At 43.0% G+C, this 72,089-nt stretch overlaps 1 protein-coding gene across 1 annotated transcript; it reads right to left on the bottom strand.

Moving 5' to 3' along the window:
- Positions 1 to 37,441: 37,441 nt before the first annotated feature.
- YTHDF2 (YTH N6-methyladenosine RNA binding protein F2) lies at positions 37,442 to 67,539 on the bottom strand. The gene is made up of 5 exons (XM_080658228.1): positions 66,176 to 67,539; positions 65,652 to 65,676; positions 64,996 to 65,075; positions 59,740 to 61,326; positions 37,442 to 38,303 (listed from the first exon to the last, which is right to left on the bottom strand). The coding sequence occupies exons 1-5, from the start codon at positions 66,200 to 66,202 to the stop codon at positions 38,280 to 38,282; spliced, it is 1,743 nt and encodes a 580-aa protein (XP_080514354.1). The 5' UTR covers positions 66,203 to 67,539; the 3' UTR covers positions 37,442 to 38,279.
- Between the last annotated feature and the right edge of the window lie 4,550 nt (positions 67,540 to 72,089).

The raw sequence follows: 72,089 nt of genomic DNA, 5'->3' as shown, positions 1-72,089 counted from the left end.
AGGGCCTCTGAGGCAGGGGCCCCAGCAGCCCAGGCAATCAAGTGTGACCCAGGGGGAGAAGGCTTTCTCTGGAACTCTCCTCCGAGAACAGTGCGCTGGGCCTCCCCGCCTGGTTCCTGGGGACAGTGAGCCAACAGCATGATAGTGGACATAAACACACTCTCTCCTGTCTTTTTAATCAAGCTGTCATTTTTCTTAGACAAAAGTCACTTCTTCCCCTACTTTTTTCTCTCTATTTCCTTCAGCTTCTCACTCCATCCCACCAACCCCCCCATTTGGCGTTCCCATTCCCTCCCCTGGAATCCCTAATGCCACCCACTTCCTTCGCCCCTCCTCCTTCATCCTCCGGAGTCACTCTCTGGAGCGTGGCAGCTGCCCATCTCTCATCGCCACACTCTGATGCAGGGGGTGTTAAAACTTGCTTTCAGTTGACCTTGTCAAATGGGTACAGTCTCCTTATTCAAGGTATCCTTCTCTCCCTGCCCATCCCTGTCCTCCCCAGCCTGTCCCCACAAAGCCTGGGCAGGACCAGAACCAGAGGTGGAACCTGGGGAGCCGGACTGAATGCGGACAGCCCAGCCCTCATGGAAAGTTCTTGTCCTCAGAGGTCAGAGGCATCTCTCCCTCTCCAGCAAAGGAACTTCAGGCTCCGGGGGCTGGCCTCCTGGCTGGTCCTGGAGCGCCGGTGGCAGGGTGAGGTGGTGAAGGAAACACCGCTTTAGGAGCTCTGAGATAGCATTCTGTCACCAAATGCACAGCATCCAGGCCTGGAAAAAAGCTTAGGCATCATCTCCTTTCACTTATAGAAAAAGATGCCGAGGTCCAAAGTGGTGAAGCAAATTAGTAGCAGGATCTGGCCCAGAACCCATGCCGCCTGGATCCTGTAACAATGCACTTTCCGGGGAAGGAGGGTGACGATCCCCAGTTTACAGAGGAGGGACCCAGGAGTCAGAGCAGTTCAGGAGCTTGCGCAGTGTCATGCAGGGGCTGGACTGGAACCCAGGTCTCTCTGACTCCAAAGACCCTCCTGGCCAAGGCCCAAATCCTCTCTGACTCTAAGCACCCTGGGACTCGGTTTCCTCACCTGTGAAATGGAGGAATTGGGCTCCATGGCCCCAGGACCCACCTGTGGGGCATTGAAAGGAATTTCAAGAAGAGGCAGGCTGTTTGCTAGTTGCCTGCATTAGTGGGAGAATTGCTCTGTTTTCCTGATTTGCTTCAAAACAGCTCGCCCCCAGGTTTACATTGAGTGGAGCCTAGGGAAGGTGCCATGGTAACCACAGTGGCTCCAAGAACGGAATTCGCCTGACTTAGCCAGACTGGCAAACCCAGTGACCTTAAGCCTGCTGTCCCCGAGGGAGTCAGGGCAGAGGCAGGGCCTGCCCAGAAGACTTGAATCAGACCAAAGAGGTTCCGGGGAGGGGTTGAGAAGCCTGCACTCTGCCCCTGAGATCCTGCTGCTCGGGCAGAGAGAGCACGGGTTTGCAGCCTGAAAATAAGACCCTGTGGTCAGATCTGTGACATATAAATTTGGGATCTTGGGCAAATCACTTAGTCTCTCTGAGCCTCAAGAGCTTCTTTATCTTACCTAGCACATAGAATATGTGCACAATAATTGGAGGCTGCTATTATTATTATTACTAAAGGCCCGGTGCACAGATTCGTGCACCAATGGGGTCCCTCGGCCTGGCCTGCGGGGATCAGTGGACCTCCACGCTGCCGTAGCCCAGCCTTTCCCACCAGCTCATCGGGCTCCAGCCTGCTGTGGGCATTGATCCTGCACAGCACGAAGTAATGCGTGAAGAGGCAGGTGGCCAGGGAGGAGCCCGAGCCCAGGCTGGCGCCCCGCTGCTCCTGCTCATCCCAGCCCCGCTGTGCCTGCCGCCGCAGCTCAGGCACGCATGGGGAGTGTCCACAGGAGAGTGTGAGCCTGGCACCTGACACCTGCCTGTCAGCTGAGCGGTGCACCCGCTGTGGGAGTGCACTGACCACTAGGGGGCAGCTCCTGCATTGAGCATCTGCCCCCTGGTGGTCAGTGTGCATCATAGCTACCGGCCGGTCATCCGTTTGTCCGGTCGCTTAGGCTTTTATATATATAGACTAAAGGCCTGGTGCACGAAATTCGTGCACAAGAGGGGGTGTCCCTCAGCCCAGCCTGCACTGTCTCCAATCTGGGACCCCTCAAAGGATACCCGATTGCCCATGTAGGCCTGATCCTCGTGGAATCGGGCCTAAATAGGCAGTCGGACATCCCTTTCACAATCCAGGACTGCAGGCTCCCAACCACTCGCCTGCCTGCCTGCCTGATTGCCCCTAACTGCTTCTGCCTGCCAGCCTGATCACCCCCTAACCACTCCCCTGCCAGCCCAAATGACACCTAATTACTCCCCTGATGGCCCGATTGCCCCTAACTGCCCTCCCCTGCCAGCCTGTTCATCCCTAACTGCCCTCCCTTGCCAGCCTGGTCACCCCTAACTGCCCTCCCCCGCAGGCCTGGTCCCCCGCAACTGCCCTCCCCTGCAGGCCTTGTCCTTCCCAACTGCCCTCCCATGCCAGCCTGATTGCCCCTAACTGCCCTCCCCTGCAGGCCTGGTTGCCCCTAACTGCCCTTCCCTGCCAGCCCAGTCACCCCTAACTGCCCTCCCCTGCCAGCCTGGTCGCCCCTAACTGCCCTCCCCTGCAGGCCTGGTTCCCCCCAACTGCCCTCACCTGCAGGCCTGGTTGCCCCCAACTGCCCTCCCCTGCTGGCCTGGTCCCCCCCAACTGCCCTCCCCTGCAGGCCTGGTTCCCCCCAACTGCCCTCACCTGCAGGCCTGGTTGCCCCCAACTGCCCTCCCCTGCTGGCCTGGTCCCTCCCAACTGCCCTCCCCTGCAGGCCATCTTGTGGCGGCCATCTTGTGTCTACATGGGGCAGCCATCTTTGACCACATGGGGGCAGCCATCTTGTGTGTTGGAGTGATGGTCAATTTGCATATTACCCTTTTATTAGATAGTATTATTAATATCTAAATTCAGAAGAGTTGAATGCCCAGCAGAAAATGAACTTGAAACTGCTTTATATATAGCAACAGATTATTATTACTCATTAAGAATATGCACACTCCCCTGGTTGTTGCATATAAATTGAACTGAGCATTTTCTATACAAAAGACACATGTTTGGGGAGAAGTATGAAGATGAATCATACATGAATTTTTTTATAAGAATAGTTTATTGATTTTTAGAGAGAGGAAGGAAGAGAGAGAGAGAGCGAAACATCAAGGTGAGAGAGAAACATTGATGGGCTGCCTCCTGCATCCCCCCCTATGAGGGATCAAGCCCGAAGACCAGGAATCCAACCAGCAACCCTTCAGTGCACTGGACAGCACCCAAGCAACTGAGCCACACCAGCCAGGACATGCATGAGTCTTCGGGTCTATTCAGGGGTCCTCAAACTACGGCCTGCGGGCCACATGCAGCCCGCCGAGGACATTTATCCAGCCCGCTGGGTGCCGCTGCCTGTCCTGCTTAGCAGCTGACTCATCCCGGGCCCGCAGTGCGCATAGGAATTTGTTCATAGTTTGTTTGTTTTTAAACCAGAGTCCGGCCCTCCAACGGTCTGTGGAACAGTGAACTGGCCCCCTGTTTAAAAAGTTTGAGGACCCCTGGAGAAGGTAACATATAAGACAGACAGGAGGAGGCAGAAAGTGTTACGAGAGAGAGTCAGATCAAGCTGTTGGGAGTTGAGAGACAGGGACCACAGACTGAGTTGGAGAACGTGGCCTGGGAACGTAGCCAAGTTACGCTCTGCAGGTACACACGGGACTATGGACACCTCTGGGAATGCACGTAGCTCCTGGGTTACAGTTCTTTACAGATATTGTCTCTGTCAATTAGGACTCTGGTTGCAAGTAACAGAAGCCTCCTGCAGTTAATGGAAGAGGACAAAGGAGATGTGTTGCAAGGGAACAAGGGTGTATGAGAATCCATGGTCAAGGATATAGACTGGCTTTGGGAAGGCCTGGAGTCAAGAATAGAATCACTCCATGGGACTCACTCTCTGTTCCCCGTCTCTCCTTCACTATTCTCTCTCTAAAGACCTCTCCTCTTGCCCTAGCTGGTTTGGCTCAGTGGATAGAGCATTGGCCTGCGGGCTGAAGGGTCTCGGTCAAGGGCACATGCCCAGGTTGCGGGCTCAATCCCTAGTAGGGGGTGTGCAGGAGGCAGCAGATCCATGATTCTCTCTCATCATTGATGTTTCTACCTCTCTCTCCCTCTCCCTTTCTCTCCGACATCAATAAAAAAAAAAATTTTTTTTTAAAGACCTCTCCTCTTCTGCTCCAGCCACAGTGATGCCTCTACCCAGTGACGCATGGGCAGCAACTAAAATCCTCAGCCTGGCACACAGCAGATAGTGCAGCCAACCACCCTAGTTTTCCTGGGACTCTCCTAGTGTACCACCTCTCAGTCCTGGGAATGTCAGAAGGGCTGGTCACCCTAACAGTAGCTGCTCAAGCTATGATTGAGTTCATATTCTGGCGCCAAGCGGGGGTAGGGTTTGAACTCCCATTCAATGATCCTGAGAGGAGGAAACCTGATTAGCCCTGCTTAAGTGAGGTGACCCTCCTGCTCCAATCAGCCATGGCCGAATAATTGGCTCAGAGTACAAACATGGCTTCCAGAGACCAGCAACCCTGGAAAGTGGAAGTTCCTGGAGAAAGTAGGGGGTGGATGGAGGGAGTCATTGGTTAATGGTCCAGGTAGGTCCCTCAAAGGGTGTCAGCTATGTCTGCCTCCCCCCAAAATAATGACCTCTTCAGGGGAAAGGACGGTACCCTATTGATCTTTGTAGCCCCAGAACCTAGCATATCCCTGACAGAAAGTACCTAATACAAGTTTTTTCTTTCTGTTCTTCAAACACATCAAGCTTATTTCTACCCTTTGCCTTGGCACTTGCTGTTCCCTCTGCCTAAAATGTCCTTCCCCCAGGCCCCACGTGGCTGGCTCCTCTAACCAACTCAGGTCTCTCTCCAAACACCAGCTCTGAGCTCGGATATAAATTGCATCCCTCTCCCACCCTAGCACTATCTTTCACATCAGCCTGTTTGCAACCTCTTACTACTTCCTGGCTTTCTTCCCAGCGCTTATCACCACCTGAAATTATCTTGTTCACTTACTGGCTTGAGTTGTGTCTGTTTCCCCGGTACGAGACTGTGAGCTCCGATAAGGTAGGCACCTTAACTCTCTTGCTCATCACTCACTGCATCCCCAATGCAGATAGTACCTGCCACCTTGCAGGTGCTTAAGAAATATTTGTGAATGAATAAAAAACTGGATGCAATCTAGAGGAGGTGGGGTGCATTCCAGGTGCAGTGACAGCAGGGTCTGTATTGGGAACAGAGAGTAGCTTCGTTTGGCCAGAGGGTAGAGAGCACAAAGGGAAGTGGCAGGGATTTGATGAGTGGGTGAGTGGGCAGGGCCAGATCTCCACACCAGAACATCTAGCCCTTAGCTGATCCATGCCTGCAGGAGAAGGGTTGAGTGAGGCTCCCCTTTTTGTAAAAACAATAAATTTTTAATTGCTTCAGAACACACAGGTACTGAAAAATCTATCAAAAGACCTACTTTTTAATAATGCCTGACAGAAGCATTTTGTAATGACACCAGGCATGCGCGTAGACTTTTGTGGAATATAAAGTCTTTGCAAGAGAATGTCTTCTGTGTGACAGCAGCTCTAGAGCCACACAAGGCTGGCTCTGGCTGCTATGCCGAGGAGACTTGTGGTGGGATGGAAAAAACAGCTGCCTGTGTCCAACTCAGAAAACTTGTGTCTTCTTTCTTTTTTTTCTATTTTTTTTACTATATTTTTATTGATTTCAAAGAAGAAAGGAGAGGGAGAGACAGATAGAAACATCAGTGATGAGAAAGAATCACTGATCAGCAGCCTCCTGCACGCCCCCCACTGGGGATGGAGCCCACAACCCAGGCATGTGCCCTGACCAGGAATCGAACCATGACCTCCTGGTTCATAGGTCAATGCTCAACCACTGAGCCAAGCCGGTCAGGCAACCTGGGCCTTCTTTTTGCCATCTGTGTGACTCAGACAAGACTCTCACCCTCCTTAAATTAATCCATTTTTTCTTCTTTTTTTTAAAATATATTTTATTGGTTTTTTACAGAGAGGAAGGGAGAGGGATAGAGAGCCAGAAACATTGATGAGAGAGAAACATCAATCAGCTGCCTCCTGCATACCCCCCAACGGGGGATGTGCCCACAACCAAGGTACATGCCCTTGACTGGAATCGAACCCGGGACCCCTGAGTCTGCAGGCCGACGCTCTATCCACTGAGCCAAACCAGCCAGGGCTTAATCCATTTTTTCATTCATTGAGAAGCTCCTTCAACAAATAGTTTTCATGTGCCTATTATGATGGTTAATTTTATGTGTCAATTTGTTTTTTTTTTTTTTTTTTTTTTTTTTAAATATATTTTATTGATATTTTATAGAGAGGAAGGGAGAGGGATAGAGAGCTAGAAACATCGATGAGAGAGAAACATCGATCAGCTGCCTCCTGCACACCTCCCGCTGGGGATGTGCCCGCAACCAATGTACGTGCCCTTGACCGGAATCGAACCTGGGACCCCTCAATCCGCAGGCCGACGCTCTATCCACTGAGCCAAACCGGTTTCGGCTTATGTGTCAATTTGGCTGGGCCACACAGTGCAGAGATTGGGTCAAATGTTATTCCAGATGTTTCTGTGAAGGTGTTTTGGATGCAATTAACATTTAAATAGGTGGGTTTTGGAGATTAAAAATGGCAGCAAAGTAGGAGGATACTGCACAAACACGCTCCCAGGAACAAGCTGGAATTACAACTGAAATACGGAAAGGCTTCCTGAACAATCAACGGGAAACGCACAGGAGAGAACCCTGATACCCAAGGACTGAAGGTGGAGACTGCAGAGAGACTGGTAGGAGGGGCGGAGGCACGAAAGGGCTGGCTGGCACCCACAGACAGCAACTGAAGTCCCAGAGAGATATCTCCACTGTGGGGGGGTGTCACTGAGAACTCTGGGCTCCCCAGCAGAGAGCATCAAACTGAGGAGATACCCACATAACATCTAGATGTGAAAAGCAGTGGGGTGCTGTCTGCCAGGGAGTGGCAGCTGAAAGTTTGGGCACCCTCTTAAAGGGCCAATGCACAAAAATTCCCTGTGGAGCCACCCACCTTATCCTCTGGCAGAGGGAGGGTGAAGTGGACTGGAGCTGTGAAAGCAGAACCCAGGACTGGGGACTCCGAGGATAGAGCTCAGAAGGCACCCCAAGTTTTCTGGGCTGAGTCATTCCCTCACACAGCAGAGGATATCTTTCCCACATAGACATCTGCCTTGCCTGGAGTAGCAATACTCATATCCAACAAAATAGACTTTAAAAGCATCACCCCGCCCTAGCTGGTTTGGCTCAGTGGATAGAGCGTCGGACTGTAGACTGAGGGGTCCCAGGTTCAATTCTGGTCAAGGGCACATGCCTGGGTTGCGGGCTCGATCCCCAGTTGGGGGTGGGTGGGAGGCAGCCAATCAATGGTTCTCTCTCATTGTTGATGTTTCTATTTCTCTCTCCCTCTCCTTTTCTCTCTGAAATCAATAAAAAAATATATATATTTTTTAAAAAAGCATCACCCTATTGGAAAACACCTTGCCCTGAGGCCACTTAAGAGATTACAAGTAGCAATTAGCCTCCAGGCAGAAGCAACTGCACCACCCTGTTGGAAAAAACTCTCACCACACCTGAGGACAATTGCCTGGGGGCAATTCAAGTCAGAATCCTATTAGTATGTAGACAGAGGTGGTCTCTGGAGGCTTTGAGTCTTTGCCTGATCCAATTAGTCAGAAACAGCCTTCAATACTGTCCTGCACTAGAGATCGAGAGGTGTAGAGGATCTACCTAAAACATAGTCACAAACCCAAACAACCAAAATGAGGAAACAAAGAAACAACCCCCAAATGAAAGAACTAGAGAATTCTCCAGAAGAGATAAATGAAGCCAAGATAAGAAATTTATCTGAAATAGAGTTCAGAGTAATGATGTTAAAAATGCTCAACAGTATGAAAAAAAGATATAGTAACTATGAAAAAAGAATAGTCTGAGATAAAGAATGACATAACACAAATAAAGAACACATTGGAAGGAATACACAGCAGATTAGGGGAAGCTGAGGATGGAATCAGTGAATTAGAAGACAGAGTTGAAAGTATCACTCAATTAGAGAACCAAAAAGAAAAAACAATTAAAAAACAGGAGGACAGCTTAAGGGAGCTGTGGGACAATGTGAAATGTAACAATATTAGAATAGTAGGTGTGCCAGAAGAGGCAGAAAGGGAGAAAGGAATAGAGAAGGTGTTTGATGAAATAATGGTAGAAAACTTCCCTAACCTGGTAAAGGAAAAAGTCACACAAGTTCAGGAGGCACAGAGAAACTCAAACAAGAAGAACCAAAACAGACCCACGCCCAGACACTCATAATTAAAATGCCAAAAATTAAAGACAAAGATTGAATCTTAAAGGCAGCAAGAGAAAAACAAAACAAAACTGTTACCTACAAAGGAGTTCCCATAAGGCTGACACCTGATTTCTCATCAGAAACTCTACAGGCCAGAAGGGAATGGCATGAAGTACTCAAGGTAATGGAAAGCAAGGATCTAAGGGCGAGATTACTATATCCAGCAAGGCTATCATTCAAAATAGATGGTCAAATAAAGAGCTTCCCAGACAAAAAAAGGCTAACGGAGTTCATCACCACCAAGCCAGCATTACAAGAAATGCTAAAAGGATTGCTGTAAGGGATTGCTGAGAAGAAGAAACAGAGAGAGAAACCTAGCCATACAGAATTAAAATGGCTATAAATAAGTACCTCTCAATAAAAACCCTAAATGTAAATGGATTAAATGCTCCAATCAAAAGGTGTAGGGTAGCTGAATGGATACAAAGACATGACCCAACTATATGCTGTCTACAAGAGACTCACCTCAAAACTAAAGACACACACAGGATGAAAGTGAAGGGATGGAGAAAAATTTCCCATGCAAATGAAAAAGAAAAAAAAGAGCTGGAGTAGCAATACTCATATCCAACAAAATAGACTTTAAAAGCATCATGCTAAACGAAATAACGCAGTTGGAGAAAGATAATTATCATATGATCTCACTCATTTGTAGAATATATTGAACAATATAAACTGATGAACAAAAATAGAGCCAGAGGGGAAAACAATATAATTGAATATAATAGAAGTAATCCTGTTATTTGCAGATTTTTAGTATTTCCTACAACTTTTGTGATATACTATGTTAGTACAGTTTTGGTAATATTATTATACTTAAAATCCTTTTATTCTCAAAATAGTAATGTTTATTGCATGTAATGTTATTATATGTAAGATCATTTTTCTTGAATTGATGTTTATTGCATGTAACATTATTATATTTAAGATCATTTTTCTTGAAATAAAAATAAAAACTGGAAAAAAATAAATAGGTGGGCTTTGAGTAAAGCAGATTGCCCTCCATAACATGGGTGGGCGTCATCTAATCAGTTGAAGGCCTGCATAGAAAAAAGACTGATCTCCCCCAAGCAAGAGGGAGCTCTCCAGCCTGACCCCTCAGACATGACCTGCACCATCAGCTTGTCCCTGGGTTCCTAGCCTGCCAACCACCCTACAGATTTTGGACTTGCCAGCCTCCACAATCACATGAGCCAATTCCTTAAATTAAATCTTTTTTTCTATATATGCACATCCTATTGACTCTGTTTCTCTGGAGAACCCTGACTACATCACCTACTATTTGATTAATTCTGAAGACAGAGCAGTGAGCAAAACTGACATGGTCTGTGGCTTCACTAAATTTACATTCTAGTGGGAGAAGGAAACAATAATTAAAAACAAGCACAGCATTAAACATATTCATTAGACATGTTTGCAAATGTGCAGAACCCCGAGTAGGCAGGGCAGCTTTTAGGCAAAGGCCAAGATTTTCGTTTACTCCTTTGTAAAATGGAGAAAAGAGTATGAGCTCTGTTGCCATAGAGAATGTGTAGAATGAGCTCATTTTTTGTTTTTAAAAAAGGATGGATGTGTCTAGCAGGATGGAAGGAACTGTCTGTCACCTTAACAGATGGCAGCAGGCTCCTTAGGGAGAGAATTGTCTCTGTAAGATAACACTCTGACAAGCCACCTGAGGCAGGAAGTGCGCATGCACCCAAGGGCATTAGCTCTCAGACCAGCCTATCAGAGAGATGCATTAGAAAGAAGGAGAACTGGGGGGGAGCCACCAGGCAGAGAGGAAAGGAAGGAGGACAGCGGGTGGGGGCAGAGGACCAAAGACTTTTCTTAACAGCGTGTCAACATTCAGTTTTAAATGGTTTGTATTCCTGTGACATAGCCCAGCTTTGTCCCTCCTACCTTAGGGATATTTGCAAACATGACTTCCTGGAAATGGGATTTTTTTTTTTAATTGGAGGAAAAGAGCTAAATTCCAGGTCTCAGTTGTCCCAGGAGTTACACACCAGAACAGCCCATATTGTCCCAGGAATTACACACCAGAACAGCCAAAAGATGCAGGCAGAGACTAAAAATTCCCTGGAGCTGGGAAGGAGGAGCCAGAAGTGACTGTGCCCACTTACACCCCCTGGAGAAACATGGTTTTGAAGAGGGAATTGGAATTTTCCACTGGGCACAGAATGAAGGGCTCAAGTGCATTTTATCTCCATCTTAGGACCCCAGCATTGTTCCAGGTGACCTGGAAGTGAATGTGTAAGAAAACAAAGTGAGGAAAGCTTGACCCCAAAATGCTAACAGCGGCTATTTCTGGATGATGGACTAATGTGATTCTGTTTATTTTATATATATCTTTATGCAACTATAAACTTTTTACAATGAGCAGAAAAAATCCAACACTATTTTCCGTTTTTAGAAATAAATAAATCTCCTCCTGCTGCCAATCTTGCTGAAGTCGCCCAGACAGCAGGTGGCTCCTCAGCAGGAGGGGAGGCGGAGAGGGCCTGAGAAGGGCAGGCAGGGTCTCTCTCTTCCACTGCACTTGGAAACATGACTCATCTCCTCCTCAGACTTGCAAACTGCTCATCTCCCCCTTCCCTCTCTCTCTTTCTTTCTCTCTCTCTCTCTCTCTCTCTCTCTCTCTCTCTCTTAGTGATAGGAAGAGGAACCCAATCGTCCTGCTCGTCTCTCCAGGGAGCTAATTCCAGGCCATTGCCTGCCAGACCCAGAGCTGCCTCCCACTCACCCTCAGGCCAGGAAGTTAGCAATGTGGGTGTTCATTTCCATTTTTTTCCTCCCAGCTCCATAGCCAGGCCTGGGTTCCAGAGAGAGAAGGCCTCCGCCCTCTGAAGCCTTTGCTGCCCACAGGCCCTGATGCCAGAGAGGGCTGCAGGCCTCAGGGAAGCCAGGGCTACCTCCCCCACCCTCCTGGAGACCCACCCACAGCCTGGCAGCCTGGCAGCCCAGGTTACATGGACTCCTTCTCACCTGCTTCCACAGGACCAGCCTCCTCCTCAGATGATGGTCCAAGTGAAACCTGGTCACAAAGAGCTTTGGGGCGGGAGGGGGATTTGAAAGGGAATAAAGGTAAGAAAAAACTAGAGTTAAATGCAAGAGTGCTGTTGGTAAATGGTCTAAGTGAGAGAAATTATTATCAAGATGAAAACAGTTGTAACCTAAGAGTCCCTCTTTTCTACTCTTCCTGCCCCCCCCCTTTCTTGAATATCAGAAACAAATAGTTCAATCCTCCCTTCTGAGTGACTGCAGGGAGTCTAGACTTCTTGCCAATATTTCTGAGGGTTCCTAGACAAGAGGTACTTTAATAATAATAACAACAACAAACCCTGGCCGAAACCGGTTTGGCTCAGTGGATAGAGCGTCGGCCTGCGGACTCAAGGGTCCCAGGATCGATTCCGGTCAAGGGCATGTACCTGGGTTGCGGGCACATCCCCAGTAGGGGGCGTGCAGGAGGCAGCTGATCGATGTCTCTCTTTCATCGATGTTTCTGACTCTCTATCCCTCTCTCTTCCTCTCTGTAAAAAATCAATAAAATATATTTAAAAAAAAAAACAAAAACAAAAAAAAAAACCCTGGCCAGGTAGCTCAGTTGGTTAGAGCACTGTCCCAATATGCCAAGGTCATGGGTATATACAAGAATCAACCAAGGAATGCATAAATAAGTAGAACAACAAAGCCATGTTTCTTTCTCTCTCTCTCTCTCTCTCTCTCTCTCTCTCTCTCTCTCTCTCTCTCTTAAATCAATCAATCAATAACTAAAAGTAATAATAACAACAGCAATAATAAAAATAATAATGTCCTGTGTTTATTGGTTCCTAGTTAGGTCCCATATGACTGCCTCTCTTAACCATATTTAAACACACATCAGCAATTTCATATGGTTGAACTGAAGTCTAGGCCACCTGCACTCTACTAAGTGATGTACATACAGTATCTCATTTGCCCCCCGCCCCCCAATGGCAGCCTTATGATGTAGAGACTGTTATGCTCATTGAACAGAGAGTAAAAGTGGGGCACAGGGAGGTGAAGGTCACACAACTTGTAAGGTAGAACCAGGAATCAAAACAAGACTGTCTGAATCCAAAACTTACATCTTAGCAATAGCCATGTCTTGTTTCCACGTCATCTGAACAGCTGCTCGGGTTCTTCCTGCTCACGCCAGGCTAGCCTGTAATCACTTTTTCAGGCGACTGCCAGGCTCCCGGTGACCGTCACCCAATGACAGGGCACTCTCCTCCCCTTCAGTCCGCCAGCAGCACTAGCCCCAGCCCAAGTCCAAGTTGTGGCAGTAACAGGTCTTGCTGACCACTTGGGTAAGTCATGAAGAAACTGCAACTCAGCCCTGACCGGTTTGGCTCAGTGGATAGAGTGTTGGCCTGAAGACTGAAGGGTCCCAGGTTTGACTCCGATCAAGGGCATGTACATTGGTTGCAGGCACATCCCCAGTAAGGGGTGTGCAGGAGGCAGCTGATCGATGTTTCTCTCTCATCGATGTTTCTAACTCTCTATCCCTCTCCCTTCCTCTCTGTAAAAAATCAATAAAATATATATATAAAAAAAAGAAACTGCAACTCAGTCAACAAAAACTTAAAATTGATGTCCTCCCAGAAAACTCAAATATAGACTCTCAAGGCCCCTCAGTCACAGCCCTGAGGCCCCTCAGTCACGGCCCTTGGGTCCCTCAACCTCCCCACAGCCGCCCCATGACCCCTGCCAATGGGTGGCCTTCCCTGCTCAGATCAGGTCTCCTGTCCTTGCTCTTTCTTCTCTGGGACCAAACTGTGCCCCACAGGCAATTCCTGGGGCCTCCAGAGAAAGAAAACAAGAACAGCATTTATAACCAGACAAAAGCAAACAATAGCAACACAAAACAACAAAAGACTCCGCCCTTATCTCCAGGCAGTGTTTAGCTCTTCCGACCTGGCTAGGCTACCCATCCACGTTGCTTCCCAGACTTGCTTTGCATAACCCAGGGGCCAAGTAGGTATAATGGTGAGAAGAAGGCAGTCTTCCACCAACATGAAGTCAGCCTTAGCGTATAAAATGCTATCAGGCTGCTTTTTTAAATATATCGTTAAATATACATAAAATTTACTACTTCGAGCAGCTTTTAAAAATAGCATTTTCCTCATCCCTGCTAAGTTAGAAATAAAATGGGCAAATGAAGTCTAAGGAGAATGTGAATGACAAGGGGCTGGGAGGGGGACATCGTTTTCCCAGGCAAGCTGCCCCGGCAGGCGGCATGGCATCCCTGTTGTTGTTGTTTTTTAATATATTTTATTGATTTTTTACAGAGAGAAAGGGAGAGGTACAGAGAGCTAGAAACATCGATGAGAGAGAAACATCGATCAGCTGCCTCCCACACCCCCCACCCCCCTGGGGATGTGCCCGCAACCAAGGCACATGCCCTTGACTGGAATCGAACCTGGGACCCGTCAGTCTGCAGGCTGACGCTCTATCCACTGAGCCAAACGGTCAGGGCAGCATCCCCTGTTTTGTCTGCCTGGCAGCCTCCCTGCTGGAAGTGACCAGCGATGCCGGAAACTGCTCTCTCTGTGGTTACCAGGCAACAGCATGGACAGGTCCCAACGCCCTTTCTTGGTCCCCATTCTCCTCAAACTCTCAGGAGTGGCTGACCCTGTTGCTCACTATGTCAGCTGGCCTGGGTCCAGACTCTTCCAGCCTCTTGTGGGTACCACGTTATTCTTCCTGAACGACAAATAGGGAATCTCGTTCCCTTGTTCAAAAGCCTCCAAACGTGCTTACTGCCCACTGGTTTCAGTAGAAACTCATCACCCAGGTACTCAGAGCTCTCCAGAAAACAGCCTCCACGGGCCTTCCCGCTCCATCTCCCACTGCTCCCTTGCACACATTGTGTACCCCAAGTACAGCCAAGTACAGCCCCGCCATTCTTCCCTGCCTCCCTGCCATTGCCATGTGCTGATCCTTCCTGGAATCTCCCTTCTCTGCTGGTCAAACCACTTCCCATCATCCATGTCCATGCTACTGCTTCTTTGAAAATCTCTCTTGATCATTCCCAAGTGTAACCAATAAGTTAAGCTGCTGAAACAAAGACACCCTAAAATACCTGGGTGTAAGTAAGCCTTCCTTGACTCCTGCCTGTTTTCTGACCCTCGTTCCCCCCTTTTCCTTTTGACTCTGTGAGCTATTTGATAACCTCCCAATACATTCCTTCTCTGCTTAAGCTATCCAGCATTGGTTTCTGTTGCTTATGATCAATAATCATGACTGATACCCCTGCCTCCCTCCTAGATTGCTATCAAATGAGGTGCTGTGTACACGGGTGCTTTGTGAACAGTGAAACCCAGCAGAAATGTAATTTATCATTCCACCGTATATTCCCCATCCGCCTCCTCCCATCACCCCGCTGCCTCCAACAGAAAAGAACCAGTGAAACAACTCGCAATCACATTAGCCAAAGGGAATGAAGGCCCAGAAGAGACCCCCCAATATAATTCATTCACGTTACACTTGATAATTACCTCTCTGAATGTGACTTTTGCAAGTATATAATTCCAAACTTTTTTTTTTGCACTGTAAACAAATAGCAAATAATCTCCAAAACCACTTACCAATGATTTCCGACTCCATTAAGTGCTTTGTTTAGATCCTGTTACTGAGCCACCGAGAGAGAGAGAGAGAGAGAGAGAGAGAGAGAGAGAGAGAGAGAGGCCATTTCCCCCCTGCAGCTCCCTCTCCAGGCCAATTCCCTTCACCGCCCACTTAGCACGAAGAATTCGTCTCTAAAGTCTTCTGGCACAATCATTTTTCAAATACAATTTACATGCAATAAAGTGCATAAATCTTAAGTGAACTTGTGGATGAATTTGTACATATTTGCCTATACCCGGGGTCCACTACCAAGATTGAAATAGAGAACATTTCCAGAAAGTTCCCTCCTGCCTCGTGCCAACCAATACCCCAACGGGAACCACTGTTTTGACCTTTATCACCATAGATTGTTTAGCCAGCTCTAGAACTTCGTAAAAATGGAATCATGTCGTATGTTCTCTTTTGTTTCTAGCTTCTTTCATTTAACAAATTTTTGAGTCCCCTGATTTTTTTTCAATAACCTTTATCACTTTGCACGTGACAGCTTCTTTAGTTATGTACCTGTCTTCTCCCCTCCACCGTACTTTGCCCTCCACAAATTAGATGCTCAATAAATCGTTCCCAAATGAATTCACCAATGGAGATCAGAACAGACCCAGTTTCTCTGTCCCTCTTACCATGTCTGTCATGCTGCTGTGCACATCTATTGCGGGCTTACTATGTGTCAGGCTCTGGGCTAAGTCCTTCACACACATTAGCATCACTAAGCGCTCACAATCCTAGATGCAGGTGTGGCTTTGTCCCGATTTCCACATGAGGAAACTGAAACTCGGAGTTTCTAAGTCAGCTTACGAAGAAGTACCAGAATCAGGACTCAGACCTTGGTCTGTCTGACCCAGAGCTGAGAATGCCAACCACGGCCTTGCAGTGAGGAAGGAAGCGCACATTAATGGTCCAAGTGTCCTTTGTGACAGCTCACCAACCCACACCCACCCACTGGTAACCCAGCGACGCACATATTTTTATGCCTGTCTTTCCTACAGGTAGGAAGGCTGGGGGTCAGAGACGGTGAAGGACTTGTCCAGACAGCTAACCAGTGGCCGACACAGAGCTAGGATCCCTTCCAACAGAAAGCCCATGCTCTTTGTGGAACACACGGCCTGCCTTTCTGAACGATGAGCTGACGGCAGGAAAGGGCTTCAGCAGCAAGCCTCTGTGCCGGCTGGCTGTTTACTTTCTTGAACCAGGGAGATGTAAGGTCAATGGTCTCCTCAGAACACGGCTTTGGAGCATGGTATACTTGACTGTGTGAGGCTATTCCTAGGGGGGCCAGCATTTAAGATGTCATCCTCGAATGTTCTAAAAACAGATCCAAATGGAAATGACATGTCCTTTAATTCAACCAACATGAATTGAGTTAATGACATGAGTAATGCATGGTATGGTGCCAGGTCTTGGTGAATAAGGCAGATCTGGTTTTAAGTCTCACGGAGATTCTGGTCCAGTGGGGGAAACAGACAGGAGTGATGTAGGGCAAGTTCAGGACCATGGGAATCCGTAACAGAGGTTTCTAACTGAGCCTAAAAGGTATGGGAAAACTTCAGAGAGAAAATGAGATTTAATTTAGACCTGAATGATGAGCCAGAGTTAATAGTTGAGGGAAGCAGAATGCATGTCTTGGAGAAGGGAGTTCAGGCAGAGGAAAGAGCATGGGAAAAGGGCCTGAATCTGGAAGAGAAAACCCTAGAGAGAGGGTGCTTCATAAGGACAAAACATTCACCTTGTTCATACCCAAGCATCTAGTAGTACCACACCTGCCACAAATGAGACACACTATAAATATCACAACCCGGGCATGTGCCCCCCTGGGAACTGAACAGTGACCTCTGGGTTCATAGGTTAATGCTCAATCACTGAGCCACGCTGGCCGGGCTTATTTGCATTTTTAAATAGTCACTTTGGCTACTGAGGAGAGAATGGTCTGCAGAAGGGGCAGCTCACAACGATGGCAGCGGTGAGAATGGAGAGCAGTGGAAAGATTCAGGAGATACAGAGGAGGTGGAATGGTAGGTCTTGAATAAAGGATGACTCACACAGGCTTCTGGCTGGACCAATAGGCTGGATGATGCAGCCATTCTCCACCATAGGGACCCTGGAGGGAAAGCAGGTTCTGCTGAGGAAGATGAGGAGTTTTTATACATGTTGAGATTAAGATGTCTAAGAAACATCCGAGTGAAAAAGTCAAGTAGGCTATTGTTGGCTATATAGGCTGGAGCTCAGAGAGAGAACTATGGAGAAGACCGTTGACATCTAGATGGTAATTGAAACCACGGGGGAGAAAGAGATCATCCAAAGAGAGAATAAAACAAGTAGAAGCTAGGGTCTAGAACTCAACCTTTCATGGCTACAGAGAGGATTAAGAGAAGCTGGCAAATGAAACCAAGAAGAGGAGAGAGGCAGGTGGCAAACTGGAGAGCACAGGGTCACACAAGTCAGAAGGAGAATGTTTCATAAAAAGCAGTAGTCCTCAAATTAAATAAAAATGAGGATTGAAATGTTTCCAGTGCATTTGGCAATATAAAAGTGATGGATGACATCAGTTGCTATCTATATATATAAAAGGCTAAGTGACTGACCCTCCGACCAACCGACCAGCCGGTACATATGACGCACACTGGCAATTTAAAAATAAACGTTGTGCCCTAACCGTTTGGCTCAGTGGATAGAGCGTCAGCCTGCGGACTGAAGGGTCCCAGGTTCAGTTCCGGTTAAGGGCATGTACCTTGGTTGTGGGCACATCCCCAGTAGGGGATATGCAGGAGGCAGCTGATCGATGTTTCTCTCTCATCGATGTTTCTAACTCTCTATCCCTCTCCCTTCCTCTCTGTAAAAAATCAATAAAATATATTAAAAAAATAAAAATAAAAAAATAAACGTTGACTAGCGCATGCATGATACATATAAAGCTCTCGTTGGCACCAATCGCATGCGTGTTTTAATTTTATAATACTATATCATATTTATTATTTTGACATGTAATTTTTTGCAATAACGTAATTACTGCACGAATCTCTTTTCTAATTAATTTCCTTTCAATGTGCACGAATCTGTGACCAGGACACTAGTAAAAATATAAGTTATGATTACTATTATCTCAGTCCTAAGGAAGGAGGCCAGGTTCCAGGAGTAGGACTTGGGAATCCTCTAACGAGGCTCTGGATGCCAGGGACCTCACAGGTTACTGCAATCCTTTCCCTGTGGGGGTCAGGATTTCTTGACTTCAAGATTTCAGGAAAAAGAGGCTGTCTATGAAGACACAGGGGGAGAGAATCTTGGAAAACCCATTCCCAAAATATCAGAAAGGCCATATGATTTAGCAAAGAAACCATCTGAAGTTCCATGATTCATTCATTCAACAACACATTTATTGAGCCTCTACTATTCACCTGACACATACATCTCAGTTCATTAGCTATTTCTTGAGCCCCCAGTGTGTACATTGCATTAGTTAATTTCGTAAGTCCTTTGTTCTTCCATCAAAAATGTAAACTCTCAGAAAGAAAACTTTTTCTTTACCCTTTTATCTCCCCCCAAACGTGGATAGCCCAGCCATCCTAGGCAACTCACCATTCTCCCAATTTCCCATGAGTCCATTCCTTGTACATAGAATGTCCTCCAACTGCATAAATCCTCCTCATTGTCAAGGCCTAGTTCAGATGTCACTTCCTTTGTGGACTTTCCCCCAAATGCCTCAGACGAATTTAAAGCTCCCCTTTCAGGACTCCTAAGGGTCAGAATAGCACTTGTCTTCATATATAGTGTTGATTTCCGGGGAGGGCTACTGTCTCCCTGGCCCAGGTGTTCCTCTTCTTACAATCCTTAGTCCCTAAGCCTAGAGTGCTTAGTTAAATTTGTCAAACATCAGCCGCCCCTCCCCTGATCAAAATAGGGATCTGTGACACCAAGATCAGGGTGCGCTGACAACTCAGAAAATGCTCCTCTAGTGCCACCTCCTGGCTAGATAGGATATGACAGTTCCTTGTTCGAGGCGCTCCTTGTTCTTGGAATACCTTCACCTCAACTTTCATTCTTTTTGTTGTTGTTGTCTTGGTTTCAGCAACATGGCAGACTTTGCCCTTTCTAACACAAACACCCCAAAATCCTGGATAAAATATTACAAGAAAGGAAGCAAGCCAGCAAGCCAAAAAGGGAGGAAAGTAAATTCATTGCTGAACTTGTAAGAAGGGAAAACCAGGGGAGGGAATAATGGCGGCGGAATAGACAGACGTGTTCCGAGCCTTGTCCCGGAGCAGAAAGAAAGATCAGCTGAGGGACGCACAAGGAGTGTTTGTTGGCTGGTTGGGAGACAGCTGAATTCCAGAAGGAGGTGGGGGACTGCTGAACGGGGTTCCCCTGACCTGGCAGCACCAACTGCGGCTGGGTCCCCTCCCGGAGCTGCGGGCTTGGACGCGGAGTCTGCGCCATCTTGATCCGGAAAGTGGAGCTTATCTGAAGCCTGAGAATCCACAACGGCGGCACCCCAGGAACAGCTGCGAGCCCCAGAACAACGCTCCCCAACTGGCGCAAGCACACGGGTTCAGAGGAGCTCTACACTCCACCACGGAAAGGTCAGATTTCGCCTGGGATAAGGTGAGGTCTCTGGTCCCGGCGGGAGAGAGGAACGCGCGTTTTGCGGGAGCTGGAGGACCAGGGAAGTCTGTGCCTAGAAAAGTCCGTGGCTGTAGGGGCTGGCGTGATCTGTGATTGTGGAAAGGGGTCCTCAGAGCTGCTAAGAGAAGGGCACTCTAAAAAGCAACCCATTTTGATCTGAAGTGCAGGGACACCCTAAGAATTTCAGGCTGTCCAGACTTACGCGCAGCCCGTGCGCTCCCTTTGTGCCTGGGTTTACTCGCAGTCCTGGAGTTCGCACACTTGGGCTTTATCCTCTTCAAATCCTTGCTTCTGATTACTAAGCCCAATACATAGGATCACCCAGTTGGGGACACCCTGGGAGACTGCAGGGGAAAGTTGTTTTTCTGGAACCTGGGGATCGGAGCGGGGAGTGACCATCAGAGAGTCAGCTCTGAGGCAGACCACGCCCACAGGCCTGTGGCAGTGCCACGGGAAAGAAGGCTCTAACACTGCCTAGAGAGGCCATAGATAGACCCGGAAGTCAATCCAGAAACACTGCCACCCAGGGGCTGAATCACAAATTGACTCTTGCGTAATCAAAAATAAAGGAATACGAGAAATTAAGACACACCGCCTGCTTAAAATCAGGACTGGCTTACAACACCGAAGAGCAGTGGATCGCAGGGAACTGCAATACTGTCTGGACTGAGAAACAGGCGTGCCAAACAGAAAAACAGAGGAAGTGAATGACCTTCACTACTTCACATTTTATTTTTACCTTTTATTTTTTTATTTTTTAATTTTTTTTTTATTTTCATTTTTTGCATCTTTTAATCAAGAAACTTTTTTTTCTTTTTTCATCACTTGATTTTACCTTTTTAATGATTACATTTTTATTTTCAATCCGTATTATTACTACTGCTATTTTATCTTTTTTTTTTTTTTTTTTTTAAAGTGTCATTTTATTTTCTCTTCATTTTATTTTGGGATTAGGGTTCTACATTCTATTTTTTATCTTTCCTTTAGCATCGTTTTACTCTATCTCAACTCTACCTTTAGGCCATCACTCTCTTCCCAACCTCCCCCTTTTCAGTGTCCTGTTTGTCTTACCCTTTTACTGCTTTAGATTTTCCCTATTCTTTCTGTTTACCCCTTGTTAAAATTTCACCCTACTTACATATCTAATCTCTAATCCCCTGCTCCAAGTCCACATACACCTCTCCCTTCGCTGTCTGAGCTATCCATAAACTTGTCCTTCTCTCTGTCCTTTTGTTGTTGTTTGCTTGAATGTAGATTATATCCAATTTTTATGCTGCTTTTGCGAGATTGTTTTGCTTATTCTTCTTTTGTTTATTTTTTTGTTTGTTTTGTGCTTCAGCTTTCCCTTGCCTCAATCCATATTAGTTGGTGTTGTAGTTTGTATTAATCCCCAGGCACTTGTTGCTGGCATTTGCTGGGATTAGTGATTGTTCTATTGGAGTTTTATCCCCAATATATATAGTCTGTTCCCCTTTCTCTCTTAGTCACTTTCTTGTCTCTCTTACTTTTTTTTTTTTCTCTTTACTTTCCCTTTTCCCAATTTCATTTTCACACTCCTTTTTTCTTTTTTTCTTTCTTTCTTTCTTTTTTCCTCTTCTTCTTTCTCTCCTATCACCTAATTTACCTTTCTCTGGTGGTCACCTTTATTGGAGGTTATTAATATTGTGAATACATTCCTGTTCAGTGCCTTGTGAGTTGTACCTGGTAGTGCTGTATTTTGTGCCTTTAAATCAACCCAGGAGAGAGAGAACTACATAACCAGACACCCAGAGAAGAGAGACCATGGGGAGACAAAGAAGCAGCCCGCATATGAAAGAAAAGCAGGCATCACCAGAAAAGGAAGTAAACGAAATGGAGGCAAGCAACCTTCCAGAAAAAGAATTCAGAGAAATGGTCATAAGGTGGCTGAAAAGAATGGAAGACAAATTCGACAATATGAGCAAGAACCAAGAGGAAATGAAGAAGAACCAAGAAGAAATGAAAAATGACATCGCTGCTGTAAAGAACTCAATAGAAAGCATCAAGAGTAGACTAGAAGAAGCAGAGGACCGCATCAGTGAGCTAGAAGACAAGATGGAAAAAAATACCCAAGAAAAGCAACTTCTAGAAAAAAAAATTAAAAGGCAGGAGGAGAGTCTAAGGGAACTTTGGGACAACACGAAACAAAACAACATCCGCATAATAGGGGTTCCAGAAGGAAAGGAAGCTGAGCAAGGAATAGAAAACCTCTTTGAAGAAATAATGACAGAAAATTTCCCAGATATAGGGAAGAAAAAACCCACACAAATCCAAGAAGCTCACAGAGTCCCAAGCAAAATGAACCCCAAAAGACCGACGCCAAGGCACATTATAATTAAATTGGCAAACACCAACGACAAAGTAAGAATCTTAAAAGCAGCAAGAGAGAGACAGAAAGTTACATACAAAGGAACCCCCATCAGACTAGCAACTGATTTCTCAACAGAAACTCATCAGGCCAGAAGGGAATGGAATGAAATATACAAAGTCATGCAAAGGAAGGGGCTGAATCCAAGAATACTGTACCCAGCAAGGCTGTCAATCAAAATTGAAGGTGAAATCAGGAGCTTCACAGACAAAAAAGGACTAAGGGAATTTATTACCACCAAACCAGCAATGCAAGAAATGCTAAAGGGTCTACTGTAAAAAAAAAAAAAGAAAGAAAGAAAGAAACAGGAAGCGAAGAAGTAACACAGGGGTAAAGAATAGGAATGGCGACAAATAAGTACCTATCAATAATAACTTTAAATGTAAATGGATTAAATGCCCCAATCAAAAGACATAGGGTAACAGATTGGATAAGAAAACACGACCCATATATCTGCTGTCTACAAGAAACCCACCTCAGAAAAAAAGACGCACACAGACTGAGGGTGAAGGGATGGAAAAAGGTTTTCCAGGCAAATGGAACTGAAAAAAAAGCTGGGGTAGCAATACTTATTTCTGACAAATTAGATCTCAAACTGAAGGACATAACAAGAGATAAGGAAGGCCATTTCATAATACTAAAGGGAGCAATCCAACAAGAAGAAATAACTCTGGTAAACATATATGCACCCAATACAGGAGCACCCAAATACATAAAAAAACTCCTGGAGGATATTAAGGGAGACATTGACAGCAATACAATCATAGTAGGAGACTTTAATACCCCACTATCACCATTGGACAAATCCTCTAAACAAAACATCAGCAAAGAAACATCAATCCTAAATGACTCACTAGACCAGATGGAATTAATTGACATCTTCAGAACATTTCACCCCAAAGCCACAGAATATACATTCTTCTCAAGCGCACATGGGTCATTTTCAAAGATAGACCATATGTTGGGACATAGGCAAAGTCTCTTCAAATTCAAGAAGATAGAAATCATATCAAGCATCTTCTCAGACCACAGTGGCATAAAACTGGAAATCAACTACAATAAAAACAACCCAAAGAAATCAAACACATGGAGACTAAACAGCATGCTATTAAACCATGACTGGGTTACCAGAGAGATCAAAGAAGAAATAAAAAACATCATGACAACAAATGACAATGAAAACACTACAATCCAAAATCTATGGGACACAGCGAAAGCAGTCTTGAGAGGGAAGTTCATAGCTCTACAAGCCTACTGCAAAAAACAAGAAACAGGGGTAATAAATTACCTAACCCAACAACTCAAAGAGTTAGAAAAAGAGCAACAAGAAAAGCCCAGTGTAAGCAGAAGGAAGGAAATAATAAAGATCAGAGCACAGATAAACGACATAGAGACCAAAGAAACAATACAAAAGATCAACAAAACCAAGAGCTGGTTCTTTGAAAGGATAAACAAGATTGATGAACCTCTAGCCAGGCTCACCAAGAAGCAAAGGGAGAGGACCCAAATAAACAAGATCAGAAATGAAAGAGGTGAAATAACAACAGATCCCGCCGAAATACAAAGGATTGTTAAAAAATACTACGAACAACTCTATTCCAACAAACTGGACAACCTGGAGGAAATGGACATATTCCTAGAAAAATATAACCTTCCAAAACTCAATCAGGAAGAATCTAAACAGCTCAACATGCCAGTAACTATGGAAGAAATTGAAGCAGTCATCAAAGAGCTTCCGGCAAACAAAAGCCCGGGGCCAGACGGCTTCACAGGAGAGTTCTACCAAACATTCAAGGAAGAACTAAAACCTATCCTCCTCAGACTATTCCAAAAAATTCAAGAGGAAGGAACACTTCCCAGCTCCTTCTATGAAGCCAGCATCACCCTAATACAAAAACCAGATAAAGACAACACAATGAAGGAGAATTACAGGCCAATATCCCTCATGAATGTAGATGCCAAAATCCTCAATAAAATTCTAGCAAATAGGATCCAGCAGTACATCAGAAAGATCATACACCATGACCAAGTAGGATTTATCCCAGGAATGCAAGGATGGTTCAATATCCGCAAATCAATAAATGTGATACATCACATAAACAAATTGAGAGATAAAAATCACATAGTCATATCAATTGATGCAGAAAAAGCATTTGACAAAATCCAACACCCTTTCTTGATAAAAACTCTCAACAAGGTGGGAATAGAAGGATCATACCTCAACATCATAAAAGCTATATATGATAAACCCACAGCTAACATCATACTCAATGGGCAAAAACTAAAACCATTTCCCCTAAGAACAGGAACAAGACAGGGATGCCCACTCTCACCACTCCTGTTTGACATAGTACTGGAAGTATTAGCCACTGCAATTAGACAAGAAGAAGAAATAAAAGGCATCCAAATTGGAAAAGAAGAAGTAAAGCTGTCCTTATTTGCAGATGACATGATATTGTACATAAAAAACCCGAAAGACTCCATCAAAAAACTAACAGACTTAATAAATGAATTCGGCAATGTAGCAGGATACAAAATTAACACCAAGAAATCTATGGCATTTCTGTACACCAACAATGAACTTACAGAAAGAGAGACTAAAAAAGCAATCCCATTTTCCATCGCACCAAAAAAATTAAGATACTTAGGAATAAACCTAACCAAGGAGGTAAAAGACCTATATGTGGAAAACTACAGGACACTGAAAAAAGAGATAGAGGAAGATGTAAACAGATGGAAGAACATACCATGTTCATGGATTGGTAGAATCAACATCATTAAAATGTCCATACTACCCAAAGCAATCTATAGATTCAATGCACTCCCCATTAAAATACCAACGGCGTATTTCACAGACCTAGAAAGAACTCTCCAAAAATTCATCTGGAATAAAAAAAGACCCCGAATAGCCACAGCAATCCTGAGAAAGAAGAATAAAGTAGGAGGGATCTCAATACCAGATTTCAAGCTGTATTACAAAGCCACTGTCCTCAAAACAGCCTGGTACTGGCACAAGAACAGACATATAGATCAATGGAACAGAATAGAGAATCCAGATATCGACCCAAACCAATATGCGCATTTAATATTTGACAAAGGAGGCATGAGCATACAATGGAGTCAAGACAGTCTCTTTAATAAATGGTGTTGGGAAAATTGGACAGATACATGCAAAAAAATGAAACTAGATCACCAACTTACACCATACACAAAAATAAACTCAAAATGGGTACAGGACTTAAATATAAGACGGGAAACCATAAAAATACTAGAGGAATCCACAGGCAGCAAAATCTCAGACATATGCCAAAAGAACTTTTTCAGTGATACTGCCCCTAGGGTAATGGAAGCCAAACAGAAAATAAACAAATGGGACTACATCAAAATAAAAAGCTTTTGCACAGCAAAAGAAACCATCAACAAAACAACAAGAAACCCCACTGTATGGGAGAACATATTTGCAAATGGTATCACTGATAAAGGTTTAATTTCCAACATCTACAGGCAGCTTATACAACTTAATAAAAGGAAGATAAATGATCCAATAAAAAAATGGGCAACGGACCTAAATAGAAGCTTTTCGAAAGAAGACAGAAGGAAGGCCAAGAGACACATGAAAACATGCTCAAAGTCACTAATTATCCGAGAGATGCAAATCAAAACAACAATGCGATACCATCTCACACCTGTCAGAATGGCTATCATCAACAAATCAACAAACGACAAGTGTTGGCGAGGATGCGGAGAAAAAGGAACCCTCGTGCACTGCTGGTGGGAATGCAGACTGGTGCAGCCACTGTGGAGAACAGTATGGAGTTTCCTCAAAAAACTGAAAATGGAACTCCCATTTGACCCAGTAATCCCACTCCTAGGAATATATCCTAAGAAACCAGAAACACCAATCAGAAAGGATATATGCACCCCTATGTTCATAGCAGCACAATTTACAATAGCTAAGATTTGGAAACAGCCTAAATGCCCATCAGCAGATGACTGGATCAGAAAACTATGGTACATCTACACAATGGAATACTATGCTGCCGTAAAAAAGAAGGAATTACTACCATTTGTAGGCACTTGGATGGAATTAGAGAACATTATGCTAAGTGAAATAAGCCAGTCAATGAAAGAAAAATACCACATGATCCCACTCATTTGGGGATAATGAAAAACATTATAAACTGATGAACAAAAAGATAGTTACAGAGGCAGTAAAGCATCAAACAGACTGTCAAATTACAGTGGTAAGGTTAGGGAGAGGTGGGGGAAATAAGAGATCAACTGAAGGACTTATATGCATGTATATAAGAGTAACCAACGGATGCAAAACATTGGGGGGTGAGGGCATATATGGGAGTGGGGTGGGGGTCGGGGGCAATGATAAGATATGTACACATATAATACCTTAATAAAAATTTGAAAAAAAAAAAAAAAAAAAAGAAGGGAAAACCAGCAGGAGCCAGAAACAGAGGCGAACAGAGCAAGGAGGCCTGATGTCTCCCTTGTCCTGGAGGTAGCTACTGGATGTTTCCCATTGATGTTTTCTTCTTAGAGAGAGTGGGAGGGAGGGGGAGAGACACACAGAGAGAAACATCGATGTGAGAGACACATGGATTGGTTGCCTCCCTCACGTGCTGAGCTCCCCGAGGTCCCCCACCCCCACCCCAAGAAGCCTGCATCAGAGGCATGGACCTTGGACTGGAATCAAACGGGCGACCCTTCAGTCCACAGGTTGATGCTCTAAACACAGAGAAAAAAAACGGCTAGGGTAACGTTTATTCTTGCATTCATTCGTTTGTTACCTGCCAGGCTATGAGTAGACTGGAGAGAAAGACAGACTCAGTTCCTGACCTTAGGAAGTTTAGTGCAAAAGACAGTCTCAGAACTGAAGTGTGATAGAAGCTGCGATCCTGAATATTTTTAGGCCACAGGAAAGGGGGTTTCTTTGCCTGCCCCTAAGGCTGCCATCCCCAGAGGCCATGATTAAGGCATGGCCTGAGCAGATTACCCTCTGTGGCTCCTTGTACTCTTAACTTGGGAAGCACATCTGTGTCATGCAGGTGTTCCACATTCCACCCTCCTACACACTCATTACTTTTTCTTTTTAAAGCTATTCTTTGTTTTAATTTTTCTTAATGTATTTTATTGATTTCAGAGAGGAAGGGAGAGGGAGAGAGAGAAACATCAATGATGAAAGAATTCATCAATTGGCTGCCGCCCGCACAGCAACCTGGGCATGTGCCCTGACCAGGAATCCAACTGTGACCTTCTGGTTCATAGGTCAACACTTAACCACTGAGCCGCACCGGCTGGGCTAAGCTTATTGTTAACAAAGACAAACAGTACACCACACTACAAAACAAGTCAGTGTCTCTTTCGGTGCCTCCAAAGGACTGGGACCCGGAATCCATATCTTATGGTCTTGAAGCCCTAACATGAGAACCACAGTGTTAGAGCTGGAGGAGACCTTCATTCTTTCATTCATTCATTCTGTAAATACTTACGGAACACTATTAGGTCCAAGCATTGTGTAAAGTGCTGAGGACATAATAGTGAACAAGAAAAGTCATGGCATACATTCTCATGATGTTTATGTTCTCTTTGGGGAGATGGGAAACAAAGCAAGTAAACAACTTTTAAATATTTATTTATTTTTAATAAGTGGTACATTATATGATTCAAAATACAAAAAGGTGCAGTGAAAAACCTCCCACTCTTACTGCTAGCTACCTAGCCCCCTCCAGTTTCTTCTGCATCCACCAGGAGATAACATATGCATATACAAGCAAATATACCCCCCCAATCATACAAATGGCGGTATTCTACACACTTTGTACTGCACCTTGGATTTTTTCACTTATTAATATATCTTAATTGTTCTATATCAATACATAGATTTCTATTCTTTTTATAGTTATATGGTATCCTATTGTGTGAGTAGTGCATGATTTAAAATAATGTTACATTGTGATTTTATGCTGCAAACAGAAGTAAGTAGAAAGCTGAATTTTAAAATAACAAGGGCGATCTGGCTTTAGATAAGGTGGTTTGGAAAGGAAGTTCATGCTCAGGAAATGTCACTGGAGCCGAGTCCTAAAAAACAAGAGGGAATCCACTAGGGCAGTGGCCGGCAAACTCATTAGTCAACAGAGCCAAATATCAACAGTACAACGATTGAAATTTCTTTTGAGAGCCAAATTTTTTAAATTTAAACTTCTTCTAACGCCACTTCTTCAAAATAGACTCGCCCAGGCCGTGGTATTTTGTGGAAGAGCCACACTCAAGGGGCCAAAGAGCCGCATGTGGCTCGTGAGCCGCAGTTTGCTGACCACGGCACTAGGGGAACACGAAGAGAAAGGACGTTACATTCAAGCAAAACAAAGGATTGCCAAGGCAGGCATTAGCTTGACATTTTGGAGTGGCTGGAAAGCACGGTGGCTGGAACCAGATGAGGTGCTGGAAGCACAGCGTCAGATGGCGAGGGGCCTTATAGGCGGGTGAGGAGCATAGGGGTGATTCTACTAGTAAGTGCAACGGGAAGCCACTGGAGAGTTCAAGAAATGGGCACACTCTGATTTATAATTAAAGAAAAAAACTTCACTTAGGCAGCAATGTAAAAGCGGATTAAAGAACAAGAATGAAAGAACAAGAGGAAAAGGATGCATTAGCCTAGGCAAGAGATAAGAGCAGGGTGGAGAGAGGGTGGTGGTAGACAGCGCTGGGATTTATTTTGGAAGCTGAGATGACAGGATCTCATAGACCATTTAGCCCAGTTCCCTCACTTGCCAAACTGACCAAGCCAGTGACTTGCTCACCACAGGTCAGAGCTCCTAATGACAGATCCCGGCCTACACTCCAAGTCAGTGTTCTATCACTCTAGGAAAACGGGAATTGGAATTTGAGAATAGAAACTGTATTTTAAAAATTCTGTTAACCAGTATTGACTGATATATTCCATTTTTAATTTGTTTGATAACTTTCTATTTGCTTCTTGACTCCCCACCTCAGAGTAGAGACAGAATGGAATCTCAGGTCCACCACTGCCTACGGGCAGCCTGGAGCAAGGGACAGGCAGTGTGGGACATAGTGAATGTAAACAGGACAGTCGGGGGAGACCTTGTGATAAGGTAACCCCAACTGAAAAGCCTGAAGGAAGTGAAGGTTTGAATGGGCCTTGCAGAGATATGAGGGGAGGGTATTCCAAGTGGAAGACACTTCTGGGGTAAAGACCCTCTGACAGGAACCTGGCATGTTTGAAGGGTTCCTTGGATGCCAAGGTGAGTAGAATAAATAAGAACAGTGGAAACACGAGCAGAGAGAACAGTTAAGATGAAAGTGGGAATGGGGAGGGGTCAAATGGCATAAGGCTTTCTGAGCCGTAGAAGCCGTTGGCCTTTACTGTGAGATGGGAGCCATGAGAGGTGTGAGCTGAGGTGACAGGATCTGTGCATTTTCACAGGATCCCTCTGCTATTGCGTGGACAGACTGTAGGAAGCAAAAGTGGAAGTGGAGACCAGATAAGAGAATGTTGCAGTCAATTAGGTGACAAGGATGATGACTTGGCCCATACATATGGCAAAAGTGGTCTGACAAATATATGAGAAAGGGAGTCAAGCATTACTCTCCGGATGTGGCCTGAGAAATGGGAAAGATGAGTTTATTAAGTGAGATGGGGACAATGGTGAAGGAAGTGGTTTGAGTTTGAAAGTGTTGGGTTTGAGCCGAAACCGGTTTGGCTCAGTGGATAGAGCGTCAGCCTGCGGACTAAAGGGTCCCGGGTTCGATTCCGGTCAAGGGCATGTACCTGGGTTTCGGGCACGTCCCCAGTGGGGGGTGTGCAGGAGGCAGCTGATCGATGTTTCTAACTCTCTATCCCTCTCCCTTCCTCTCTGTAAAAAATCAATAAAATATACTTAAAAAAAAAAAAAAAGAAAGTGTTGGGTTTGAGATGTTGGTGAGACATCCGTTGGAGAGGCTGGGCAGGCTGTCAAATATACCCGAGTTAAGGAGACAGACCTGGACTGGGTCTACACTTGGGAACTGTTGGCACATGGATGGTGTTTAAAGCCACAAGACTGGATGAAACCTAGTGTGTAGGGGGTCAAGGACTATATGCTGGCTCACTTTGGCATCAAAAGGACAAAAAGCAAGAGGAACCAGTCAAGGAGACTAAATAGGAAGTACCAGTGAAATAAGAGAACAATCTATAAATATGCTAGAATCCAAGTGGGGAAAAAAAGTCAAGAAGGAAGAAACAGCACTAATGCCACATGCTGTTTTTAGGTCAAATAAGTTGAGAACTGAGAATTAAAACTGTGACATCAATAGTCCTTGACAAAACCAGTTCCACTGGAATTGAGAGGATGAAAGCCTGATTGGAGTGGGTTAGAGAATGAAAGGAGAAATGGGGCCAGTAACAGCTTCTTCTTTGGAGGTTCATGGCATACTTGTATACTGATGGGAATGATCCAAAAGAAGTAAAACTGGGGTGTGGAAGAAAGATTTGATGGGGCCATGTTCTTGAGTTGGTGATAGACTGAGGTCTCAAGAGTGGAAGGATTCTTTCTAGACAGAAACATGCATAGTCAAAGGACACCATTTCTCAAGCTCTAAGGTTCATAGAATCACCCGGAGCACTTAATAAAACATATTGCTGCGCCCCCTTCCACCTTGCCCCTATTTCTGATTCAGTGTCTGAGGTGGGGCCCAATCATTTGCCTTATGACATGTTCCCCAATGGTGCTGATGACACTGGCCAGAAGAGAAGCCTTCAACACTGATCTGCAATTATGTGGAGCAGATGTGGTGGAGGGAGTCCATGATGCTTCATTCCTCAGTCGAGTAGGAAGTCAAGTCATTAACGGAGAGTAAATATGGGATACGAGATGTTGGAATTTTGGGGAAAGGGAAGGTTATGAAATGGTTCTCAACAGTGAAAAGATGGGGAAAATGTTGATGACTTCCTTCTCGAGGTTAGTAACCATGAATTTAAAATGAGACACTGGTTGAATACTTTTCTCCAACCACTCTAAACAGCCCAGGTGCAGGTAGGTGGGGATTTGTACATAACCAGGATTGTGGTTTGTCAAACTAAATGAAGTAAGAGAAGAGGGAAGCAAGATGATGGTAAATACAAGATGGGGAGGGAGATTATGGTGGAGCACAAAATTTAAGTTGGGAAAGGAGACACGAGGGATGGTGAGAAAAAATTAAAAGGAGATACACTTTTTTCAAAAGTGGGTGTTTTCTTCCCTTTGTCTTCATTTTACCTTTCTGGGCTTCTGTGGAAAGACTCTCTTGCAGCCTCAAATACTTGTTACTTTCCTCTAGCATTCATCACTACCTGACAACTTTGTTCATCTCTCCACTATTACTGTCCCATTGAAGGGAAGGGCTTTTAGTTTTCTGCTGCTGCATGCCTATAACTCTGCCTGGCTTGTAGCAACCCTCCCCCAAGTATCCTCCTTATGCAATTCTGGCCGGCTTGCTCTTCACAGGCCCAGGACATGTCCTTATACATCTGCATCAAGATGCCTTGACTTTGAATGGCATGCATCTAAAAACTTGAGTACCTAATTCAAGTTGATAAGCTTTGGGGAAGCAGAAATCAGGAAGAGTTTGGGCTTCAGTGCTTGAGAGGACAAGATTAACAGGGCAGGCTTCTGCCAAACTGCTTTTGATAACAGAGACCCAGGCCCTTGGGGCACTCCCTACTCATGCCAAAATCCTATAAAGCCACCCATATAAGATTGCCATAGAAGACCTGAGTCCTTCTTTAGCAGACTGAAATTAAAACTTCATGGAACCACAAAGAAGGGGTTAAGTGACATTCAGCAGGTGATTTGGTATTATTCTAGTTTTGTAAAATAACTTTTTGTAAAATAATTTTTTTTGAGCACGTGAGTAGCACATAGAGCCAGGAGGTGGGGCCAGAGTAAATAACTTTCCAACCTTTAGACAGTGACATTTGAGCATTAAATAGATGAAAATACATGGCACGAGTGACATTTTTGCCACTCACTAATTTTGTTGGGAAAAATCCCATTTCCATCTAGCTCACCTGTGACAGTAAGATTTGACACAGCAGGTTTTGTGCAGGTGCTTGATGATGGCTACACCAAAAAAACGAGAGGAAATGCTGAACAGCCCCAGCCCGAGTTGGCGGGGTTGCAGGAGTATGGAGAGAATCAGGTTAGCCCATTTGACCTCCAGCAGCTCGCAAGTGCTGTCCAGTGGCCCAGCCCAATAGTTGGGCAGGAACCTCGTGGTGCCACCCTATGTTTTACAACCTCCCACCCCAATCCCACAGGTGGGGCTATAGAACCAGTCCTAGAAACCTGGAAGCAGAAGCCTGAGGTTTGTGGGACCTCCAATCCACTTATCCTGGCTGTGGATGGCTTATCCCCCAGCCATGTCAGCTTTCAACCTGTAAACCCAGCAGCTATAGTATTACCATTCCAAAGAAAGGCTTCTCAGGATGAAGTTTCACCAGCTGCCCAGAAACCACTAGTGATGAATGATAGTTATAATTAATTGGGCACTTCCCCAAAGCAAAAAATAAAAATTGTGAACTTTATCAGATCTGAATCCTAGGGACACTTTAACTCATTTTCAGAAAGAAGGGTCCTACATGACAGACACAGAGCACATTTCAAATAAATCATTTTTCAAATAAAGGTCAAAATAAGAGGCAATATTCAAGTGCTATAATGAAAACCAAAATTTTTAGTATATGACCATGTATTTTCTCACAAATAGAAAAAGGCCTGAACCCGTAAAATAGTTTAGATGGGATACAAACCAGGGCTCCCAACGTTTTTGTCTCTGTTAACTAAACTACAGGTAGGAATTATGAAAGGAATTATGCAAGCCAATGTGCACTCAGTGGGTCTCACTCTAGGCGAAGCATTATGCTAAGTGAGAAAGCCCTCTCCATAACTCCAGAAGATTCATATACAGTGCTGTAAAAAATAAAGTGGTTAGGTGGTTGGATTAGGCTAAATAATCCTCCATCTATCAGTAATAAAAACCCATTTTCTAATCTTGCAATTTAAAAAAAATCAAGCCCTAGCCCAGTGGTCAGCAAACTGCGGCTGGCGAGCCGCATGTTTGCGAGCCGCGGTTTGCCGCTCTGTTGACTAATGAGTTTGCCGACCACTGCCTTAGGGAAAAACACTTATAAAACATTTTAATAATGTACTAATGTCTTTAACCTGAAGTCAGTGGTCAGCAAACTCAGTCAACAGAGCGGCAAACCGCGGCTTGCGAGCTGCATGTGGCTCGAGAGCCACAGTTTGGCGATCACTGCCCTAGCCTGTATTTCTCAGTGGTTAGAGTATAGGCCTGTGGACCCAAGTGTCTCGGCTTTCATTCCCAGTCAAGGGCATGTACCTCAGTTCCTGGTTTGCTCCCTACCCCAGGTCAGGGCACGTGGGCATATGCGGGAGGCAATCAGTCGATGTGTCTCTCTCACATCCATGTTTCTTTCTTTCTTACTCTCTCTCCTTTTCTCCCTTCTACTCTCTCTGAAAAGCAACAAAAAAAATATCTTTGGGTGAGGATTAAAAAATTTTTTAAAATCAAGGGATGGTTTCTAAATATTCTCCAATAAAAATGAACCTTTGTTCCTTGGAGAAATGGGGCCATGGCAGGGAAAATACAGAATTATCCGGGAACATCTTGTAGTACCAGAAAGAAAGGGCTCCTAAAAATGTTGGGGCAGTCAAAAAGACAAGAGCCAACTTGAAGGAGCGCCCAAGCCGGGATAATTTGAGCAACCAAATAAATAATAGCACCGACCATGGAATAAAATATCCCCGAGTCCATACTGATAAAGCTGAATCAACAAAAAGGGGAAATAGGACAGCTTCTCCTTACAAAATTCTAAGTAGGCCCTGGCCAGTGTTTCTCAGTGGTTAGAGTGCCTGCCTGGGCACTGGAGGGTTGTGGGTTCGATTACAGTAAAGGGCATGTACCTAGTTTGCAGGTTTGATACCCACCCGCCCCAGGTCAGGATTAAAAAAAGAAACAACACATTCTAATTAGTATAAATGTAGAAGGAATAATAAACATTTGGCAAATGCTACTTTTTGCAGGCAATAACAATCCAAAGGTCTCAAAATTAGCGAACCAAAGATTGATAATCTTAAAGTGTACCCCTCCATGAGTTACTTATTAATTACAAAGGAAAAATCAATAACTTTACAGTGGAGAAATCCAGCAGACACTACCTTAACCAAAGGTCAAAGTTAACATCACCAGTAATAAGACATGGACATCATGTATCCTGATATAATGCATTAAGAAGGATACATGACTTTTTACATTCTTGCCAAAAAAAGTAACTTAATCTAATAATGAGAAAATTAGACAAATCCTAGGAGCAGTCCATAAAATAACTGGCTAGTACTCTCCAGAAAAGTCACAATCATAAAAGGGGAAAATTAAAGAACTCACAGGCTAGAGCAGCCGTGGGCAAACTACAGCCCGCGGGCCGGATCCGGCCCGTTCAGCTGTTCTATCCGGCCCGCAGAGCCCAAAGAGCGGAGGGTTCTCTTGCTCTCCCCTCCGCTCCTTTACTTTGAATTTATATTAGTTCACACAAACACTCCATCCATGCTTTTGTTCCGGCCCTCCGGTCCAGTTTAAGAACCCATTGTGGCCCTCGAGTCAAAAAGTTTGCCCACCCCTGGGCTAGAGGCTAGAGACAACTAAATGCATGTGGGATCCTGGATTGAATACTGAGCCAGAAAAAAAAACCACAAAAAGACATTCCTTGAACAATTAGCACAATCCAAATAATATCTGTAGATTAGTTAATAGTACTATATTAATATTTACTAGTTATGTAAAATGTTAACATTTGGAGGAAGCTGAGTTAAGGTTATATGAGAACTCTCCATATTCTTTTTGCAAAAGACTAAAATTATCTATGATAAAAGCATAATATGCTAATTAGACCAGACGACCTTCCAGATGAAACCAGGGCTGCAAGGGAAGCCCAGGCCCCAGGTGCCAGAGGGAAGCCGGTGCCGGCAACCAGGGGAAGGAAGGCCTACTCTTGCACGAATTTCGTGCATCAGGCCTCTAAGCTATATTATAAAAGGACTGTGGCCCTAAAGCCATAACGACCAAAGACAGGCGCGGGTGGGCAGGGCCGTGCCATTTCGAGCTGGGCTTCTAGTTCCAAAATAAAATTTTAAAAATGGAACATGCTGGGGGAAGATAGCCAATCAAATGTAACTAGGATTAAATTGAGCCCTAACTGGTTTGGCTCAGTGGATAGAGCATCGGCCTGCAGACTCAAGGGTCCCAGGTTCGATTCCGGTCAAGGGCATGTACCTTGATTGCGGGCACATCCCCAGTAGGGAGTGTGCAGGAGGCAGCTGAGTTGATGTTTCTCTCTCATCGATGTTTCTAACTCTCTATTCCTCTCTGTACAAAAATCAATAAAATATATTTTAAAAAAAAGATTGAGTGAATGTGATCCATTTTGTTAATATTAAAGGTTAAAAATGCTTTGAATTGCCCTAGCTGGTTTTCTCAGTGGTTAGAGCTTCGACCAGAGGACTAAAAGGTACCTGGTTTGATTCCAGTCAAGTTGCAGACCTGAACCCCAACCCTGGTGTGGTAGGCAACCAATGGATGTGTCTCTCTCACATCGATGTTTTTCTCTCCCCTCCTCCCCCCACAACTCTTTCACTTTTTCTAAAAATCAATGGAAAAACATCCTCCCGTGAGTATTAACCAAAAAAAAAAAAGCTTTGAACTGACATGGATCATACATGGTGAGACTGTTTTCCCTTGTCTTCAGCAAAAGAGAAAAGTAAACAAACATAGCTATTCAAAGTCACAAATGACAACAGAACAAAGCATTGAGAACAAAGAGTCTAAAGTCAACAATTTCCACTGGCAAAACTCATTAGCAAATAGCAGAACTAGTTTAGCTGCACTTTGGGGTCTTCACCAAACCAATTTTGGCCAAACTCTTCGAGTGAACACAGTCTAATTTTTTATACTACAGAAAATGCCAATATGGTTTGGGGTTTTCCAATACACAAATCCAACATCCTGACAGCCTCCCCTCCCCAAACTCTCAGGGAGAGCTAGGGGCTCCAAATCCAAATGCCTTTCAGTTTGCACTCAAAACCATACCAGTATTTTCTGTGTGACATGAAAAGATTGGGAAGCATTGGCTTAAACTAAACTAACATATCAAATTGCAAAAAAGTATCTTGAATGATCTGACATCTAACCTGAATACAAGGTAGAAAAATCTAGGTAAAATTCCTTTCGAATTCGTTTTTCTCAGGATATTTTCCTTTTCGAAGGTGAAATACTAAACAATTAAGTCCATGGGAGTCCTCTAAAAGTCACAGAAAGTTGAGCTAAAATTGAACACACATTTCTAATTTGGAAACTGGGCATCTTCAAATGGATGAAAGCACAAAGGACTTCACAATATTGAGGAAACTATTTCAAAAAGCTTGAAAAATTAGAATTATCTAAGTATATTATACTGTGCCTCAGACAGGCAGGGAAAAGCTCTCAATCTCAAGTGCCAACTATAATGCTAATTACAAATCAGCAGTTGTTAATTTTATCATACCCTTGATTTAGTAGCTTGGACTGTGTAGACTAGGATGAATAAGTCATTTAAAGGCAAAACACTATCCAACAGTATTAAAACCCATGTTCAGAACCCTTTCTTGTTACAGAAGTTTTTACACATTTAACTCCCAACATTGGGACATATTAAGTGCTAAAAATCTTTAAGGCAGAGAAGCCCAAAACCTTTGAAAATAACAAGATTAATCAATTACCATTACGACTACATTGTTCACAAAGACCCAAACCCACTGGAATTTCTTATTCTTGGACCTGCATCCATGTGGATGGAATCCTGTCTAAATAAGCTGTATTTCAGATTAAACCCTTACATCCTTGATACTGGGCTCTTTCAGGTTTCTACAGGTAAAGCACTGTGACTGGCATCTAAGAAGCACTCACAATCAAATATTTGTTGGAATGACTTAGCAGTGGCTCTGCCTTCTCTGGGAAGTATCCAGAAATAAATCATTATAAATTCTGGCCCACCTTGCTTTGCAGAGGTCATTGTTATCTAGCCCTGGGTACAAAAGCAAACCTGAATTATTTCACCTCAGCAAATTTTCTTAAAATAGTTGATGTCTCATTTCTTCAAACTCCTTACACTCCAAATCTTGCATAAAATATACCAGACTCAAATAATACTAATAAATGGTACTAAAAGTGATGCTCAACAGGATCTCACGTTTATTGAGAAGTGATTAATGGTAAAAAGAAAGGCAATGCCCTTTCCTCATTGGATGAACAAGAAACTGAAGAAACATTCACTACACGTTTTACAATATTTTTCTCTTCCAAAATGCATTTCTGTAAACAAGTTTTTACCACTGTTCTTAGCTGTGAAACAAAATTAATCCTGACTCAATCAGTATAATGTACAAGAACAGAACATTTCTTAGAAATCCTAGTACTTTACTTTGAGTAACAAAGGGTCAGAGAAAATGAACCACCCTTAAAGACACAACCTTGGGTAACACTGTTAAATTCTCCAACACAAAAATTCTTCATAAAAATGTTCTTCCAGTTCGGAAGGGAAAAACCAAATTCCCCCTTTCTGGGGTGGAGGCAGGCCCATACCTTCAAAACTCAGGTGTTCTCCAAGTGCAAATGTCAAAATGGGGGGGGAGGAAAGGGTTTAAAAATTAGAGAAAACTGTATGCACTTACGGACTTTAAAATCCGAAAACATAGTAAAAAGACAAAGAAAAAAAAGCAGTATGCTCTGAAATCACAACCAAAACCAAAATAAAAGGGACATTTTTCACCTAAGCTACCTAGAGGGATTTTTTTAGTTTTTTTCTTTTTCTTTTTTTTCCACTTTCCAGTTAAGTCCTATGTCTTTTGTGAAATTCCAATACTTAAACTGCAATTCTGCAATCGTCTCTGAAGTCAATAAAATTAAGAAAAAGTCCTAATTTTCTTGAAGGTCATTTTTTTTCCTCTTAGAGATATGCAGATGAAACCGTTGCTGTGGTCTGTGCAGAACTGCCTTTTATTTTCCACGGCCTTGACGTTCCTAGAGGTTAAAAAAAAATTGAAATGGTTAGTTAAAACTTATCTGATATGCTTAAGAATTAAACTTCACAGAATAACTCAAAAGAAATTTAGTTATTTGTGTTAGATAGAATATATCCCCACCAATAAAAGCGGACATTTGTTAATTCTGACCCAAGGATATTTTTTTCCATTGATTTAGAGAGTGGGAGGGAGGGAGAGAGGGATGGAAGGAGAGAGAGACACATTGATTGGTTGCCTCCTGCAACGCAGGTACGTGACGGGCAATCGGTATGCTGGACCACTGAACCACACCGGCCAGAGCAAGAAAAACCAACTTCTACTTCTTATATTTTAAACCAAAGTAGTAACATTCAAGCATTCCAATTAATACAAATTTTTATTTCACTCTAAAATTTCTTATATGATGCCCTAGTCAGTTTGGCTTAGTGAATACAGCATCGGCGCCCAAACTGAAGGGTCCTGGGTTCGATTTCGGTCAAGGGCATTACCTAGGTTGTAGGCTTGATCCCTGACCCAGTCCCAGTGCATACAGGAGGCAGCCAATCGATGTCTCTCTCTCTCTCTCTCTGCCCCCTTCTCCCCCCCCCCCCCGCCTTCCACTCTCTAAAAAATCAATGGAAAAATACCCTCAGGTAAGGATTAAGAATGACAACAACAAAAAAAAGGTTAAAAATAAATAAATGACATTTCTGACATGATTGATTAAAATTTAGTATACTGGCCAGTGTGTCTCAGTGGTTGAGCATGGACCTATGAACCAGCAGGTCAAGGTTCAATTCCCAGCCAGGGCACATGCCCAGGTTGCGGCTGGATCCCCAGTGTGGGGCGTGCAGGAGGGAACTGATCAGTGATTCTCTCTCATCATTGATGTTTCCCTCTCTCTCTCTCCCTCTCCCTTTCTCTCTCAAATCAATAAAAATATATTATACTAAAAAATATTATCCTAAAAAAAAAAAAAAAAAAAAGCCTAGCCATATTAATCATCCCACTTTAGTTCCAGAGTTTTAGATATATTTATAAGCCTCAATTTCCTTTTTTGTAAAGTGAGGCTATGTATCTCTCACAGAGCTGTGGGAGATAATGAGCTAACATATAGAAAGCTTTTAGACCATAGCAGGCAAGAAAATTGTCCTCTTCCCCTAGAGCAGTGGTCGGCAAACTCATTAGTCAACAGAGCAGCGCCAACCACTGCCCTAGCAAGCATGTCAAACTCAAAGGCTAACACGGGCCAAATAAACAAGGTTTAAGTTTATGTGGGCCGCAAAAGCTTCAATTTTCATAGAAACATGGGTTTATTTCGACAGAGACATGCTGAACACAAAGGGATGAAATAAAAGAGTAATCATTAACATAAAATAATATAACATTTTAATAAAAATTAATAATTTTTCTTGAATATTGACTTACCAGACACTGAATAACTGCACAAATAAGCGTAATGCAAATAAACCTAATTTTCTTCTCTGAAATCAAAATATTTCCTGTTGCGCACACCAAATAAGTCAGTCCAAGACTAATGATGTGGCAATCGGCTGCCAAAATATTCAATGCTAGCCCTAGCCAGTTTGGCCCAGTGGATAGAGCGTAGGCCTGAGGACTGAAGGGCCCCAGGTTCGATTCTGGCCAAGGGCACATGCCTGGGTTGCAGGCTCGATCCCCAGTAGGGGGCTTGCAGGAGGCAGCCAATCTATGATTCTCTCTCATCATTGATGTTTCTATCTCTCTCTCCCTCTTCCTTCCTCTCTGAAATCAATAAAGAAATATATTCAAAATATTCAATGTTAGTATTAGTGGAGTGAAATGGTGTGCCTGCGCTTAAGTCGTGTAAGGGAAATGAATGTAACACGATTACAGTAATCAGTCATTAGCGAACGTTGTAGTTCATTATTAATAATTATGTATAACAGGATATTGTAAAAATTAAGTCATAAAAATTTTATTAAAACGTTTCTTACATAGTTATATTGGCTGGGCAGCCAAAATATTCGTTGTGGGCTGCATGCGGCCTACGGGCCTCGAGTTTGACATGCTTGCCCTAGCCAGTGGTTGGGAAACTCAACAGAGCCAAATATCAATAGTACAACAATTGAAATTTCTTTTGAGAGCCAAAATTTTTAAACTTAAACTTCTTCTAACACCACTTCTTCAAAATAGACTCGCCCAGGCCATGGTATTTTGTGGAAGAGCCACACTCAAGGGGCCAAAGAGCCGCATGTGGCTTGCGAGCCGCAGTTTGCCAACCACGGCCCTAGAGAATTTAAAATACACTTAGAGATGGGTTTTGACAACTGATTGCAATACCGAAGTTTTTCCTGAAATAAATCTAAATGCTCATTTCTTATTAAGAATCATTCTTGCCGAAACCGGTTTGGCTCAGTGGATAGAGCGTCGGCCTGTGGACTGAAGGGTCCCGGGTTCGATTCCGGTCAAGGGCATGTACCTTGGTTGCGGGCACATCCCCAGTGGGAGGTGTGCAGGAGGCAGCTGATCGATGTTTCTCTCTCATCGATGTTTCTAGCTCTCTATCCCTCACCCTTCCTCTCTGTAAAATATCAATAAAATATATTTAAAAAAAAAAAAAAAGAATCATTCTTTACAAGCCTCTCATAAATCTATTCTAAACAGCTTTCCATGTCACACACTACTCATTTATTGAAAATTTTTTTTAAATGACTCAATCCACGTGTCTTTTAAAAGCAAAAGCCTTAACTGGTAAGGAGCACAGGCCCGAACTTATACTTTATTCATCAATCTAACTTGAGTAGAGTCACTTGCTCCCATTTACACTATGGTAACTACAGTTCTTAAGTTAAATATGATCCCTACTTAAAAGAATAGCAACTAGTATTTATGGGCTTCCATGTCCCAGGAACTGTACATAACAATGATCTTTGTAACCACCCCACAAAGACTGTATTATTCCTACTTTAGATATACGAAAAGGAAAGCTTAAAAAAGATATTAACCGAAGTTACCTAAGAACCAAGATTCAAACCTAGGGCTATATGGCTCTTTCACTATACCATGTTGTTACAAATATTTATGTTAAAGTCAACAAAATTAACTGAAGCTTTGTGATGAATTGACTACCCTAAAACTAAACTGCTCCATGAATATAAATACGGTAATATTATTTATTCAGAAAGAGCAGTTATCTTTCTGTGATGTCCCACTTCACATCTCTGGATTTCAGGGATAAGCTCACCAACATACCAAGATCTGGGATATTGTTTTTTAAATACGTCATTTTGGATGGACACCATTTATCTAACTTCTCTACTATTAATGATCAAGATCTACCTTTGACTTCAGGAAATCTGGACTCTTCTTGATTAAATCTCATTCCTATGCTTTTATTACTCTTCAAGCCAAGAATGTCTAGCCTTCTGTCCTTCAAGATACAGTTCAAAATCTCTTCCCTCCTTTCAGACTTCCTTAGCCCCTGCAGCTTTCAATGTCCTTCCAAATCTGTATCCACAATTGAAAATTAAATGTAAAATTAGTCCCAACTCAATCAAAAGCTCCCAGAAAGCCAAGAACAGGTCTTCAATTAACCTCGCTCACAAACTACTTATGAGTTTAGCAATGGATAATAAGTTACAATCAACTTCTAAATAAAATTCTAGTTCTCATCACATACACAAAAATTGTAACTGTGTTAAGTGATGGATATTAACTAAACATTGTGGTAATCATTTCTCTCTGTATATAAATGTATCAAATCATTATGTCATATACCTTAAACTAATACAATGTTATTATGTATGTCAACTGTATCTCAATAAAACTGGAAAAATATTCTGCCTATTACCAATTATTTCAATGTAATATAACCCCAGGAATACAAATGAACTTATATGCCCCAAATTATACTGATAAAAAAGAAAACCTAGACTTTGCCAAATCCTTAAAGAAATATGTTTCTATATAAGTTCACCAGCATGCTTAATTAACAGCCATTTAGAATATAGTCAGAAGAAATTCAAAATAGCATTGTGTAATTGCACATACTATGTCAACTCATTTTTTAAAAAATTTGTCCCTTTTCATGTGCTACCAAGTCCACAACTACCTGTGCTCAATTCTGCCTCCAACGTAACATAAACTACTCCCGAATCTTAACTGTACCATGATACCAAGAAGGCAAGTATAACCTGTACCCTAATGTAAACCTGTATGTTATGTTTATTTTAAATTATGCAAATTACATACAAATGGCATTAGCTGCCTTAATCTCCTGCCCAAATACCAAGTAAGCATCACATTGGTACAATTAAGCAGGCTGACTAAATTGCTCTTCAAACCCTATATATACTATTTACTTTTCTATACATAGGTACCTTTCACTCAAAGGAAGCACTTTAACACTTCTCTTTGACACATCCAAATTGCCACCATCACTGTTCTTGCACTTTTGGCCACTATTTTTTTTTAATATATTTTTATTGATTTCAGAGGGGAAGGGAGAGAGAGAGATACCAATATCAACAATGAGAGAAAATCACTGATTGGCTGCCTCTCACAGGCCCCACACTGAGGATCGAGCCTGCAACCTGAGCATGTGCATCCTGACAGGGAATTAAACCATGACCTCCTGGTTCCTAGGTCGATGCTCAACCATTGAGCCACGCCTGCCGAGCTTGACCCACCATTAAGTAAGGGTGATTTGAACACAGGTGCTGTGATACCACAACAGCTGATCTTTTTCTTAACTTTTAAATTAGTTAACTTTCAATATTATTTTATACTAGAGGCCCAGTGCACAAAATTTGTGCAATGGGTGTGGGGGGGTGTCCCTCAGCCCAGCCTGCGCCCTCTTGCAATCCCGGACCCCTTGGGGATGTCAGACTGCCAGTTTAGGCCCGATCCCAGCCTGGCCTGCAGGGATTGGGCCTAAACCAGCAGTCGGACATCCCATGAGGTATGTAGCAGCACACCAAGTGGCAAGTGGCCTGGGAGAAGCCAGAACTGGGGCCAGGCACCATGCCGCTCACACTCATCCCAGCCCACTGCACCTGCTGCCGCCATTCGGTAGTGCTGCCACGGAGTCAGGAGAGGCTCCCGCCACTGCAAATGCACTCACCAGCAGTGAGCCCGGCTTCTGGCTGAGCAGCGCTCCCGCTGTGGGAGCGCACAGACCACCAGGGGGCAGCTCCTGCCTTGAGCATCTGCCCCCCTGGTGGTCAGTGCTCATCATAGCAACTGGTCAACCAGTTGTTCCAGTCATATGGTTGTTCTAACAGTCACTAAGGCTTTTATATATATATATAGATTAGTTTCATATGTACAGCATATTAGCTATATAATTATATACTTTACTAATTGTTCCCCCAATATTTCCAGTACCCACTTGGCACCAAATATAATTATACACTGTACTTTATATCCCCTGTGACTATTTTGTAACTACCAATTTGTACTTAACCCCTTTACGTTTTACACCCAGTCCCCCAACACCCCTCCCCTCTCATAATCATCAGTCTGTTCTCTGTGTCTGAGTGTTTCAATTTTGTTTTTATTTTATTCTTTAGAATCCACATATAAGGAAAATCATATGGTATTTGCCTTTCTCTGACTTATTTCACTTAGTGTAATAACCTCTAGGTCCATCCGTGCTGCAATAGTACTAAGTGGCTAACGTGTGTGTATTGGGGTATTAGCATACAAGCATGGATAGGCTGGACAAAGGGATGATTCATATGTCTTCCAGGATGGAGTGGGGAAGCATGAGATTTCATCACACCACTCAGAACAGTGGCATGCAATTTGAAACTTATGAATTTTTATTTCTGGAATTTTCCATTTAACATTTTTGGACTGTAGCTGACTACAGCTAACTGAAACCGTGGAAAGTAAAATCACAGACAAGTGGGGACTACTGTACAATTTTGATGTATACCCACACAAAAATAAGCTTATATATTTAGTGATAATAAAGATAACATCCATCTTCTCAGAAATTATAAAAGATACTTAAGCATTTATACCATACTACCTTGAAAAGTAAACTTTAGCACCAATTAAAACACTATAGCCCAGACATAGGGTGCACACAGGAAGCAGCCAATTGATGATTTTCTGTCATCATTGGTGTTCCATCCCTCTCTCCTTCTCTGAAATCAATAAAAATATTTTTTAAATTTTTTAAATAAAAAGATACTAAGGCTGTGAAGCTTACTTGCTCAAATCAGTGACAGTGGCAGATACGGTCTTCTTCTAGAGCCCCTAGTCTTTCCACTACTATACATATGATAGGTGTAATACCTAAACATTTTTTTTTCAAAAATTTGATTTTAGAGAAGGGGGGGAGACGTCGATTTGATGTTCCATGCATTCACTGGTTGCTTCTTGTATGTGCCCTGACCAGGAATCAAATCCGCAGCCTTGGCACATCTGGACGACACTCTAACCAACTGGGGTACTGAGCCAGGGCCTACCTAAACATTTTTTTAAAGGACCATCAATGTAATATACTTAATAGAATCCCTTGCCACACCCCCAAAAAACTGACTACTTTTAAAAATCTTAGTTTGGCCCTAGCCGGTTTGGCTCAGTGGATAGAGTGTCGTCGGCCTGAGGACTGAAGAGTCCTGGGTTCAATTCTGGTCAAGGGCACATGCCTGGGTTGCAGACTTGATCCCCAGTGGGGGGCATGCAGGAGACAGCCGATGGATGATTCTCTCTCAGCATTGATGTTTCTCTCTCTTTCTCCCTCTTCCTTCCTCTATGAAATCAATAAAAATATATTTTTTCTAAAAATCTTAGTTTGGACAACTTCAGGATGCCTAGTGGCCCCTAAATCATATAGCTTAAAATTATCTAACTCTAAAAAATTAATGTCCCCGCAAAAAGGAAGACACAATAAAAGGAACACTAAATGTAAAACTTAAAACATTAAACCCCTTGCCTGGCCAGTGTGGTACAGTGGTTGAGCATCAACTTATGAACCAGGAGGTTGCTGGTTTGATTCCCAGTCAGGGCATGTGCCTGGGTTGCAGGCTCAATCCCCAGTAGGGGGCGCGCAAGAGGCAGCCAACCAATGACTCTCATCATTGATGTTTCTATCTCTCTCTCCTTTCATCTCTGAAGTCAATAAAAATATATGTAACACAAACACTAAAGCCTCTTAGAAGTAGTCATAATGCCTCTAAAGAGATTATAACATGAAGCTACATCTGTAGGATATTAAAGACATTGCCGCCTTATTTTTTTCTAAATTTCAGAGAGGAAGGTAGAGGGAGTGAGAAACATCAACGATAAGAATTATTGATCGGCCGCCTCCTGCACACCCCCTACACTGGGGATTGAGCCTGCAACCTGGGCGTGTGCCCTTGACTGGAATTGAACCTGGGACCCTTCAGTCCTCAAGCCAATGATCGATCCACTGAGCCAAACCAGCTGCAGCCGTGGGCAAACTATGGCCCGCGGGCCGGATCCAGCCCATTCGGCTGTTCTATCCAGCCCCCGGAGCCCAAAGAGCGGAGGGTTCTCTTGCTCTCCCCTCCGCTCCTTTACTTTGAATTTATATTAGTTCACACAAACACTTCATCCATGCTTTTGTTCCGGCCCTCCTGTCCAGTTTAAGAACCCATTGTGGCCCTCGAGTCAAAAAGTTTGCCTACCCCTGAGCTAGGGCGACACTGTCACCTTTTTTTTTTAATATATTTTATTGATTTTTTTATAGAGAGGAAGAGAGAGGGATAGAGAGTTAGAAACATCGATGAGAGAGAAACATCGATCAGCTGCCTCCTGCACACCTCCAACTGGGGATGTGCCTGCAACCAAGGTACATGCCCTTGACCGGAATCGAACCTGGGACCCCTCAGTCCGCAGGCCGACACTCTATCCACTGAGCCAAACTAGTCAGGGCAACACTGTCACCTTTTAACGAACAAAAAGTATAGGCCAGTGGTCGGCAAACTCATTGGTCAACAGAGCAGCAAACCGTGGCTCGCGAGCCACATGTGGCTTGCGAGCCGCGGTTTGCTGACCACTGGTATAGCCAATTCACCAGAGGCTCATAATACTGACAGTTGATGAAAAGCCACTCAAAAGATCCTTTCAGCTTTCAAGTACTGAAAGGTACAGCCAGGCTTATCAGACACATGTGAATTCTAAATTGTTTCTCAAGATGAAGTCTTGAGACTAGCTAGGGCAGGACAATAGTACTAAGAAAACTTTAGAAATCAAACTTGCAAGAAAATAAACATGAGGATTGAGTGGTGGAGGTTACACAAAACTTGACTGAGATACATAATCCTGGAGTACTCAACCCTGAAATACAAGAGAATCACCTACAGACCTGAAAAATTCAGATTCCAAGGCCTCAGCTCCAAAGAGACTCATTCAATAGCTGAGGGAAGAAGACAAGAACCTGCAACGTAAGTGTTCCCAGAAGGTAACGTATGCAAACTGAATAACTTCTCTTCAGTCAATTCTAATCATGTAAGAAATACCTTGGGAGCTTACTAAATAAAATTTCTAGCTTATTAAGTTTGGGGGCAGAGACTAGTTATCAGTATTTTTATAAATATTTTCCAGATGACTCAAAGTTTATTTTAAATCGTCAACATTTTTTTGAATCGCTCCACCCTGCTCCCCTCCCCATCACATTGCAGGCTTATGGACTACAAGTAAAGGAACGTATCATAAAAGACTGAATTACCCAAGAACTTGTCTGGGTTCTACTTCTAGCCCTGCCATTAAAGTAATCTTGCAGTTTGTATACAAAATGAGAGTGGAATAGACTAAATCCTTCCCACTCAATTTTTGTTTAATATATATATATATATATATATATATATATATATATATATATATATATATATATATTATTATTGATTTCAGAGAGGGAGAGGGAGAGAGAAACATCAATGATGAGAATCACTGATCAGCTGCCTCCTGCACCTCCCACACTGGAGATCGAACCAGCAACCCGGGCATGTGCTCTGATTGGGTATCAAACCATGACTTCTTGGTTCATAGGTCGATGCTCAACCACTGAGCCATGCTGGCCAGCCCCACTCACTTTTATAACATTATCCAGAACCATTTGTTTCTCCTTATTTCCACTGCCTTAACAGCAACTTTCACTAGGTTAGGTAGAGCAGATCTAATTCACTCCATTTTGATGCTCATGATGAGGAATGCTTAAACCCAAGTGCTCAATTAATTATGCTATTCTGATACATCCACAAAGAGGTGACTGGCTACTGGCATCAGTAGGTAACAGAACATTAACTGTCTTAAATAATAAATGTAAAGATGCAGCAAGGTACAAGAACAAAAAAGACTTCTGGGTCAAAACAAATTCCAGCTCTTCTATAACCTATGTGGTCTTGAGAAAGTTATTTCCTTTTTAATAACTTTATATTATATTCTTTTTTCAATAACCCTAACCTGCTGCTCATCCCATATTCCTTATTCAACTAGAGGCCCATTGCACGATATTCGTGCAAGAATAGGCCCCTCACACATATAATACCTTAATAAAAAAATTTAAAAAAAAAAAAAAAAGAATAGGCCCCTGGCTTCACTCCCAGCTGTCTGGAACCCAGCAAGTCCCCGCTTCCCACCCCAGCCACCTGGGAGCCGGCACGTCCCCCCCACTCCCCGGCTGCCCAGGAGCAGGCAAGTCCCTGCTCCCAGTCCGCCCGAAGTCTGCAAGTCCTCGCTTCTGTCTCGAGCACCACTCCAGTAGCTCCCTCCACGCCCTGCTTCCTCTCATAGCAGGCTTCACACCGCTCTGTGCCTGCATATGCAAATTAACCTCCATCTTTATTGGGTTAATTTGCATACACACTCTGATTGGCTGTGGGCGTAGCAGAGTGATAGTTAATTTGCATGTTTCTCTTTTATTAGGTAAGATTCCCTACCTGTAAAATGAAGATAATCTTAACTATTCTACAGGATTATGATAAGGGATTAAAGGTATGAAAATTGCCTAACATACAGATGTCCAAAATAATGGCTAAATATGGGTAAATACCTGAATAAGAGGGAAAAGCAGGATAAAACACTCTACAGACTATGATTGTAACTGTATAAACCACTGTAGGTAAAGAAGAGAAAGAAAAATGCCAAAATGAGAAAAATTATGACTGATTTTTTTCATTTTTCTACACTTTTTGTACTTTGGTTATACAGTGGAACCTCGAACTTAATTTGTTCTGGAAACCTGTTCAAGAAGTGATCTATTCAAAAACTGAATCATTTTACCTCATTATACATAATGTAAATTGAGCCCTAGCTGGTTTTGCTCTGTGGATAGTGTGTCAGCCAGTAGACTGAAGAGTCCCAGGGTTCAGTTCCAGTCAAGGGCACATGCCCGGGTTGCAGGCTCGATCCTCAGTAGGGGGCATGCAGGAGGCAGCCAATCAATGATTCTCTCTCATCATTGTTGCTATCTCTCTCTCTCCCTCTGCCTTCCTCTCTGAAATCAGTAAAATATATATATTTTACAAAAAATAATATAAATTGAATTAATCCATTCCAGATCCCCAAATGATTTCCTGTTTTAACCTGTCTTATATACAGTGCATATCTAGTATCTATAATATCTATAATAATAAAAGCATAATATGCTAATTAGACCAGACAGCTGAACGACCTTCTGGACAAAGCCGCAGCGGCAGGGGCCAAGGCAGAGGCGGTTAGGGGCAATCAGGCAGGCAGGCAGAATGGTTAGGGTGATGAGGCAGGCAAGCTCAGTGGTTAGGGGCGATCAGGCAGGCAGGTGAGCAATTAGGGGCGATCAGGCAGGCAGGCAGAGGCAGTTAGGGGCAATCAGGCAGGCAGGCAGGCAGAGTGGTTAGGGGCAATGAGGCAGGCAGGCAGAGGCAGTTAGGGGTGGGCGTGCAGGCAGGCGGGCAGGCAGGCAGGCGGGCAGGCAGGCAGGCAGGCAGGCAGGCGAGCGGTTAGGAGCCAGTGGTCCCAGATTGCTAGAGGGATGTCCAACTACCGGTTTAGGCTCGATCCCTAAAGCGGCAGTCGGACATCACCCGAGGGTCCCCAGATTGCAAGAAGGTGCAGGCCGGGCTGAGGGACCCCCTCCCCTGCCCCTGTGCACAAATTTCATGCACCAGGGCCTCTAGTAATCTAGTAAAAAAAAAAAATTCTTTTCTTAAATTTATCAAAATCACTTTCAGCACTCATTCCAGGGGTGTCTTTCAGGTCAGAATGCAGCATCTTTGCTTGTTCATGTATCACTGCCTCCGAGATGGCAGTCACTGGCTAACTGCTTTTCATTAATTCAAATCAAGTTTTTCTACCTTTTCAATTGCCTGTGTTCATTGTTTCTTTCACACCCTTAGCAACATTGACACTGTTGATGGCTTCTTTATGTCTTAAAATTATGCTAAACATGATTTCACCAACAACAAAAGCATTCTCTCCTTTGTTGCCTGAGAAATGCTTTTTGTCATGCTAAGATATCAGCATGAAGGGGATGTCAGGTCGAAAGAGGAAGTTTGGTTCCACAACCAAGACATTTTTTCTGTGAACAACTTGGTCAGAAACAGAATTGTTCTAGATGGGAGAAGTTTGAGGGTTGACTGTATTTTACTATGAAAAACAAATGCAAAGACAAAAGTTTGGAAATATAAAATTTGCAGAGCACAAGATTTTTTACATGTAAAAACACTTTTAAAAGTTCTATATGCTATCCACACAGATTACCAAAAAAGTTCACATGAACCCAAAAGCTTACATAAGTCTACCTTTCCTAAATGGCTTCATGGTTACACAAGAGATATGGCCAAATGTTTAACTGACATATGTAAAAGAATACTAATTACCTCATAAGAACCACCACATATTGCAATAGCAGCAAGTGCAAATGAGTTAGAAGAGTAACTACCTGCCTCTTCCCTTTCCCCTCCATATCCAATAGTTCAAACTTGAGGGTTAGCCATTTTCTTCCTTCATCTTTCCACTATCTTTACCTATCCATCCTCCAGACACAACTCAAACCCAGTCTTCCATAAAAATGTCAATTCCACCTTAATTGGTCTTGCAATTCTTTTCCTCCGTACTTGGGTCTCATAATGTAAAATTACCACTTTAATATACTGTCCTATACTGTTTCATTTATGATATCATCTCATAACTTGGTATCTTCTCCCGATGACTAACTGGACTAAAATTAGTTCAATGAGGAATTGTTTATTCAGGAAGGGATGAAAACCATTAGGGCATTATTTATTGAGCTAGTTGTTGTAACTAGAAGAATTTGGTCCACAGGAAATGGCAGCAGCATGCTACAGACATGACACACTGAAGTTCAATCTGCAATAATATTTTCTCCATCACTTTAAGTCTAAACAATCAATAAAAATCAAGTCCTGGTTTGTATATAGCATTTGCCAATTTCCATGGTGTAAACAAAATGGCTGATTTCAAATATCAATGTGGTATCATTGAATGTGGGGTTGAGGAAAGATGTACAATAACAGGGGGGTTTTTTGTGTGTTTTTTTTTTTAATGTTTTTATTGATTTTTATAGAGCAGTGATTCTCAACCTTTCTAATGCCGCGACCCTTTAATACAGTTCCTCATGTGGTGGTGACCCCCAACCATAAAATTATTTTCGTTGCTACTTCATAACTGTAATTTTGCTACTGTTATGAATCGTGATGTAAATATCTGTGTTTTCCGATGGTCTTAGGCGACCCTGCTAGCGGTTCTCAACCTGTGGGTCGTGACCCACAGGTTGAGAACCGCTGCTGTAGAGCCTGAGACCACCACAGGTTGAGAACCGCTAGCAGGGTTGCCTAAGACCATCGGAAAACACAGATATTTACATTACGATTCATAACAGTAGCAAAATTACAGTTATGAAGTAGCAACGAAAATAATTTTATGGTTGGGGGTCACCACCACATGAGGAACTGTATTAAAGGGTCGCGGCATTAGAAAGGTTAAGAACCACTGTTACAGAGGAAGGGAGAGGGGGAGAAGGGGAGAGGGGGAGAGACATAGAAACATCAATGATGAGAGACAATCATTGATGGCTGCCTCCTGCACGCCCCACACTGGGGATTAAGCTGGCAACCCGGCATGTGCCCTGACAGGGAATCAAACCCGTGACCTCCTGGTTCACAGGCTGATGCTCAACCATTGAGCCACGCCCACCGGGCTACAATAGCAGTTTTATTTTTTTTTTTTTAAATATATTTTATTGATATTTTACAGAGAGGAAGGGAGAGGGACAGAGAGTTAGAAACATCGATGAGAGAGAAACATCGATCAGCTGCCTCCTGCACAACCCCCACTGGGGATTTGCCTGCAACCAAGGTACATGCCCTTGACCGGAATCGAACCTGGGACCTTTCAGTCCGCAGGCTGACGCTCTATCCACTGAGCCAAACCGGTTTTGGCTACAATAGCAGTTTTATATATTGATGCAATAGATGTAAATTATCCCAAAAGTAATGAATTTGAATATTTATTGTGGTTTAATGGTAATAATAATTATATTTTACGTTTCTGTAGTTTAATGGTAATTTATATTACAAATAATAATTTATATTGTAATTTAATATAACACTTTTATTTAGCACAATGTATTTAATTTTAAGTTTATGTAATTTCTTTCATAATAACCGTGTTTAACAACCAGCTTGCTAAAATTCTTAAAAGCTAAACAGTTGGCCCACAATTAGCCAGCTCCAACACATCATTGGACTTCCACTGAAATACCAACACCACCACATATTAGCTATGAGACCCTGTATAAATAACTCTTTGAGTCTGCTTCCCCATCTGAAATATGAGAATGATATATTAGATGTGACAGCTAAACTTTTATGTGCACTACGCTCCCAGCACTTATATGTGCCAAGCACTGTGCTATCCTGAGTGATTACTCATTCTATTTGACATGGTTCAAATGTTTTTTCCTCCACAAAGCCTTTCTTAATTTTCCCAAATTTATCACTGTTCTCCAGAAAACCACAACATTTCTTCATGCCTCTATTACAGTTCTTAACCCATATTTTATTCATTCCGTTGTCCTCCTAATAATGCTGTCTCTGGCCCTAAGGCAGGGATGGTACCTTGTTTATCTGTTCTAACTCAGCAATTAACAAAAACATTTACTGAAAGATGGATACAGCCCTAGCTGGTTTGGTTCAGTGGATAGAGTGTAGACCTGTGGACTGAAGGGTCCCGGGTTCAATTCCAGTCAAGGGCACAATCCCCAGGAGGGGGTGTGCAGGAGGCAGCCGATCAGTGATTTTCTGTCATCACTGGTGTTTCTATTTCTTTCTCCCTCTCCCTTCCTCTCTGAAATCAATAAAAATATATTTTTAAAAAAGAAAGATGGATACAAATAAAGGGTATGGTTCAAAGAGATACAGATTCAGTATCACCTATTTTCTAGACCTCCTTTAAGGAGGCTGCAGGAAGGCATTTTATCAGCCGAAAAGCAAGGAAAGTGATGAGTAATACAAATAGAATTTCCTCAACCCTTTTGGTAGAGAAACAAGTAAATTCTGCAAGACAGAAGTAGATATAGACAGCCTTAGAATTTTACAAAAGTTCAGTTTTGTCATTCCTATTTAAAAAGGATGTCCACTAACTAGTTTTGAAGAAGTAATTTAAAACAGCAGCAGAGCCCTGACCAGTTTGGCTCAGTAGATAGAGTGTCGGCCTGAAGACTGAAGGGTCCCAGGTTCGATTCCAGTCAAGGGCATGTACCTTGATTGCGGGCACATCCCCAGTAAGGGGTGTGCAGGAGGCAGCGGATTGATGTTTCTCTCCCATCGATGTTTCTAACTCTCTATCCCTCTCCCATCCTCTCTGTAAAAAATCAATAAAATATATTTAAAAAAATAAAATAGCAGCAGAGAAGGGAAATGCTAAATGGGAAGAAACAATACCCATGGTTATTTATTTCCTATGGACCTAAGAAAACAATATAATTGGCTAAAGTATTGTTTTCTTCCTCTGACTTTTGTATCACTAAAACTTGGCTATTTTTAAAATTTTTTTAAGATTAAAAATGGAACCAAGGTGATTACTTTAAATGTTTCTCAACCGGGAGCAAATGCCCAAATTAAAGGGTTAGGATAAGGAAAAAATGGCTGTAAGAAAAATAAAAACCCTGTCCTGACCAGTGTTGCTCAATGGTTGGTGTTGGTCCACACAGCCAGGATTTGTGGGTTCAATTCCCAGTCAGGGGCATGTGCCTGGGTTGTGGGTTCACTCCCCACCCTTGGTGGGGATGTTTGGGGGAGGGTGCAGCCGGTTGTTGTGTCTCTCTCTGAAGAGCAATGAAGGAAATACCCTCAGGTGAGAATTGGCAGGGGAAGCCCTGGCCAGGTAGTTCAGTTGGTTGCAGAGGTCCTCAAACTTTTTAAACAGGGGGCCAGTTCACTGTCCCTCAGACTGTTGGGAGGGCCGGACTATAGTTTAAAAAAAAAAAACAATGAACAAATTCCTATGCGCACTGTGGGCCCAGGATGAGTCAGCTGCTAAGCAGGACAGGCAGCAGCACCCGGTGGGCCGGATAAATGTCCTCGGCGGGCCGCATGTGGCCCACGGGCCGTAGTTTGAGGACCCCTGGTAGAGTGTCATCCCGATACTTCAACTTGGGAGTTTAATCCCTGGTCAGGGCACATACAAGAATCAACCAATATATGTATAAATAAGTGGGACAACAAATCAATGTTGCTCTCTCTCCTTCCTTTCTCTCTAGCCTCAAGTCCTTATTTTTTATATGTAATAAGTATTTGGGTCAGAAATTATAGAACAGAAACAACAACTTTCAAAAAGAGACCTATTTAGTAGCTTCAATTCCTCTTCTATGACCTCAAATGTTATCTGGGGCCAGCTAACCCGCTTGTCCTTGTTTTCTCTGATCTACATTATCCCATGTATTAATCTTCCCTATAACATCCTATCCTATGTAATAAAAGGGTAATATGCAAATTGAGCCCTGACCGGTTTGGCTCAGTGAATAGAGCATCGGCCTGTGGACTGAAGGGCCCCAGGTTTGATTCCAGTCAAGGGCATGTACCTTGGTTGCGGGCACATCCCCAGTAGGGGGTGTGCAAGAGGCAGCTGATCAATGTTTCTCTCTCACTGATGTTTCTAACTCTCTATCGCTCTCCCTTCCTCTCTGTAAAAAAATCAAAAAATATTTTTTTTCAAAAAAAAATTTATTTTTAATAAAAAATATATATACATATGCAAATTGACCCTAACGGCAGAACGACAGGTCGCTATGACATGCACTAACCACCAGGGGCAAACGCTCAATGCAGGAGCTGCCCCCTGGTGGTCAGTGTGCTCCCATAGGGGGAGCTCTGCTCAGCCACAAGCCAAGCCTCTCCCACCTCCTCAGCAGCACTAAGGATATCCGACTGATGGCTTAGGCCTGCTGCCATCAGTCGGACATCCCCCAAGGGCTCCCGGGCTGCCAGTGGGTTGCCTGACTGCCAGCTTAGGCCCAATGCCCCAGGGAGCAGGCCTAAGCCCCGATCTCACAGGAAGCAGGCCTAAGCTAGCGGGTGGACATCCCCTGGAGTCCTGGACTGTGAGAGGGCACAGGCCGTGCTGAGGGACACTGAGCCTCTAATATCTAATAAAAGATCTTTCAGTTTCTTCTTGAAACCCTTCATTTTTAGAAAGTTCTCCCTTTAACTTGTATCCATTGGTTCTAGTGCTATCTTTGGCATAGAGAATAAACCCACCAGGAGAACTTTAAAAGCATTTTATAACAGCTACTATGTTCCCCTTTGAAATGATCTCTTCTAAGCTAAACATTGCGTCAAACACTAAGAAACTATTATGATGAGAAATAAGATAACATATATGAAACATATTGTGGGAAGTAATATATATGTATTCAGTAATGATAACTATTATTACCACATACTGGTACACCTTTACTTCCAAACAAGCTTCCCATCACTTTCCATGGAAAGATCACATCAAAGAGCTGCTTCATCCTGATTCAAATTAGACTTAACTCCTAATTCTTTTAAACTCTCAATACTTTTTCAAGCCAACTTTATACTTGACCTTAGATTTCTTCTGTATCAAATTAAGTGCATACACATTTCATTCAATTCCCTTCTATTAATCTAATCTTCAAACTTCCCTCTTGGGAAACACATTCCACAAATGCCAATTAGACTTTTCTTGTTCAAGTTATATCTATACAGTGTCACAGATTTTGGGCTGTTTATGAACCACTCTTCCCAAACACCTATATTCTATTTCTATCATCTTCAAGATTCAGCTAAGAGATCATTTCTTCCAGGATTTTTCTATGACCAATCCACCCACACTCCAGGCTGGGTTTGGCAATCTTCAAGCTTCCAAATTGGCACCCTGTGCATACCTTGAGAAAACACTTTCTGTTTTAACACTGTTACCTGTGCCACTAATGTAAGGCTCTCTCATAATTACTAGAGAAACTCCTGGTCTAGTACACAGTAAAGTTGTTCAAAAAATAAAAATAAAAAGCTTCATCTCAATTCTTAAACAGCATAATAAATTTTAAGTATATCCAAACACACTCCAAATCACCATACCTTTATGTCTTCTACTTGGGAAATTTTAGAGGATTTTAAGAAATCCTCTTATTCTCACCTAATAGCAAAGATTTTTTTAAATATACACCTTGAGCTGCTGTTACCATAACCACATCTTCTTTAGATCTTTCTCCCCAGTCTCCCATTAGCTTTCCAGTTATTAAAAAAAAAAAAAAATGATTTACCCAAGTGCCTGATTGAGTATAAGATTGGGCTAGGATTTAAGAAAATTATGCAGTTCCTAATCCCCTCTACTAACCATTATGAGGTTTATAAAAAAAATTATCATTAATGCAGGACTATTCCAAATAATGCCAGACTATTCCGAAGTTGAGACAAAGGGAGTTATTAACACACTGTCTTCTTCTAACAGCTGACATTAATTCTCTCAAAAATTTTTTCAGAATGAAAAAGGCCCATAGGGCAATATATTAGCACAGCCAAGATCTTCAAAAAGCATATATCCTTTGACCCAGTAATAACACTAAAGGATAGATGTGAATCAATATTTATATTAATGTTCACTGCAGTGAACCTTTTATTTTAGATGGAACAAATTATTAAAGAGCTGACGTACTCAACAATTAAGAACTAATAAATTATAAGAGAATACTATGAAGTCCATCAAAAGTGATGTCACAGAATATGTAACAATTAGGAAAAGGTTCTAAGCAAACACAGGTTACAAATTGTACCTTAGTATACAACAAAGCAGACCACATGTCAGAATTTTCAAGCCAGACAGCTCTAATGCTTGAAGGTTCTATGATACTGAATTATATCATGTGACGGAACAAGTCAGTAATAATGCTAGGCAAAAATGGCTGTAATTTTGCTTCAGTGTGCTCTGCCAAGATACATGCCCAATCTCAAAACTTTGGAACAGCTGTGACATCATTTTCAGGATGAAGGTTAAGTATTTCCCTACATACTGAATTACCATGCCCATTTGGCATGAAGATATTTTGCAATCTTGTAAATAATACAAAGGCACACACACAAACACCAAACCTAAGAAGGCTATCTACTGCCCCAATGAGCTATCCGTCCCATTCTCATCAAACTTGTTTTGCCTTGGAAGCCTAGTAAAGACTAAAACGATAGTTTACAGTCACTTACGTAAGGATGTTAAAGAAAACAGTGGGCAACAGAGGAGTAAAGTAATACTGACTGAAATGGTAACAGACCTTCCTGAAAGCCCAATAAAGCTCTTACAGAAGGTAAACTAAAAAGTAATCTGACACATATAATCAAAGCTTTATTTTTTTTTCTGGTGGTTTGTTCCCCAACCTGAGAACAATTAAAATACTCCAAGGCCTTTATGGAATGGTTTTTAAGAAAGATCCATTAGTTAACTTCATAAGGCCCTAAATACTATCATATTCACTACTAAAACATAAGACTGGTCAATTTCAAAACATGAATCTTACACCTACTTATGAAGTTCAATTATCATGCACTGAACCACTCAAGTGAATTTAATACAAATACATACTTGATTAAACGTTTACATAAATTAACAGTCCTCTTGCTACTTCATTTTTAAACCAGTTTCTCCATGGTTCTAACACATAATACCAGTTTATCTTAGTATCTACATTTCTAAAATTATTCCTGTCTCTGCTTTTCCTGCTTTTAATCACAAGAAAGAAAACTGATAATGAGATAGATATTATGCATGTTTCAAATGGTTAAACCAAGCACCTGAACACCCCTTCACACGTTAAAAATCTGTCATGCCACTACATGGTGCCAAAAGGTCATATCATCCTTCCTTGTATCTCTAGAAACAGGTATCTGTGAAGACATCTTTTCTTTAGAGCCTTTCAGATGTCTGGCAAAAATAACCACTAAACTATCTTTTTCTACAAGATTATTGAAGATTTTAAGTTAAACTGTTAAACTTTGGGGAAAAGGAGAGTTTAAAGGACTAAAAAGGATAAAGTTTCTGACAGCCAACTTTTTGTTAATCTGGCTCTATATCCCCAATACTTTTGGCATCACTGACAAGTGTATCTCCATTTATTTGTCTGTACACGTTAGAATATAAAATGGCAACCATTATACTTTAGTTGGACAACTATGCACCTCTGATCCTGTGTTAAGGAGGTGGAAAATCTACCAAAGAGCCCTCCTCCCATTGTTCAAAGGAATAAGTTTTTATAGAGGCATAACAAATGCCTCGGTTTCTACATCAAATATATAAAATACCTATGAATTCATAACAAATTTAAGAACAATATATTTACATAAGCTTGTTAGGTTTTGTTTTTATTTTTAATTAAATTTATTGAGGTGACATTGGTTAATTATATAGGTTTCAGGTGTACAATTCTACAATACATCATCTGTATATTGTATTGTGTATTCACCACCTCAAGTCAAGTCTCCTTCCATCACCATTTATTCTTATACTCTCTTCTACCTCCTCCCATCCCCACCCCCAGGGCTTTTTTTATTTTACATTTAAGGCTAACTACTCAGGATTCTCTCAATCATTCATTTACAGATCTTTTTTTATAATTTCCTCCTTGCCCATCATCTTTCTACCTACTTCCTACATATTATGTATGTCTGAATCATATATAATATATGACGTACCCCAACCAGTATTTTATCATTCTTTTATGGTCCTTAAGTTTACGTTCACTCAGTACACAAGGACCAAGCATCATTACCAACTCTTTAGTTTGTATCTATTCTCCATCACTCTAACCAAGATTCCCACTTGTTACAAGGAAACAAGAGAAAGCAACTCTTTAGAAATACAACAAAATGTTAGGAGCAAGAGGTCAGCCTTTTGTGATTACCCAAGTTTTATGTAATAAACGTTTCACTTTTCCAATGGAAAAAAGGTTTTGAAAAAAAGTAAGCAAAACACCAAGGATAGCAGCAAGAAAGTTAAGTTCTTAAAAACATCCACTTAATGGCCTGGCCAGCATGGCTCGGTGGTTGATCATCAACCTATGAACCAAGAGGTCACAGAGTTCAATTCCAGGTCAAGACACATGCCCAGGTTGCGGGCTCCATCCCCAGTGTGGGGCGTGCAGGTAACACAGCCAATCAATGATTCTCTCTCATCACTGATGTTTTTCTCTCTCTCTCCCTCTCCTTTCCTCTTTTTTTTTTTTTTTTTTAAATATATTTTATTGATTTTTTACAGAGAGGAAGAGAGAGGGATAGCAAGTTAGAAACATCGATGAGAGAGAAACATCGATCAGCTGCCTCCTGCACACCTCCTACTGGGGATGTGCCCGCAACCAAGGTACATGCCCTTGACCAGAATCAGACCTGGGACCTTTCAGTCCGCAGGCCAGCGTTCTATCCACTGAGCCAAACCAGTTAGGGCTCCCTTCCTCTCTTAAATGAATAAAAATATATTATTTTTTAAAAACATCCACTTAACATTGCCAGTTGTCAGAAAGAAGGCTGAAAAATGATGGCAAAGCTTGGTGAGACACCAACTCTTGGGGGAAAAAACCACAGTACCCATTAAGCCAAAAGTTTATTACTACAGAACTTGTAACTTTTTTCTCTGCCTTATTACAGCCTCAATCTTTTCCAACTTTAATTTCCATAGTTTTATTACTTCAATCATTCCCTTTGCATTTCTTTCAGGCTCATTCTTCACCTCTTTCTACATCGTGTAAATTCATTTTCTATACATTATTTTCCCTTAAGCACAGTTCTGTCCTCCATTAATATTCCCACATTCCTTCACACTAAGGTTCTAGTTAAGACCCAATTATACTCCCATAAAGGACTGAACTGTTATGTGATACTTGTGTTATTTCCAGAGCTTTTATTAAAGCTTTTATTATTCAGTATAATACCTCTCCTGTTCTAGTTCCTTCTCCCCTTCCCTAAAAGTCTTAAGAACTGTAAGCGGATTACCTTTTTAACACTTTCTTCTTCCTCTTGGCGTTTCTCATAGTGTGAGAAGTCATCAAAAATGGAAGTGGTGTGCTTGTAGCTGGCTATGATTTTCAACACCTGCTTAGCCTTTTCCAGAGGCACTTCCTGAGTGTCCCTGGAGTTGGTCACTGGTTTATTCTCGTTGTTCTCTAGGCGAATGTGTCGCAGCTGGCTATTGGGAACGTCCTTCACAAAAATCCACCTGACATCAAAACGACCCTTCCATTTGTCCTGGGACCACACACCTGCACATGTGTTATAGTCCACAGCAGATTTCATTTCTGCAACGCCACAGAAGTGTCCACTGCCGTTGACACTGAAAAGTAAGTAAACGGGGCCTTTCCCGTTCATGGAGCGATAAGCAGCATCCAGTCTCTTGTTACCATGCTCTGTGCTGCACCAGATATTATACTTAATGGAACGGTGGATATCGTCCTCAGAGTAGCTCTTAATGATGAAAACCCGGCCATGTTTCAGATTCCAGTCAAAATCCTTAGGGTTATAATTATTAATGGACCGTAGCTTCTCCAACACTGGGTGAGGTTCTGAAGGAGTAGATCCAGATCCAGCCTGAGACTGTCCTACTCCATTACCATCCACCCCATTGTGACCAAACCCACTGCCACGGTTCCGAGGTGCTACCCAGCGGGTTGGCTGAGCTGCCTGTTGTTGGACTGAGAGCTGGGCAGGCTGTGGTGGAGGTGGGGGCAATGGCTGTGTCTGTTGCCCTACTGATGCTTGAGCCACTGGTGGGCTATTGTTAGCCTGTTGACCAACAGGCTGGGGAGACCCCTGGGTTGGCTGCTGACCTATATTCTGAACCAAAGCCTGTGAGGGGGCTTTTGCCACAGGACCCTTGTTATCCCAAGTTCCAATATCCATGTTATGCTTTATTGGGGGTGGTGGAAGACTTGACCCTGCAATGCCATTCTTTGTCTTCAACTTAGGTTGCTGTTTAGCAGGCTTGCTAGCAATATCAGCCCAAGATGCTGGTTTTGGAGGAGCAATGGTAGCTGGAGGCAAACTATTAGAAGCCACAATATTACTAGTAATGGACCCACTACCAACAGCAGAGCCTACAACTTTTGGAACATTGCTTGCAACTTCTGTGCTACTCAACTTCAGTGCTGCCATCCCTTGGTCTATAGTATTCATGCCAGGAGCTTTATTGAGGGTCTCACTGGCGAAAGCGGACTGTCCATCAATCATGGCTCCACCTAAGGAGCTAGGTGCATAAGCATAATTGCTACTATATCCAGAGCTCTGAGTAGACTGTCCCTGAGAACTGTTATTTCCCCACGCTGAGAAGTCAATACCACTGGGAAAGAAATTAAAACCATGCTGACCAAGAAACGGAGTGCTACCAAGGGCTCCTGGTTGTCCAAACATTGCATCTGGTAGGAAGTGAGGCTCTCCGTTGCTCAGCTGTCCATAAGAAGTTAGATAGGGCATGGCTGTGTCACCCCCAGTAGACCAAGCAGCTTCACCCAAAGAATAGGAGAAGCCAATGGAGGGACTGTAGTAACTGGGTAGGTAGGAATCTGACATGGCAGTATATGCATTATTCTGTGGAAGAAAAAAAAACACAACTAAACTAAACACAAAAATAAACAATCAGGACATTTCCTTTCCCAATTACTCATATAATTCAACTATTTCATCCATTACCATAAAAAAGGAGAGTGACCATTTCAGATGGTCGCATCTCAACAACTATTAAACTATTAAAACCATCCTATAATAGGTAAAATACGACAAAAAGATTTGGAAATTTGAAGTTCTCTCCCAAAAATCTGTGTAGCCATTCCTCAGCCATAAATCAAAAAGCAAGGTTCTGCAACTGTATTTAAAGAACAATAGTGTCTGTGTGTCAAGAAAAATTCTTAAATCTTATTAGTAAATATTTTTATGGTATGATTTTTACATTCATAAATCCTGCACTGTATTCTGTTAAAATATTGGTGCATGAATTTATTTCCTTTTTTAAGATATATTTTTATTGCCCTGACTGGTTTGGCTCAGTGGATAGAGCATCAGCCTGAGGACTGAAAGGTCCCAGGTTCGATTCCAGTCAAGGGCATGTACCTTGGTTGCAGGCACATCCCCAGTAGGAGGTGTGCAGGAGGCAGCTGATCGGTGTTTCTCTCTCATCAACGTTTCTAACTCTCTATTCCTCTCCCTTCCTCTCTGTAAAAAATCAATAAAATATCTATTTAAAAAATAATAAAATAAAATATATTTTTATTTATTTCAAAGAGGAAGGCAGAGGGAGAGAGAGAAACATCAATGATGAGAGAGAATCATCAATCGGCTGCCTCTTCCACACTCCCTACTGGGGATCAAGCCCACAACCCGCAACCTGGGCCAATGCCCTAACCAGGAATCAACCGTGAACTGGTTATATAAGTCAATGCTCAACCACTGAGGCACACCAGCCAGGCTATTTTCAATTATCAAAGTATAAAAAGAATACATGATTTAAAGACATTTTGGTATGTGTCAAATAAACCTGTGTTTTTTAAAAAAACAACAACAAGGTTGCCCTTGCCAGTTTGGCTCAGTGGATAGAGCGTCTGCGGACTCAAGGGTCCCAGGTTCGATTCCAGTCAAGGGCATGTACCTTGGTTGCGGGCACACCCCCAGTGGAGGATGTGCAAGAGGCAGTTGATCGATGTTTCTAACTCTCTACCCCTCTCCCTTCTTCTCTGTAAAAAATCAATAAAATATATTTAAAAAAAAAACAACAAGGTTCACTACATCTAATTTACAGTGGTAGCCTCTTGGCAAACCATCTGGGAACATAAACAGATGTCACTATTTAATTATAACCTGGAAAGGAAATGTACAGTAGCTTCCAGAGAAAAAAACTAGAGAAAATGTCGCTACCTGTTCTGCTTCTCCTATAAAATTAATTGCTATAATCTAAAATGCACACCGAACTTTTCCATTAAAAACAGAGGAGTATATCTCAGTCTGTGTGGCACAGTGGTTGAGCACCAAACTATGAACCAGGAGGTCACTGTTCTAGTCCCGATCAGGGACATGCCCAGTTGTGGGCTCCATCCCCAGAAGGGGGTGTACAGGAGGCAGATGATCGATGACGTTTCTCTCTCACCAATATTTCTAGCTCTCTCCCCCCTCCTCTCACTCTAAAAATCAATTTTAAAAAAACATATAAAAACACGAGTATAATTCTAAAGATACCATACAGTCCATTATCTTTAAAAAAAGGAATTATCCTAAAGAATAACCAAAAATATAAACTTATATGCAACTAATCTTCACATTAGAAGACAGATTACATTGCAAAAACCTCAATCTTTCTTGATTTTATTTTAGTTTGTGCTGAACGTATTTTCCCTTTTTTTATAAATTCTATAGCTCACAGAATAGTCCCTTAAATGAGAGTATTGAAGCTAGAAATAATACGTAGTTTTATTCTTAAGAGATTTGAATGACTACCACTATCCTAAGCCTTAAGTTTATATTACCAAAGGTACTACTCCCTAGCCACTAAAACACATCTCTTGAAGATTAAACATTTCCAGTCATGTGGTTTGAAAAAATGTGCTTTTCTCTGCCAATTTAAATTTTCCCTAAAAAATAAAATTAAAAAATCAAGCTGTCTTTCCAAACATAGACTTCTCTTAAAATTAAGTACTTCTCAAAGATAGTGTTAATACTTTAGCAAATCCATATTGTATTAAAAATTCAGTCTATAGTGACTGGATTAAGCCTAAAGCATTATTCCAACATAAGGTGATGAAAAATTGATAAAAAAAGTAGATGAATTACTTTTGAAAGTAAACTACAATGAACAGACTCTCAGATCTACTCAACCAAGATTTCTATTTCCTTACAACATATTTTTTAAGTTTATTTTTTATTGTTGACATTATGATTCTGCCCTTTTCCCCAATATTTTAACATAAAGACATTTAAACTTTAGCTTACCTGAGAAAGAAAAAAACAAATTCACTATCACTGGTTATGCCATTATACAGCTAAATGCCTACAACTGAACTAGCAGGTTCTCACATGCCACTGAACTCAAAAATCTGAATTACACAATGTTTCACAAGAACTACCTAGAATTATATTTCCAAATGCTCCCACTCTCCCTGTTATAATTACGTAAGCAAACTACTTCAATAGGAAGAATCTATTAATAGTTCATTCCTCTACTTCCTTCCCTACTTTTCCTGATTAACTGGTTATCTTCTGCAAAAACTTTTTTCCAATCACTTGTTTAAGTGAGTTCTATATATTCAATGCAGAAAATTTTACATAAGGAATCTAAAAGTTTTATGTAAGAATTAGGTCCAAATATGGACATACACTAATATGCCAAGTTATTCTAGACTATTACATCTATCACACAGCATCTGTTCAGAATTTATATAAATGTTCCATAAGCTTTTTCTTCTTTTAGGGTATTTTGGGTGAGTTATTCCCTTTTGGTTTATTAATCTGGAAGCTATATTTGCCACAACTTTGTAACTATGTCTTTGGGACAAAAGATATTTATACAAAAGAGCTGCCACATTAAAGAAGTTTCTATATACACAGGTCATGAACCTGTATGCAACTAATCTTCACAATAGAAGATAGGTTAAATTACAAAAACCTCAATAATTTTTATCTTAATTTGTGCTACACAGTATTTTACCTTTTTTTAACTCCATTTTATAAATCCTAAAGCTCCCTATATGAGAATCCAAAGTTGTTCTCTATAAATATAGATTCAGCTCAACTCGAAAAACTAGAACCTAACGGCAAAATAGTTCTAAGATCCCACTAACTAGTGAGCAGAGGAGAAGAATACCCAGTTCTGCAGCGTTGAATAAATTTCAGGTGACTAATACTTTTATTAGTTTTTCCCATCACATATAAATCCAATTTTCAGAAAAGAAAAAGGGTTTGGGGTTTAAACTCAGAATGTTTAACACCAGAAAGGATTAAGTTTTACATTGTATATTCTTGGTAAGGAGGAAGAATTACTCAAACAGGTGTTACTGCTAGTACACTGTAAAGTGCATCAGAACTAGTCTCAGAATACAATATGTTTGCTGACAAGAGAGATGGAAATCCTAAGAATCTATAACATTTGTAACAACTTTTTATAACACATTGACTAGTAGGAAGAAAGTCACCCCGAAAGTGAGACTCATCCATAGGGAAAAGAAAGAATGGTATACACCCTTTGATCAGGCATGTAAATGGTTAATTACTCACGGGCCTTGCCTGGGGACTCAAGTAAGGTTCAAAATCATCATCATTTAATCCATCCTTTTGATGTACAGATCCATTTTGTACTAAAGGAAAAAATTCAAATTAAGAACGTCTCAGTCATACAATCTCCCACCCAAAGTAACCAAATATATCCTAACCACAGAAAAACCTTACTAAACAGAGAAATTACGTTTGCATTTCAAAAAGCTAAGGATGAGAGTGAACGCTCAGCCGTATTCGTCAATAAAAATGTCTCCCTCCACCCAAAGCAAGTGGATCCAAAAAGGTCATTTTATTGGCTCCTCTCGATTTCCATGCCCTCCCGCTCCCCCCCACCCCCTCCACTTGGGTCACATGTGAGTACTTCCAGAGTGTGATCCACGAGGATGAAAAACAAAGGCCTTCTAAGACCTACAGGAAACTAAGGACCTGAGACATTTCAAAACCGAATCCACCCCCACCCTTAGTGAATTACTCCTTGTTCGCTGAAAAGCTGTTCGCCAGCTGAAAGAACACGCCGAAAGGGTCAAATACTTAAGTGTGAGGCACCTGCGAACCAAGGGGCTTCCGAGAGATCCTGGCCCTGGGGCGCCTCCCGGAGACCCCGCCCCCACTACTCCGCGTCCCCCTCTCCGGGCCACCGGCGGGGCTGGGCTCACCTTTGTTTCCTTGACCTTTTGGTCTCTGCGGGCGAAGGAAACGTCGCCGAGCAGCAAGTTATCCGAGGGAGAAATGGAAAAGAGAAGACACATTAAAGCCGGGCCGGAGAAAGGAATAAAGGAGCAGGCCTAAGGGTAGGCGTCAGGAATGGTGGTGGAGGGGAAGGCTTGAAAACGGGAGGCGGGGAAAAGCGCTAGGCCGGCGGGGCCGCGGAGAAAAAGCGGGGGACGCGCCAGCGGCGACGCGACGGGGCCCGGGCTTCAAGGAAGGGGAAGGGAACGAGGAAGGGAAACGAGGCCCGCTGAGGAGGAAAGGCGGCGCCGGCGTTGGGCACCGAGGACCGGGAGAAGCGGGAAGAGCGGGCTGAGGGCGAGGCGCAGGGCGCGGCCGGCCTGAGAGGCCCGAAACCCGGCCCGCGAGTGGCGCCGCCTCAGATCGGCCCGACCGGGGGCGAAGGGCCCAGGCCTGGTCGGGCTCCCTCTCGCCTCACACAATGGCCGAGGCATGCGGGCCGGGCCTGTACCTGCTCCAGGAGGCTGCTGGCCGACATGGCTCTCGGATCCTCGCGGGTGGCGGCAGCGGCGGGCTCTCCTCAGAGCGTCGGCGGCGGCGGATGAGCCCCAGCGGCGGGAGCAAGCGGCGCGGCAGCGGCTTTTGTCCCTGACACTCTGGGCCTCGGCGGACGCAGCGGAGACACAGCGCGCGGCTCCGGCTCCGGCTCCGATTCGGCGACGCTCTAGCCGAGAGCTCAACGCCCGTCTCTATGGCTTTACGCGCGCGCCCGCCCCAGGCAGCCGAAGGGAGAGCGCTGAGCGGCGGAGGCGGACGGCGAGCGCGGCGCTGCGCTGACTCTCACATTCACTCACCCACGCGGAAGGGGCCCGGCGCGAAGCGCCTCGAGAAGGACGAGGCGGGGCCGCAGCGCCCTCTGGCGGGCTGGAGGAGCGGAAGCGGCGCGCGCGGCCTTCCCGCCCCCACAGCCTCGGGGTTGGGGCCTAGGAGGGTGGGGACCACAGGGTCGTACCACGAGGTTTTTAACTAAATACCTGGAGGGAGTAACTTAGCTGGAGAAACCCCACAAAAACCTGCCTCTCAGTGAGGAACCGACCCCTGAAGCCTGAGAGACCTTAAAATAAACCTGCTTCCCAGCTGGAGATGGCACCCCACCCCCACCTGGGAAGAAACCCGAAGAGGGTCACAGAGCCCCCAAGGAAACTTCCTGGGGGCCCTGCCTCAGAAAGACACCCCTCCCCAGGGGCCGGGCTATCCTCCTCTGTTAGCAGACTGCAAAAGAAAACGTCCCCAGAGAACAAGAACAAAAACAGACACCGAAATTTGGTTCCCTGCAAGATATAGTCACCATTTGGCATTGCAGGGAAGAGAATCGACACTTTTTTTTTTTTTAGAATCTACAATTTTTTTAGGATAGTAACTGGCCCCCGTAATCTGTGGCCTTTGTTTCCAATGAAGTCACACCTCACACATGTACACAAAATTTTCCATGACTTTCAACAAGTCCGGAGAATCTATTAGGTCTATTAAGTCTATGGACTCCAAAAGGAACTGTCCTGCTCTGGCCCGGTAGCTCAATTGGTTGGAGCGTCGTCCCGCTAAGCCGGGGTTGTTGCTGGTTCCATTGGGTGGGCAGGCACATGCAGGGGTCAGTGCATGGATAAGTGGAACCACGAACCTCTCCCACTCTCTCCCCGCCCCCTCTTTCTCTCCCCCGCCCTCTCTTTCTCCCCCCTCCCCCTCTCCCCGCCTTCCTCTCTAAAATCAATTAAAAAAAGAAAATGTCCTTATCTATCGGAGGAAGAAAGGAAATTAATACCTGCTCTGTGTTAGGTTTTGTTAAGTGTTTTCAAAGCCTTAATAAAGGCCTTCAGCATCTTCAAAATAACTCAGTCTCTCCATTTTACAACGGGGCGGGGGGGGCGCGGATGGGGCGGCGGGGGCAGAGAAGTTAAGTAATGTGTTCAAAGTCACAAAGCTATTAAATAGGTGTATCTAACACCAAGAAGAACATAATAGTGTGAATGTGCCCCCAAGAGAAATCCTGTATTCAAGAATCAGAGGCAATCAAAGGTGGGCAAAAGCATTTTTAATCAGAGGCAAACCCAACTCATGCAGGGATATTTGATCCTAGGATAGCCCAATAGCTTTTGGTATTGCAAATAGTAGTAAACAGATAAATAATGCACTATTAAGTGTCAACCTGATACCATTCACACCCTGGATACAGGAGGCTTTGGTGGACTCAGTAGTAAAATAAATGATAACATGCATCATAATTAGGCTCCCAGTGCTCAATTCATTTTTTTCTGCCTATAATCGCATTTATGGTTGGAATAAATAAGGTCAGACACCACATGTGATGGACTTCTGGAAAAGACAATAAAATGTCAAGTCACAGAGCATAGGTCCCACCAAAGGAATAAAAGAAACCTTGTAACCCTCTTTTAAAGCTACTCAGCCAGTTAACCCCATGGCCCAGATTTATGTATATAAACTGTAAGCAGTTGCCTACACTTATCCTTGATATCAGCATAGTAAAAGGAAGATTGACCAGGAGTCAAACCTGGGAGGGGGAGGGGCCAGATTTGCAACATCTGGTAAATTACTAAACCTTTCAGAGATTTCCTCACTTGATAAAGGGGATAATATCTCCTTAAAAGGCTGGTTGTGAAGATAACGTTAAAAAAAAAAAAAAAGGCATTAAAGCAAGTCTAGTACATTGTAGATTCCTACAATTCCATTAAGGCGTGGTAGTGAAGATTCCCTCCTCCCAATAATGATATCTTCATGGTGCCTGAAATTATTAGTTCCTTTGGGATTACTTACTGTCATCTGGGAGTTCCCAGTTAAAATGCAAATATTCTTGGAGAAAAGGGTAATCCCTAAACCTGGATTTTAGTTCACCAGATTGGTTTTGATAGACCCCTGAACAGAACACACAAGACTAATGTATTTAATTGTTGGGAAGAGGGAGAGGAAGTCTGGAGTGAGTCGTATCATTTTACGTGACAGACCCCTCATGGTTTGAGAAAACAAAACTGTACTAGTCATGGGTCTGTGTTCCAGTTGCAGCTCTGCAACTGGGTAGATAAAGCATTCAATCCCTCTTTCAACCAGTATTAATTGAGGGCCAGGCAATGTGCTGGAGAGAACGACTTAAGAGTTTACTTTCCCTTGAAGCGTATAGACTAGTCAGGGAAACCGACTGTAAGCTAATAGTTATTCAGTTAAAGTTGCGCAAAGTGCAATGGGAAAGCACAGAGGAACCTGGCCTGGGGGATGAGGGGGACAAAGGAACTTTCCCCTGAGGTGGTGAGCTTCAGCTAAAGCCTGAGGGATAACCAGAAATTGACCAGATAATGAGAGAAGGGAATGCAGGAACAATAGTGCAAAGGCCCCAAGCAGGGAAAGTGCTTGGCACAGGTGAGGAACTGAAAGAAGGCCAGAATGACTGACACATAATGAGAGAGAGAGGGTGGCACCAAATAAACGAGAATTGGGCAGAAAGGAGAAATATAGGAACTTAAGATGTTAGCTACAGCCCTGACCGGTTTGGCTCAGTGGATAGAGCGCCGGCCTGTGGACTCAAGGGTCCCAGGTTCGATTCCAGTCAAGGGCATGTACCTTGGAGAAACATCGATCAGCTGCCTCCTGCACACCTCCCACTGGGGATGTGCCTGAAACCAACGTACATGCCCTTGACTGGAATCGAACCTGGGACCCTTCAGTCGGCAGGCTGATGCTCTATCCACTGAGCCAAACCAGTTAGGGCTCAGGTTTATGTTTTAAGATGATGTTAACTCTCTTTAATTCTGATTGCAGTGTGGGAAATAGATTTAGGGAGAAAAGAGAAGATTAGGAATTAGAAGAGTATTGCAGTAAGTCCAGGCAAAAGATATGGTACAGCCCTAGCTGGTTTTGCTCGGTGGATAGAGCGTCAGCCTTTGGACTGAAGGGTCCCGGGCTCAATTCTGGTCAAGGGCACATGCCAAGGGTTTCGGGCTCTATCCCTAGTAGGGGGCATGCAGGAGGCAGCCTGGTCAATGATTCTCTCTCATCATTGATGTTTCTATCTCTCTCTCCCTCTTCCTTCCTCTCTGAAATCAATAAAAATATATTTAAAAAAAAGATATGGTATATCACTTCTCGGCCTTTTGGCTAAGATCAAGTGTAGTATCTGTTCATATCAGTTTAATATCTGATATGTCCTCTATCCATGGACAATACATTAAACTAGTAGCCCTGCGCACGAATCCGTGCGCCAGTAGCTCTCTGCGGGGCCTGGCCGCTCCGCACCCGCTGCCCAGAGGCTCTCCGCGGCCCAGAGGCCCATCCGCGGCCGGGCACGGAACGCTTGTCTCGTCGCCTCGGTGATGAAGCAAGCATTCCTCCAGGCCGCTCATGCTGCCCACTGTCAGCAGCCGCCCACCCGGGATTGGGGGACTCCAGTGGGGCTGAGAGGACTGGGTGCTGTCATCTGGTGGCTATGGGCGCCGCCATCTTTGTGACTGATTGATGGTTAATTTGCATATTACCCTTTTATTAGATAGGATGGATTTTTGAAGCTGGGAGTTGGAATAGTAACAACAACAAAAAAAAGATATGGTATAATATAATGGCAGTGAAGACAGTGAGAAATGGGGATTTTTGGAGGTAAGATTAGAGGTATTGGTGATTGATTGGATTTGAGGGAGGGCATTAAAGGAGAAGCAGGTAGCCAAAACGGGTTTGGCTCAGTGGATGGAGCGTCGGCCTGCGGACTCAAGGGTCCCGGGTTCGATTCCGGTCAAGGGCATGTACCTTGGTTGCGGGCACATCCCCAGTGGGGGGCGTGCAGGAGGCAGCTGATCGATGTTTCTCTCTCATCGATGTTTCTGGCTCTCTATCCCTCTCCCTTCCTCTCTTCCTCTCTGTAAAAAAAAAAAAAATCAATAAAATATATTAAAAAAAAAAAAAAAAAAAAGGAGAAGCAGGTATCAAGGATGATATCTCATTTTCACCTGAGGACATGCTTAGAGAGAGGAGGGAAAGAGAAAAAACATAGATGTTGTTTGTGATCAGGTACGTGACCTGACCGGGAATTGACCCGACACAAGACAATGCTTAACCAACTGAGCCACTCCAGCTGGCCTGATGGTACCTGATTTGATTTGAGTAATTGGGTGGATGAGGTTTCAGTTTCTAATGTCAGAGGGAATACTGGAGGAGATTTGTAGGGGTGGAGAAAGATTATAATTTTATCTTTGGATACTCTGGGCTTCAGGAGAAGATAAAACATCAGATAGAAATGTTCTGTAGACAAAGAGTTTAGAGAATAGAGAGAAAAACAGGGCTTAGAATACAAATCATGGAAATTTGGGGATAGTGATGTTAGTTGAAGCCAAAGGAGTCTATGATAGATTTCCTCAGAAGAGGAAGAGAACAAAAGGCCCAACACCAAACCAGAGAGATATAAGGGGAAACAGAGATAGTAAATAATTTCCTCACTCAGGCTATTTCCAAGACTCTGTAAAGTAAGAAAGTTAGACCAAAATAACTTATAAGTTTACTTCTAGTTTTGCCATTTTAGACTTCTGGAAGGTAGAAGCCAAAGAGCTCTTTCTGGATATATAAAGGGGGCAATGAGAATAAGAGAGAGAAAAGAAGTGGAATAGGACAGATTTTACATACTAGTAGTCTTAAGGAATAGTAGATCTTATTATCCATCACCCTCTTAGTAAGACAGGAGTAGAAGAGACCTTCTTTGAGAAATACTTATATACATCACACAACTGACAGTGTAAAAACTTACTTTAAAGATTTCTCCTGGCTCTCTCTAGTCCACAGTACACAAAGCTTGCCACTCTCTGGCCCTGTATATTTTTCACTGTGTACTTTGTGCTCCAGGCACACTGAATTTTTTTCCCAAATACTACACTTTTTTTTTTTTTCCTGGAACCCATGATTTCGCACATGCAGTTCTTTCTGCCTCAAATGTCCTTGCCATCTCCCCCACCCAACTTCTATCTTTCTTTTGAGACTGTGATCAGCGAAGGTTTATTTCATCCAGAAAGGAGGTGCTCTATTCTTTGTTCACCCATGATAGTGACCTTATAGTAATTTCCTTATAGTAATTTCTTTTGGTATATTAAATTTATCTATTGCCCTGGCCAGTGTGGCTTATTTGGTTGGGTGTGGTCCCGTGCAACAAAAGGTGGCAGGTTCAAGTCCCTATTAGAACTCCTGCCCAGATTTCTGGCTTGATCCCCGGTAGAGGGCATGCAGAAGGCAATCAATCAATTTGCTCTCACGTGGATGTTTCTCTCTCTCTAAAAATCAATAAAAAATATTTTTTAAATGTATCTGTTTCCATCAGTTTTTCTTTTGGAAGTCTTGGACCCAGTTGAAAATCTAATGAGAATAATGGATCTTCTCAGAAAAGT

This window comes from Plecotus auritus (assembly GCF_963455305.1).
Source record: "Plecotus auritus genome assembly, chromosome: 2".
Taxonomy (NCBI): Eukaryota; Metazoa; Chordata; class Mammalia; order Chiroptera; family Vespertilionidae; genus Plecotus; species Plecotus auritus.
Note: the sequence above shows the minus strand (reverse complement) of the source record. Positions and strands in the feature narration are given on the sequence as shown.

What these genes read in the sequence shown, in the direction of transcription:
- YTHDF2 (XM_080658228.1), bottom strand. Translation starts at nt 66,202, where the DNA reads ATGTCGGCCAGCAGCCTCCTGGAGCAG. An exon ending in AAAAGGTCAAGGAAACAAAG is followed by an intron (nt 65,076 to 65,651) that starts GTGAGCCCAGCC and finishes TTTTTCCTTTAG; the next exon opens with TACAAAATGGATCTGTACAT. An exon ending in TGAGTCCCCAGGCAAGGCCC is followed by an intron (nt 61,327 to 64,995) that starts GTGAGTAATTAA and finishes TTTCTTCCACAG; the next exon opens with AATAATGCATATACTGCCAT.